Source organism: Cucumis sativus, chromosome 5 (genome assembly GCF_000004075.3).
Source record: "Cucumis sativus cultivar 9930 chromosome 5, Cucumber_9930_V3, whole genome shotgun sequence".
In the NCBI taxonomy this organism is placed as follows: Eukaryota; Viridiplantae; Streptophyta; class Magnoliopsida; order Cucurbitales; family Cucurbitaceae; genus Cucumis; species Cucumis sativus.
Window position 1 is genome coordinate 10781728 of NC_026659.2, and position 72089 is coordinate 10853816.

The 72089-nt window shown below is 33.5% G+C and overlaps 4 protein-coding genes and 1 long non-coding RNA gene across 10 annotated transcripts in view; 4 read left to right on the plus strand and 1 right to left on the minus strand.

Moving 5' to 3' along the window:
- The first annotated feature begins 6259 nt into the window (after window positions 1-6259).
- LOC101206078 (DNA (cytosine-5)-methyltransferase 1B) lies at window positions 6260-26088 on the plus strand. 2 transcript variants are annotated; one of them, XM_011656145.2, is made up of 13 exons: window positions 6398-6506; window positions 7027-7093; window positions 7818-9327; window positions 13863-15369; window positions 21657-21821; window positions 22628-22832; window positions 22932-23043; window positions 23251-23398; window positions 23482-23679; window positions 24566-24844; window positions 24922-25083; window positions 25215-25433; window positions 25635-26088. In XM_011656145.2, exons 3-13 carry the CDS (start codon window positions 7820-7822, stop codon window positions 25782-25784), a joined length of 4653 nt encoding a protein of 1550 aa, XP_011654447.1. In that variant the 5' UTR covers window positions 6398-6506; window positions 7027-7093; window positions 7818-7819; the 3' UTR covers window positions 25785-26088. The 2 variants fall into 2 exon arrangements, with proteins under 2 accessions (XP_011654446.1, XP_011654447.1); XM_011656144.2 differs by lacking the exon at window positions 7027-7093 and having other exon boundaries at window positions 6260-6506.
- An 11032-nt stretch (window positions 26089-37120) lies between these two features.
- LOC101205845 lies at window positions 37121-43263 on the minus strand. Of its 4 annotated transcripts, none has more exons than XM_031886430.1 (16): window positions 42709-43262; window positions 41667-41774; window positions 40979-41038; window positions 40767-40868; window positions 40322-40405; window positions 40115-40233; window positions 39876-39977; window positions 39398-39514; window positions 38932-38997; window positions 38761-38827; window positions 38344-38397; window positions 38168-38257; window positions 37963-38013; window positions 37848-37874; window positions 37668-37759; window positions 37121-37571 (listed from the first exon to the last, which is right to left on the minus strand). In XM_031886430.1, the coding sequence occupies exons 1-16, from the start codon at window positions 42727-42729 to the stop codon at window positions 37517-37519; spliced, it is 1215 nt and encodes a 404-aa protein (XP_031742290.1). In that variant the 5' UTR covers window positions 42730-43262; the 3' UTR covers window positions 37121-37516. The 4 variants fall into 4 exon arrangements, 3 of the variants coding, with proteins under 3 accessions (XP_031742290.1, XP_031742289.1, XP_031742291.1); XM_031886429.1 differs by lacking the exon at window positions 42709-43262 and adding an exon at window positions 41902-42679; XM_031886431.1 differs by lacking the exon at window positions 41667-41774 and having other exon boundaries at window positions 42709-43263.
- Window positions 43264-57690: 14427 nt separating this feature from the next.
- Window positions 57691-64049, plus strand: LOC105435394. Of its 2 annotated transcripts, none has more exons than XR_004217090.1 (3): window positions 57691-58267; window positions 63498-63598; window positions 63678-64049. It is a non-coding gene; the product is annotated as an uncharacterized LOC105435394 (long non-coding RNA). The 2 variants fall into 2 exon arrangements; XR_969394.2 differs by having other exon boundaries at window positions 57696-58244.
- On the plus strand, window positions 58266-61340 carry LOC116404152 (pentatricopeptide repeat-containing protein At2g13600-like). Its single transcript, XM_031886452.1, is given in 2 exon segments — window positions 58266-60159; window positions 60162-61340. Coding segments are annotated over 2 exon segments (2061 nt in total). The 5' UTR covers window positions 58266-58517; the 3' UTR covers window positions 60581-61340.
- Window positions 64050-71730: 7681 nt separating the features above from the next.
- The window catches only part of LOC101203671 (splicing factor YJU2), a 14800-nt gene continuing 14441 nt past the window's right edge, over window positions 71731-72089 (plus strand). The window contains exon 1 of the mRNA XM_004149080.3: window positions 71731-71995. The gene's annotated coding sequence lies outside the window, so the exon portion shown is untranslated. The remainder of the gene's footprint in view (window positions 71996-72089) is intronic.

The following is a 72089-nucleotide window of genomic DNA, read 5'->3' on the forward strand; positions in this document are numbered from 1 at the left end:
AAAATCAACACAAACATGTAGCTGACCATTATTCTTCCTTACTGGAACAATATTAGCTATCCATGTTGGGTACTTGACTTCGCAAATAAATCCATCTTCAATGAGCTTATTTACCTCTTCCTCGATTTGAGAAATGAGTTTTGATTGAAATCGTCGTTAGGCTTGTTGGACGGGTCGATGCTCTAGTTTGATTGTTAAATGATGAATGACCAACTTTGGATCGAGTCCAGGTATTTTCTTATATGACCATGTGAAGACATCTTTGTAGGATTTTACTAAGCTCACATACTTGTTTTCGTTACCATCAGAAAGTTGAGCGCTTATGAAGGTTGGACGAGGATCTTTTATCGTACCAAGATTGACTTCCTTTAACTCATCAATCGTTGATTGACCCCCATCCTCAAGTGATAATGGAGCGACTTCGGCATCTTCTTCAAACGTCTCATAGTTGGATGCCTCATCTATCATAACATGGCCACAACTTACCACATCTACTTCATCTTCTGGCTCATTATTTTTAGGTTGAGTAAAAACAACATTGTGTCGTTTTACTTTTAATGAATCTTCTTATTTATTGAGATCAACATTTTTCTCTTCATTCTGGATGGAACTGTACTGCGAATTTCCTCGTCCATCGTTGCTAAACCATGTTTGCTTGAGACAGCTACAAAAGGTTTCTTTTGCCTATTCTTAGTGGCAAGCTTAACCTTTTGAAGACAAATTCTCTTGTGTTCGGAGTTGGGCTTGCAGATTGTACTTTCTTTGAACTTGCATTTAAGCTCTGAAGGCAGATAAACGAGTGAAACCAGAAGTTGAACCTTGACTTTTATCTTCCACTGTTGGTGTATTCAATGTCTGGAACAATGAAGGACTTACAAAGGAGAAGTGATGCGGTAAAAAACATAACTCCTTTGACTTTGACTTTTTTGCCCTCTTCGGAATCTTTGCTTTCTTCAATAGTAATATGGTATGTGTCTGCAACTTTTATTTTTCCTTTACCTAATATTTGAATCAGTTCGGAAGACTTATATCCAACTCCAGCTCTCGAATTAGGTATAGAATATTCTTGCTTTTGAAGCTTCTTTTGTGTATGGGAAAGTCCAGGTCTTCCATCGAATATTTTCACGCTTTTAAGCTCAGTGCAAGTTGTAAAGTCATAACCCGCTTTTGCCATCAACTTATATGCTTTTGGGTCAAACCCATCAATTGTTCGTTTTTCTGGAAGGAATGCCTCTACACCCTTTTTCTCAAATCTTTTTGTTTCTCCTTTGTCTATCTCGGTAAGGGGTGTGGTGAAGCTTTCGTTTAATATTTTGATGCTTTCGATCGTTAAGTTTTTTTAACATTCTGTGAACGATGATTCTCCCTTTTTACGTCGAGATAAAGGAACATAGCGTAAAACATGGGATTTTGTTGCTTTTTCTTGTGGGATTTCCATATTTTCACTCTCTGGCACCTCAAACTTAGCCTGGATTGTTGACTCGTCATTCTTTTGACTATTGACCGCATCCCCTTCATTTGACTTCTTTGTTGTGATCTTTATTTGCTCGAGCTTATAAGTGTATTTGGTAACATGAACTTTGGATGATATGACTTCACTTACATTATCAACTTTTGTGTAAAATTTTGCATCAACAAAGTGCAACTCAGCTTTTGAGAATGACTTAGTGTCAGCATTAGCCTTCCTAATTCCCTGTTTGGAAAATTTAAAACATTGATGGAGTGTGGAGGTTATGACTCTATTTTTATGTATCCATGGATGCCCTAACAACATCTTATAAGTGATCCTCGATCGATCACATTAAATATTGCGCTTGCCTGCAAATCCCCTATGACGATTTCCAAAAGAATTGTGTCTATCGCCCATTGTACTCCTTGATTAAAGCCATGAATCACCAATTTACTGCTTGATAACTCCTCAATTGAGATACCCAATTGATTCATGGTTGATTTTGGCAAAATGTTGATGACATAACCATTATCGATGAGAATTCGATTGAGCATTTGCTCTCGAACATATCCAGACACGAATAAGGCTCGGTTGTGAAGCTTTGACCCAAGTAACAAGTCCTCATCACTAAATATTATCGACGGACAATAGGAATCACACGCCTTTGTTTGTGATGCAGAAATAGTTGAGATGTCATCATCTTTTTACATCTCGATAATGGTGTCCTTTATTTCTCTCGGAAGTGATAGAATATCATTTATGCCAAAAGAAGAAAATTTCTCTGACTTAATGCTGCTTCCACATGATATGAGGGAGAAGCATCGTCCTCAGTCGTACTGACAGCATGACATAAAGCTATTTCAATTGGAAAGTTTTCAGAGAAGAAATTATTCATAGTTATTGGTTGTCGTGGTCGAGGAAGCTCCTCACTTTCTTCAGTGATTGGTTGAAACTTTCTCGCATTCTTTCTTGTTTTTCTTCTCTGAGACTTACACTTTTTTGTATACTCTCGATATGAGCGAGATTCTTTTTTAGCATAATTTTGTTTGCGCTTCTTTCGACGTGTTACTAGCGTCCATCCCTCATTCAGCATCCTCTACCTGCTTTTCTTCTTCTTTGGAGCCAACAGTTTGGCCAACAGTTTGGAGGTCATCATTTTGTAAGGCCTCCGGTGAAAAATATATAAAGATAGGCTCCAAGATTCAAATTGGATTAAATTCCTTGTGGCAGGTAATCGACCACCCACATGAATTGTTACTGTGACACATGATTTGTTTGTGCCACATCATCGAGATCTAGTTCAATCTTTTTGTTTAGAGCTAATTTCATAATCAACTCCTTCAACACAAAACATTTATCCACTGGATGGCTGATGACCCGATGATATTTGCAGTAATTGGGATATTTTATCCTTCCAATTTTCGCGGGTCGTTTCATTCAGGAAGTTGCATGAGTTGTTTTTCCAATAGTTGCTCCAACATATCAGGTAAGTTAGAGTCTGGAAAATGATAAACTTTTTTTTTGTCTTTCTTTCAACGTCGGACGTTTTTTTCCGTCTTTTTCTTGGCATTTCTCAAATTTCTTTTCTTTGGAGACAAACTTCAAAGAGGTCGTGCTAACGACCATAGCCTCCTTGGCAGCACCTTTCGATACCTTATGGGTGCTCTTCACTTCTTTCTTCTCTTTTCTAATTTCTAGAACTAATAAATCATTGGTCGCTCTATTAGCAATACTTAGCTCCATACCATGAGCTCTAGTTGCTAACTTTTCAAAGGTGCGAGGTTTTATTCTTTGCAAGATGTACAAGAGTCCCCAATGCAGTCCTTGAGTACACATCTCTATTGCTGACAGTTCAGTTAATCTATCTTTGTAGTCAAGGCTTAATGCTCTCCAACGGTTAATATAATCAACGACTGGCTCACCCTTTCGCTGCTTGGTGGCAATTAGCTCTATCATGCTGATAATACAATGAGTGTTATAGAAACGGTTGAGAAAGTCCTTCTCAAATTGCTCCCAACTGTCGATGGATTCAGGCTCCAGGTTTGTGTATCAGTCAAAGGTGTTTCCTTTGAGAGTTCGGACGAATTGTTTGACCAACAAATCTCCCCGCATACCAGCAATTTTACATGTTTTGATGAAATGAGCAACGTGTTGTTTTGGGTTGCCATTTCCATCAAATTGTTGGAACTTGGATCGCTGGTACCCATCGACATTCTCAGGTTATCTATCCTCTTCGTATACGGCTTGCAATACAAAGAGAAAGTTTGAGCATGTCTACCATATTGAGTTTTGATGGAGTTTCCAATCATTTTCTGCAACTGCTAAACAGACAGCGATGCAATTGAAGTCGAATTTTGTGGATGACTTTCTTGCATAATTGTCTTTCCTTTGTTAGTATTTTGACGGTATGTGTTTGACTTGATTCAGTAGCGTCACGACTCTTGATGTGATTCTTTAAAGATTCAATCTCGTAGTCCCTTTCTTCAAGCACCTTCATGAGCATGTTGACCTTCTTTTCAAGCTCTGTCATTCTATTTTTGCTTGTATCCACGCGAGTCACCATAACTTACATTATATTTGGATGAGGTACCTCCTCATTTGGGCGTTCAGAAGATGAGTTGTGTTCCTCAATCACAATATTTTCTTTAATTACAATTCCACATTTTGGTGGACTGGAGATTTGTTCCCAAATATTCTTTGCGACCTCAAAAGGTGGCATATCCTCATATGAATGAAATTCCCTTGAGTGACTACGAGTATTTGGTCGCTTGTTGATGTCGCCTAGAGCTTTGAAAGTGTTTCCTTGAGATGTCATGATTTCTTTAGAAGTGTTCTTCAAAAGAGAAAGATGAAAGGTAGAGATTATCCCACTAAGCGTGCCAAACTGTTCACACGAGATTTTAGAAGAAACATAATTCGTGGAATTGAAGTTGTATATTGATTAATATTGTGAATACATTCTCTAATATTTACTCCTTTGATGCTTTCTCTCGAATATAAGATAAAAACTTTAGAACTTCTTAGTCTTCGGTCTACAAGATGTTGTAGTTGCAAGTCGATCTGAACTTCGATCTTCTAGAATCCAAGAAAAGTTTAATCTTCAAGTCTTCAGTCTTTCAGAAGATGTTAATCTCGAGGTTGATACAGACTTGCATGTCTTGAGAGCTTGTAGAAGTTTGAATCTTCAATTCTTCAGAGTTTCAATTATTCCTTCAATCCAAGGAACCCTAAATGAATGGCAAGAGCTATTTATAGAAAAATTTCATGGGCTTTAGGTGGGCTTGGGTCCATTTGCTTGGTGAGTTTAGGCTTGGATCCATTTGCTTGTTGAGCTTGGACTTGGATCCATTTGCTTTGTGGGCTTGGTCTCGAACCCATTTTCCTGTTGAACTGGGCTTGGGCCTGAACCTATTTGCTTGGGGGGCTTGGGCCCATTGTTTCTTTAGCCTAGTTTTTTTTTACACCGGGGGTTGAATTGGTTGGATATGAGAAAACTTGATTATCTATACCCAATTAAATTATGACTATTACAATTTTGTTGTGATGACGTGGCATAATTCAATTGGTCGAAATGTCATGCTCAACAACAACAATAATAATAATTATTAATATTAGTAATAACATTATTAAATAAAACCATCTTGTTAAGCGTACTTCAAGTTCACTATTCATCTTCATCCACAAAAAAACCCTAGGTGTTTAGCTAAATTATGAATATTCTTTACTTTAATGCTGCATGGCGTCTTCTTAATAACCATTTAATTATGGTTAATTGACACATGTACATTATGGTTAATTGACACATGTACTTAGCCTTAACTGTCCAGAAAATTTTGATTGATTGAAACTTTACCTCAAATTTTTTGGAGGAAATTTCATTTTTCCCCGTTTGAAATTTTTTTAGAACACATGTGAATTTCTTTTTCATCTTTCGACAATTAACTTTTAATCTCTAAATTTGTATTTTTTTTAAAACGTTATTCTAAAATAGTTATTTATTATCTTGGTGGATATGGGAGAAATTGTCAGTAATAGCCACTTCAAACTTCCATTTTTCAAAACTAGCATTTTTTAAAAACTATTACAATAGTCTAACTGAAATATATACGAATGCTAACATCAATATTCTACCAAAATTTCTAAATATATGATCTTTCCAGATTTTATACCAATTTTTACATAAAATTTCCAATCATTTAATCTCTCCAAAATTTCAAAGAAAAAAACAGTCTCTACCTAATCCTATAAGGTTTTTTACATAAATTTTCAAATATTTTGTCTAATTTATGTTTTCATAATTATATAAAATTTTAAAATTTCAATTTACCAATTATGATTTTAATTTAAATGAATGAGTCCACTGTCATAGTGAAATTTTTAAAAGAAATAATATTTTTTTTTGTGACAAATTAAGTAAAGGTATTAGAAAATATATATTTCAGTAAAAAAATTTAACTATGTAGAATCTAAGTGTAGATTCTCTATAAGGTTACATAATATTTGAAAAGTGGGTAGAATCTCGACATTAATTCTACTTGAAATTTCATCGAGAAAGTAAAAAACAATCGATAAGATAACAAAGCAATATTTTAAAAGTAAATGTGGGTGATATGGGAAAAAAAGTATTGTAATGAATAATAAAAAGATGTTAGGGCTACTTTTGAAAATTATCATATACCCATTGCCACCATTAGGGTTAACTAATTGCATTAGAGGAGGAAGCGAGGTAGAATCCAAAGTGATTAAAGTTGAGGCGAAGTCAAAAAATGCATATGTTTGTGTGTAGAAATTGGGAAGAAAGAGAGTGCAGCTACTAAGTGTTGAGTAGTGAGTACCCGCCAAGTGCAAACGCGGGAAGCTACTCATTTTCCTTTTTTGTAATGAAATTTTGTTTCGAAATTTATGCCAAATCCATTCCCCATTTTCACTATCCCGCCTTCTTCTTCCTTCCCCTCTTTCTCTTTCTTTTTCTCTTTCTTTTCTTTCCGATCATCTCTCTCACAAAATCCCATTCTCCTCTTTCTTTCTTCCTTCTTCACAGCTCTGCATTCTCCAGGTCAGTCCATTTCACTTCTTCATGCTTTTTTTTTATCCATCAATTTTGCATTATCTATTTTCCCCCTAAAATCACGTGATTCTGGCAATCAATTTTGTTGGGTTTGTTTCTTTTCCGCAACCTGTGAGCTGAATATTTTGTTACTAGTTTTTTTTTAGCTTCTTTAACTGCCTATTGTTCTGCATTGTGGTGGGGTTTTCTTCTTCTTTCAATTAACTCCACTATTTGTTTGATACACTGAAGCTGATGATTGGTATTTTGGCTTCTGAGTTTTCGTGGGTTTTCCTTTTTCAAGTTGTTTTCTACTATTGACTTTAGCAAATCAACTATCTTTGCTGACGGCTCACTATAAATAAGTAGATCCTCTAAAAATGGCCGCCATTGTTGGATCCTTGGGCACCACCTTTGCTTCTTCCTCCTATTCCTTTCTTTCTTCTCATGAAATTAACCCATTTTGTCGCCCTTCTTCCTCTGCTTCTCGTCGGGTCTCTTTTGCTCTTGTTCCCTTCTGTTCTCGTAGCGTGAAGTTTATGGCTCACTCGCTGGCTCAGGCCAATCTCCGGCCTCGCAAATCCTGCCCCCCCAAGGTGATCAGGACATTAAAATTTTATTACCCACTTACTGATTTTTCTTGATTGTTCCGTTTTTTTTTACTTGTAGCGGCTTTTGTCTGCTTGGGTTTTCTTAGGAGTTGCCTTGTTGGTTTTTGTTTCTGGTTTTATGAGATTGAATCGATTGGAACTGCGTTGATGTTTTTTGAAATTTGGGTTACGATGATCTAATGTACTGATGGGTTTGCATCGGTGTTCTTTGGAATTTTTGAAAACAATATCGATTTTCTATCAGTTTGAACGATATTTCAGTGCTTCTGCTCCTTTTGTTGGAGCAAAGACCACATGCATGGAGAAGGATCGGCTTGTAGATTCTGTTTTACTTTTTCTGTTTCACATTTTTTGGCTTTGGAATTAATTTTTAGTTTAAACATGGCAAAGTAGGTGCTTTTCCTGTCTCTGAAGCACACATACCAAACTTATTTTTCATTTTTCTTATCTGATTTGTTGTTCACTTGATCTACTCAAGAATGATAGTTCATATACAGTTCGTCTTCCTAGAGGTGGAACTTATAGATTTTTTTTAATATGCATCTTGTGATTTCCATTTCTGCTTCATGATGGCTTTATACTGGTTGCCCACGTTTGTGCTTGATTGTTTGACATTTCTCTCTAATCTGCGTGATGTCCGTTGCAGTGTTTTTGCTGTTTCTGATTTTACCCATTTTTGTCATAGAGCTAAATGGATTTTGTGTTACAGGTATGGCGAAGAAGACTAGGAGCCAATTAATGGCTACATCGAACGATCTAGAAAAGTCGGACACAAAAAATGTTAAAGCAGTCAAACCAAAGCAAAAGAGAAATAGGTTGGAAAATGGTGAACAGGTTGTTGGTGTCAGGAAAATGCCAAAGCGTGCTGCCTCCTGCTCAGATTTCAAGGTCAAAACTATTCAATTACCAGAGAAATCTTCTGTGATTGAATGCAAAAGGGAGGTGACAGTGGAAGATGAGATAGCTGCGGTCGGGTTGACGACGTTGGGGCAGGATGATTCTCGGCCAAATAGGAGACTAACTGAATTTACATTTCATGACGAGGATGGAAAGCCACAGGCTGTTGAAATGTTAGAAGTAAACGATTTGTTCATTTCAGGTGTTATCTTGCCTTTTGAAGACATCTCGGATAAAGAGAAGAATAAGGGTGTTAGGTGTGAAGGATTTGGACGGATTGAGTCTTGGACAATATCTGGTTATGAAGATGGCTCACCAACTATATGGATCTCCACCGATGTTGCTGATTATGATTGTGTTAGGCCTGCAGCTGGATACAAAAAGCTATATAATATCTTCTATGAAAAAGCCAATGCCTGTGTGGAGGTCTACAAGAAATTGGCAAGGAGTTCTGGTGGGTATCCAGATTTGACATTGGAGGAATTGCTTGGTGGAGTAGTACGCTCCTTGAACAGTAGTAGAAATTTTCCTGCTGGGATGTCTGTCAAAGATTTTATCATTTTGCAGGGGGAGTTTATATATAATCAACTTATTGGTTTAGATGATACATCCAAGAAAAATGACCAAGTTTTCACAGACTTGCCTGTGCTTTGTGCCCTAAGGGATGAAAGCAGAAAACAAGGGAACTTGCTACCGAATGCAGGCATATTTGATGGGTTCACAAATCTTGGTTTGAAGATTAAAGATGGAGAGCAACTCAATCCTCCCAATATACTTGGATCTGGAGATGAGGAAGATGAGGATTTGAAATTGGCTAAGTTGCTCCAAGAAGAGGAGTATTGGCGATCTGCAAAGCAAAGAAAAACTCAGCGTTCTACGACTTCATCAAACAAGTTCTACATCAAAATCAATGAGGATGAAATTGCAAATGACTATCCTCTGCCTGCCTTTTACAAAACTACTAAAGATGAAATGGATGAATATGTTATCTTTGATGGGGATATGGATGTATGTGATCCTGATGACCTTCCTCGAAGCATGCTTCATAACTGGTCCCTTTACAACTCTGATTCTCGGCTTATTTCCTTAGAACTTCTTCCAATGAAACCTTGTGATGACATTGATGTGACAATATATGGGTCGGGGATCATGACTGCTGATGATGGAAGTGGTTTCTGTCTTGATGCTGATACCAGTCAGTCATGTTCGTCTCAAATGCAGAACACAGATGGGATCCCAATTTATTTGAGTGCTATAAAGGAGTGGATGATTGAGTTCGGATCTTCAATGGTGTTCATATCAATTCGCACTGACATGGCCTGGTAATATGACTATTTAACCTTCATAATGACATTAGATTGATGAACGTAATCGTACTTATTTATAATGTTTGAGTTGGAAATTAATAATTATTATTGTTTAATATACTTAATTAATTCTAAAACCATTATTCTTATTATATATATATATATTAGAAGGAAATTTTTTTAGAGGGCTGAGTTCTTGTAAAAATGTTAATTTCTCTTTGAGCAATACTTCCTTTGATTCTATTCTTACTCCGGTGAGTGCATGCTTGAGTAGGAAGTTGTGTTAACCTTAGGGAGCAATTGGCATATGCGATTTACATCGAGGTTGCGCCGAATTTTGCTTTCACGACAGTGGTTTGACATGACACAACTAAAATAAACAATGATCAACATTTGTTTTTCCAACAATTTGAAAGCAAAAAATTATTTTTAAATGTTGATCAAATCTGGAAAATCATCCGTGAAGAAATTCCCAAAATTTCACAATTGTAAAATTTGGGTACCAACAAGTACTGCATTGGGTTAGGTCGGCGAGAAAGTCCTTGTTTGAGCAAAGGATCCTGTACTGATCATCATCTTCCTTTCGCCAACGTTGAAATCAGAAGAATGCGGATGGGGATGGAGTTTTTTGGAATGAATTTCAGTTGTGTTTTTGGATCTCTAAGCCACGGCATGTTCCCAGAGAAAGATTGCTTGCTTCCCCTCATCTCTAAGCTCCTCGACTATTGCATTGTTGTCGCCTCAACCACTGTCAAACTTCCTTAGATAATGAAGATCTTGAACCATTAGAGTGTTAGAGAACTTAGTGTCCTTTGAGCTAGAGGTCATGGGTTACACTATTGCTTTGGCTTATTATGTCCACAAAGGACTTCCATTATCAACTTATGAGAATTGGCATTTCTCTTGGTTCAAGAGATAATTTTGGTTGCGTTATCTACTATTACTCTCAAGTCTTAGCCTATTGGATCCCACGAATGGAGATGAAGAATGAACAATGGTTTGGACAACTAATTTTTGTCGGTAATTTCCAAGATGGATGTGAATAATAGAATGGAGACTATGAGATTTTGTTATTTACTTGATGATGAATTGGCAGCTTTCATTGAAATAAGGTACGCATTCTTCAAATTTCATCTTTATTGGGATTGATGATCGGAGGTATTGGAATTGTATCTCCATTGTAGAATTGAGGTAAGTTAGATTCATCTATCAATATTGAAACTAAACTAATTTGTTTATGTCATTTGACTGCATTGCAATGAATCTTGTGGAATTAGGATGTGCTTATCAATCTATTCTTGTTGTTTATCATTCATGTTTAAAATGGTGATGAATTTAATGGAATATAATTTTGGATCTTGCTTTTCATTATATCATTTCGTTACATCTGATTGTTTCTTGTGGAATGTTAGAACAATGATTGACCTAATGTTAGGTTTTATCTTGATTCGTGTGGAAAATATATTTAACTCTACCCCTAAACATCTTAACTCATTGACATTTAACTACAAGATAAACCTAATTGTTTGAAGTACTTGAACCATTTAAATCTTACCAATTTACATGATTGACAAAATGGTTTTGTTGGCTTTATTACATAAATAGTTCAAATATAGACAATCCTAATTTGATTTGTGGTTTATTCCACAAATTTAATTTTTATGTATGGTCTAAGAATTTAGCATTTTTATGCTATATTTGAGGATAATATACTATAATATTTTATATAGTCTAACAAATTTTTGTTATAGTAATGAGTGCTATCGTGATAAATTTGAATTAGTTTATGCTCACGGATGGAAATAATTTATGACATGATTCGTACATAGAACTAAAAGCGAAAATTCATAGGACCTTATGGAAGTTCAAGATAATGTCTAAACTATAAAATATGTGATAGTTTATAAGACGAGGGCTTATACCCAAGTAGTCCCTGATAAGTGGTATAAAGAGTTGTGTCTCTAGATTAGCCTTGTTGATATAACCTTCAGGTTGAACAAAGGTGTAGTAGAACCTTAAAAATAGTCATGGTATTATCCATGGTTGTGCTTTATTGGTTAAGCAGAATGCATTAGAGAGGAGTACTTAGCCAAGATAAAAGTTAAATGGATGAATGTCTATTTTAGGGGAGATTCAATTGGAACTTTGTTTGAGGGGAGGATCGTTGAGAATGCGACCAAACTCCTACATTAGATAAGGAAATTGATCATAAGTTACATCGGTGCAACTTTAGATCTATGGAAAATATTTTGAATCAAACATGGAATTTAGAATGTTTTGATTCTTGTTTTCGTATGACTAAATTAACCACTATAGAGTTTTAAAAACTTTTGTAGCTGTATGTGGTCTTCTAATACATCAAGAGTATGTAAAGATGAGATTCCTCAATGGTAACTTGAAATAGTCAAATTTGGTCTTTAACTATTTCTTGAAAATTTGATGAGGAAAATTTTTAACTCTTTAATGTCTTGAGTAGTGAATTGTTGATAAATGTGTTTACTAAAAGTTGTTTGGTATTTAATGTGTGATTATATAGATACAAACATAAATGTTAATAATGCTATAAAGTTATCACATTTTGAAGTGAAAGATTTGTCTGAGACTAATGTGATGCACTTAGTATTATTGAAAACGTTTTGATTTATGTCAATCACACATTTTATACTATTAAAGAGATTTGATATTTTAATGATGTTCTTGTAAAAACATCTTATGATGCTAGTATGAGCCTTAAGAAAAATAAATGAGATAGTGTTTCTCAATCTTAATATGCAAAAATTATAGAAAGTATTACGTTTTTGATAAATTGTACAAGACATGTTGTATATGTTGTGTAACGCCCCATGCCTAAGAATTGGACCAGGATTTGGAATTCGAATCTCCGACATCTCCTGCAAGCTGGTAGCATCATCCTTACTATCCTTGAAGGCTTATTAGATTGAGAGATGTACCATTGTGGGGGGCTTCTATACTAATGTATCTTTATTGAGATTCATACATTGTTATAGATATTGCCAAGAATAGTATGTTATGGCAAAAGAAGGCATATTTGCTTGAAACATGGAGTTGTGAGATGATAGTTGAATGAAAGAATTATCTTCTTGAAGTATGTGAGGACCGAGGAACTTTGTCGATTAAGGCCTAAGGAGAGTAATTCTAGGATTTTCAACAAGTATGAGACTTAAACATTTGATGATTCGTAGCCTTTATTTGGGTGGTCTGTTGCGAAAGCCTTGATGGTTCATAGCTCTGTTAGGTGGTCTATTTCGATAGACTTGATGGTCTATAGCCCTTTTTTGGGTGGTCTATTGTGGTAGACTTGCTGGTTCCTAACCACATGTGAGTAATCCTTAAATGGATTTGAGGGATGAAATTAAAACCTTTGAAAATTCCATAGCCCTTTTTTGGGTGGTCCTGGTATGAACTTGATGAATAATTGTAAAATCTTCATAGCTTAGTTTTGAGTGGTTTGTCTTTGACAGACTTGATGAAGTTGGTCTTGATTTGGTCTAGATGTGAAGTCTTCATAGTTCAGTTTTGAGTGGTCTATTGTGATAGACTTGATGAAGCAATAAACGTGATTGTGAAGGTGTGGTTGCCTTCTATGAAAAAGTTTAAGGATTTTTTTCTAGAGCTTTCACGTTGACCTGAGGTTCTATGTGTATGGCCTTAAATAGCACAATGTTGAGTGGTCTATTGTGATAGACTTTATTGTGGAATCAATGAAAATTTAAGAAGTAAAACGTGTTGTGGGGGTCTCAACAGTTGTTATCAAAAGTTCAAAAGGTAACTTACTTTTGATAATTGGATTCTTGCCCTACCTCACTACGCATAATTCAAATTGCAAGATATTCATGTTTAAGTTTATACTACTTTCTTTGCTCAAAGAAAATTCTTCATTACTATTTTAACTAGAATGCAATGGTAGTCATTCATGGGGGATTGTTGGGAATGATTATCATCATACTCATTTATAATGTTTGAGTTGGAAGTTAATAATTATTATTGTTTAATATATTTTATTAATTCTAAAACCATTATTCTTATTATATATATATATTTTTTAAAAGGAATTTTTTTTAGAGGGTTGAGTTCTTTTTGTAAAAACCCTAATTTCTCTCTAAGCAATTTTTTCTTTGATTCTATTCCTACTTTGGTGAGTGCATGCTTGAGTAGGAAGTTGTGTTAACTTTGGAGAGGAACCGGCATATGCGATTTAGCACCAAGGTCGCGCCGAATTTTGTTTTTAAGGCAGTGGTTCGACATGGCACAACTAAAATAAACAATGATCGACATTTGTTTTTCCAACATAGAAAAGTTCTCAAGAGATTTTATACTTTTCATATTTAATTTAAAGAAAAAGAAAATGACTTTCTTAAGAGAAGCTTTCTTTCTTTCTTTATGATAATATGCATGGTGGAATAGTAAGTAGTATAATTCTGTACTATTTGCAAAGCATGAAAATTACTGCTAATACTGTTTGTCGTTATCTCTTCGTACATAAGTTCCATTCAATTGTAATTTCTCTTGTTTTCTAATTGTTCTTTTAGGTACCGGTTGGGAAAGCCATCCAAGCAGTATGCTCCATGGTATCAAACAGTACTAAAAACTGCGAGGCTTGCAATATGCATTATTATGTTACTGAAGGAGCAGAGTCGTGCCTCAAAACTTTCTTTTGCAGTTATTATTAAAAAAATTTCTGAATTTGATAAGAACAATCCTGCTTATATCTCTTCCATCCCGTCGGTTGTTGAGAGATATGTGGTGGTACATGGACAGATAATACTGCAAACCTTTTCTGAATATCCAGATGATATGATCCGGAAGTGTGCCTTTATAACTGGGCTTAGTGATAAAATGGAGGAAAGGCATCATACCAAGTGGTTGGTAAGGAAGAAGGCTGTTCTAAAGCAGGAGGCAAATATGAATCCAAGAGCCTCAATGAAACCTGTAACTTCAAGAAAGGCTATGCCTGCTACTACAACTAGATTGATAAACAGGATTTGGGGAGAATTTTACTCAAATTATTCGCCAGAAGACTTGAAAGCGGCGGATAATAATGAAACAAAAGAAGATGAACCAGAAGAAGAGGAGGAGGTTGAAGACGAAGAATCAGAAGAGGTTGAAGAGGAAGATGGTCAAGTGGATTTGAAAACTAAAGAATCAAAGCCTGTTGTAAAGCCTGCGAAGGCAAAGCTTTCTGAGGGAAATAATAAATGGGATGGTAAAATGGTAGGCAAAACAAGTGAAGGCTATCCTCTTTACAAACAAGCCATTGTCCATGGAGATTTGGTTGCTGTGGGTGGTTTTGTGTCTGTAGAAACAGATAATGTACATGACTTGCCTGCCATATATCTTGTGGAGTACATGTATGAAAAATCCAATGGAAGAAAAATGGTTCACGGTAGGCTGCTAGTTAGAGGATTGGAGACTGTTTTAGGCAATGCTGCCAAGGAGCGAGAGGTTTTTCTTACCAATGATTGTCTGGAATTTGAGTTGAACGAAATCAGAGAAGCAGTGGTTGTAGAGAGTTGCATGAGGCCTTGGGGATATCAGCACCGCAAGGCTAATGCCAAGAAGGATAAGGCTGAGGAGGAAAGAGCAGAGGAGAGGAAACATAGAGGACTGCCTATGGAGTTTTATTGTAAAAGCTTGTATTGGCCCGAAAAAGGTGCTTTCTTTTGTCTTCCAAAAGAGACCATGGGGCTGGGAACCGGAGATTGCCATTCTTGTAAACTAAAGGAAACCCAAAGAGAGGATACCATGAAATTGCATTCTTCTTTGACAAGCTTTACATACAGGGGAACTGACTATTCTGTTAATGATTGTGTTTACTTAGCTCCTCATCATTTTGGAACCGATGAAAGAGGCATCGAGACATTCAAGGGGGGTAGAAATGTAGTCCTCAATGCTTATGTTGTTTGTCAATTGCTGGGAATTGAATCACCCAAGGGTTCAAAACAACCTTGTCCGGTGTCAACCATGGTTCAAGTTAGGAGATTTTTTAGACCAGAGGACATTTCAGTAGAAAAGGCATACTGCTCAGATATTAGAGAAGTAAGTACTTTTTCTAGGATTATAAAATTTGGATTTCCATGGGACTATATTGATAGAACACCAAAGTGTGTTCTACTAATTTATTAAACAGCCAAACTTTTACAGAAAACAGTACTAACACAGTCTTGAAAACAAAGTACAACACCAGAACTAATACAAAGATAAACCAAGTTCAACATAAAACATCAAAACAGTAAAGTACTTCACGATAATGGAAATAACTTGCTACAAACTACAGAAACTGAACACTTTTTGCATTCCCTGCTCTCCAGAAAATTACAGCCCTCCACTTCCAGAAACTGACTAAAACCACCCCTCTTCCCTTCCTTCTTTCCCTTTTAACCCCCTCTCATGTAACTAACCGTGGTCCCCACCAAGGTGGTTTCCACTTCTTTCTCCATTTCCCTTCTCTTGTTCACGTGCAACTGCTCCCTTTTTCCTCCTACTATATTGTAAAATAATTGGTGGTCTAATATTACTCCCTCTCTCCAAAGACACGTCCTCAAGGTGGAAATGAGGAAATTGTGGAGCGAAATCATTACAATTCTCCTATGTGGCTTCATGCGGTGGAAGTCCTTGCCAACGAATAAGCACCTCCCACTCCTTTGTAGATGGATGTTTCTGATAACCAAGTATTGTTACAGGAATAGCCACCCACTCCACATCTTCTGTCAAGAAAGGAACTAATGGATGCACATCCTTAAGATCGCCGACCACCTTCTTAAGCTGAGATACATGGAATACTGGATGAATAGCAACTGTAGGAGGTAGTTCTAATTTATAGGCAACTGGTCCTATTCGTGCAATCACCTTGAAGGGCCCAAAAAGTTTAGGAGACAAATTTTCATTCTGTTTCTTCCTCACTGAAATCTGTCTATAAGGTCAAGGTTTAAGAAACACCGTATCACCTTCTTGAAACTCGACGTGTCCTTGCTTCTTATCAGCATACTTTTTCATTCGATCTTGTGCCAATCGAAGATTCTTTCTCAATATTCCCAAAATAACATCTCTATCTTGCAATTGTTGATCCAACGTAGAATTAAGGGTCTCCATATCTCCATAATAGATCAGTGGTGGAGGAAATCAACCATGCACTGCTTGAAAAGGAGTAATACCAATCGGCTGCTGGTACGTGGTATTATACCAATATTCTGCCCAATGCAGCCAACGCAACCATTCCTTCGGTCTCTCTCCACAAAAACACAGCAAATAAGTTTCCACTCTTCTGTTGACTACCTCTGTATGTTCATCAAATTGTGGGTTATAAGCTGTACTTTTGCTCAATTTTGTACCTGACAGTCGAAACATCTCTTGCCAAAAATGACTTAAAAATACTTTGTCACGATCAGAAACTATAGATGTAGGATAGCCATGTAATTTAACTACCTCTTTAACAAAAGCTTCAGCCACGGACTTCGCAGTTTAAGGATGTTTCAACGCAATAAAATGACCATACGTAGCCTATCAACAGCAACCATTATTACCTCATGTCCTTCAGATTTCGGTAAACCATTAATAAAGTCCATAGATATCTCACTCCAAATGGTATTTGGAATTTCCAATGGCATGAGTAATCCCACGGGAGATAAAGCTAGTGTTTTGTTGCATTGACATGTCATACACTAATCACAATATTTCTGCACATCAGCCTCATACCTTCCCAATACAACTCACCTATCAACCTTTTATAAGTCCGTAAATAACCCGAATGCCCACCAAACACTGAATCATGATAAGTATGAAGAATTGTAAGCAATAAGACTGAATTTCTGGAAATGACCAGTCGCCCTTTATACCTCAGCACACCATGCGGCATAGTAAATCCAGCAACATCTTCTCCCTTCTCAAGCTTGTTCACAATTTCCTTCAACTTCTCATCTCTATCTACCTCTGTTTTAAGAATGGATACATCCAACAATGATGAAACAGTAAGTTGATTAAGTTGGGCAGTAGGTGGAACACGAGACAAGGCATCTTCTGCTTTGTTTTCTAGTCCCGGTTTATACACGACATCAAAATTGTAGCCAAGAAGCTTAGCAATCTGTTAGACCCCCAATATTATATCAATACCGGAGGAGGGGAAATAAGTTTGTTAAGGGGGGGAGACACGTGTGAATAAGTTTGTTAGGAGAGGGAGGGATATGATTATTTTTGAGTATTTGAATCTTTCTGTTATTTCTTGGGAGAGAGGGAAACAGAGGATTGTACGTTCTGCTACATTAAATCAATAAGATAGAATTCTCAGTTCGATTTGGCTACGAGTTCCATCACAATCTACCTCTGATGTTGAGGTTGGATAACCCTTTGTTCCAATAAAAACTTCAATGATCGTTGATCACTTTTCACTACTAACCTCCTGCCCAAAAGATAAGGTCTCCAACGTTGCACAACCAAAACTACAGCCATTAGTTCTCGTTCATAAATTGGTTTAGCTCGATCCCTCATAGCTAATGTCTGGCTAAAATAAGCAATTGGCCGATGATTTTGAATTAAGACAGCACCTACCCCATATCCAGAAGCATCAGTCTCTATTTCAAATGGCAAGGAAAAATCTGGCAGTACTAAGATTGGGAGTCATCATAGCCATCTTTAAATTCTCAAAAGCATCATCAGCTGCAACAGTCCATTCATAAGCTCCTTTCTTTAATAATTGAGTCAAAGGAGCAGCCACACTTTCCTAATTCATTGCAAATCTTTGATAATATCCTGTCAACCCAAGAAATCCATGAACTTCACGGACATTAGTGGGCATGGACCATTCTTTGATAGATCTAATTTTCTCGGGATCAACCTTTACACCCTTGCCCGAAATTATATAGCCAAGATACTCCACTTTCTTTTTTGCAAACCCACACTTATGCATATTAGCATATAATTTATTCTCTCGCAAAACCTCTAACACCCATTCTAAATGTTGAAGATGTTCATCCAAACTTCTACTATAAATTAAAATATCATAAAAAAAGACTAAGACAAACCTGCATAGGTAAGGTTTAAAGATACTATTCATCAAAGCTTGAAACGTTGATGGTGCATTGGTGAGCCCAAAAGGCATGACAAGAAACTCATAATGCCCCTCGTGAGTTCTAAAAGTTGTTTTCTCCACATCCTCTTTACACATTCTAATTTGATGATATCCCACCTTGAGATCAATCTTCGAAAATATATTAGCCCCATTAAGTTCATCAAACAATTCCTTTATAATTGGAATAGGAAACTTGTCTGGAACGATCACACTATTCAACGCACGGTAATCTACACAAAACCGTCAACTACCATTTTTTTTTTCACCAACAAGACCGGGCTCGAATATGGACTTGTACTATTTAATTATGCCAGATGGCATCATTTCATCAACCAATCTTTCCATCTCCTTTTGCTGGTATGCATATCTATAAGGCCGAACATTGACTGGATTAGTCCCCTTCTTAAGGTGTATATGATGTTCAATGGTACGTTGTGGTGGCAACTCTCCAGGCCAATCAAAAACATCTTCATACTTAGCTAACACAGCTGGAATAGACTCATGAATGTGATAGAACATTGATGTAGTGTTTCTATTTATTGATATTTGCAACGGAATTACAATCTCAAAGCAGTAAAAGAAAATATAAAGAACCCTAACTTCTTGCCCTTCCTCTCTTTCAAGGAATATTGCAGCCTTAATTCTTCACCCTTCTCCCTCCCAACAGACTCCTATTTATATTCCATACCCAACTCCTATTTATACTCTAACTAACTTTCTCTCTCCATAACAAACTCCTACTTATGCTCTATTATTTTATTATGGAGCATCTACTAACAATATTAAAACTAAGGCTATTCTCCTAGCACGTGCGGTTAACCTTCTTCTTTTTCCTTCTATTGTACTGGTGTATAATTGGGGGTCTATCAGAATGGTAGGCACTTCATCAATCCCATACAACTCTGCAAATGCCATTCCACCTTCCAAAGATCTACACTTAATCAGAAATCCCACTCAATCAGAAATCTCTGATCAAGTTCTGTCCATGTCTTCATCATGTGCTTCAAACTCACCCTAGCCTTTGTAAGACTTGGATCTCCCCTTAATACAACCTTCTTCCCATTTTGTATGAATGTCAAAGTAAGTTTTTGCCAATCTACTTCGGTTACTCCTAATGTATGTAGCCATTGCTTACCAAGAATTATATCCACTCCCCCCAATTCTAATGGCAGAAAATTATCCACAACCTTCCATTCACCCAATAGCAATTCCACTTGTTTACAAATTCCATTCCCTTTTACGGCAGATCCAGAACCCAAAATAACCCCATAACAACAATTGAGTTACTAACTTTTCAAATATAAAATTATGGGTCGCGTCGCAATCTATCAATACTACTACTGACCTTTCTCGAATCATACCTTTAATTTTCATAGTTCCAGGGTTTGTTAATCCCACCACCGAATTTATTGATAATTTGATCACGGGTTCTTCTTGTTTAACAACTTCAGTCTCATGTATCTCAGTTTCCACTTTTTAATCCTCTTCTTCAACTACTAGTTCTTCCCCATTTGCCCCAACAACTAAGACTCTAAGTTCCTTATGGTCTTTCACTTTACACATATGGCCCACAAAAAATCTTTCCTCACAACAAAAACTGAGACTTTTCTCACGTCTAGCCTGAAATTTAGCATGAGAAAGTCGTTTTAGTGGTCCTTCTCGTCGATTAGGTTCATCAGCCACTCCTCGAAGTGTAATCGTATGCATTGGAATGGTCCCTCCTGACTTATTATCATTAGAAATCACAGGAATTTGAGGTTTAAAAGAAGCAGAAACCTGGAATTTTCCATCCGCTGCACATTTGAAACTTGATTCTCCCCTTATCACTTCTCGGTTCTCAATCTTTTGGGCTAACTTCATCATTTGAGCAAGCCCCATAGGTTCCCAGCATTCCATATCTGCCTTAATCCATGGTTTTAAACCATTCATAAATGTCTCTTCTAAGACAGTCTTTTGTAGAAAAGGCAATGGTGCTACTAATTTATCAAATAAATTCCGATATTTTTCTACTGTAGTTTCTTGCTTGATCTTTTAAAATCTTCCCAAATTGATCCCTCACGACCTGATCGAAATCGAACAATAAGTCTCTTCTTTAAATCTTCCCAATTAACAAACGGTTCACGATCTTCATGTGATCTATATCAATCCAAAGTTGCTCCATCAAAACTAATAATGGACACAGTCATTTTTTCTGACTCACTCAGTTTGTGTATCTGAAAGTATCTCTCAGCCCTAAACAACCAAGAATCAGGATCATTTCCCACAAAAACTGGCATTTCAGTTTTTTTAAATTTGCTTCGGTCGCCTGCAGAATCTTCACCCTCCAACTTGGTATGTTTTTCCTCAAATTTTCCTCCCATCATCGTCGATTCATTGGCATCAATCATACTGTCAATTTTACTTGATGATCCTTCTAGTACTCTTCTATCGTTGTCTTCCCTTTGATCATTGCCTCGATATATTTCAACAGTGTTTGTTGTTGCTGTTGTTGCTTCTCAGTCTGTACTCCTAACCTCTCAATACTCTTCGCCAAAGATGAAATGTTTTCCTTGATTGTTGGCAGATCATGTAATTCTGCTTGAATGCCGGATATTTCTTGATCTACCGTTTCCATCTTTTCCTCAGTTCGCTTTTGAGCCATGATATAGAACTTCACAGATTCGAATTCTCTGATACCAAAATGATAGAACACCAAGTAGTGTGTTCTACTAATTTATTAAACAGCCTAACTTTTACAGAAAACAGTACTAACACAGTCTTGAAAATACACCAGAACTAATACAAAGATAAACCAAGTTCAACATAAAACATCAAAACAGTAAAGTACATCACGATAATGGAAATAGCTTGCTACAGACTACAGAAACTGAACACTTTCTACGTTCCCTGCTTTCCAGGAAATTACAACCCTCCTCTTCCAGAAACTGACTAAAACCACCCCTCTCTTCCCTTCCTTTTTTCCCTTTTAACTCCCTCTCATGTAACTAACCGTGGTCCCCACCAAGGTGGTTTCCACTTCTTTCTCCATTTCCCTTCTCTTGTTCACATGCAACTACTCCCTTTTTCCTCCTACTATATTGTAAAATAATTGGTGGCCTTTCATATACCTTTATAAGCAATCTAATATACTCCTGCCTTGCATTTGGAGCTCTATTTTTTTATTTACTGGATTATAGAATCTTGCTTGTTTTCTTCTTCTGACGTCTGTTTGTGGACTTTCTTCTTTGCTATTAATATTTGTTGCACTTGCAATTCTTTTCAGCTGTACTACAGTGATGAAACAACCATGAAGCCTGTTTCTGCTATAGAAGGAAAGTGTGAAGTACGAAAAAAGCAGGATATCCCAGTGGCAAACTGTCCTGCTATCTTTGATCACATCTTCTTTTGCGAACATCTCTATGATCCAGAGAAGGGAGCTATCAAAAAGGTACTTATTTTCTGGTATGGATTTTAACAAAATAACATCACATGAATTTCATTGGATTTTGACCTGCAAGGAAGAGACAACAATTTCTACCTATGAATAAGATTGGTTTCTTCTAGGTTCTGCTTTCTTTGATGAGGTGGCTAGTACTTGATTTATGTTAGCTGAATTAGAGAAATCAGTTTCTACCTATTAGTTTTACATCATGTGCTCCATGGTTGCCACAACTTTTTCACCATAGTGGGTTCAATGGACATACTACGAAGGCTGGTGATAAATCTTTTCTTTAGTGATGCACAACATTGGGTAAAACACTAGGGAAAAATCAAACTTTTTCCCCACTAAGCCCGTACTGTCTATACTGATTCTGACTGATGCCTTCCTTAGATACTCATATTCAATATGCTCTCCCTCAAACATTTGTGTTCTACTAAAATCTCGTCAACTGGTTTCAAGAGTTGCACCCATTAGCTTGTGATCACTGCTCTAAATCAGCAGACTATCATCAATAGCCAACGCTTGCTGAAAAAACACATGTCAATCAGGCATCAGCTCAGCTGGAAGCCTGGAAGAGTAGGATAATCTTATGCTGTGACTTCGCTGTGATTTCTACTGGATTTCAGAAATTTGTCAAATTATGTTTGGTACTAATACATTGGATCTTGAATTGGACTGCTTTTCAATGAAGTTTGTAGGCATCCCTATCACGTCCTGCTTTCACTTTGACCTGATCTTTTCTTGACTTTTCCTTGAATGTTCAATATCTTTTTTAGTTTAATTAATTAATTTTTATTTTTTTAAATTTTCAGTTGCCAGCTAGTGTGAAACTAAGTTCCCCTTCCGAAAGGCAAATTAGTGATGCTGCACAAAGAAAGAAAAAAGGAAAGTGTAAAGAAGGAGAAATTATACCTGATGAAAATGAGAACAAAAAAGATTTGCCCCTTGAAAATCGTTTGGCTACTCTGGATATATTTGCTGGCTGTGGTGGCTTATCTGAGGGTCTGCAGCAAGCAGGTAACTTCAATTTTCTATGTCATTGCTAGCTCGATTAAAAACTAAACTCAATTTCATGACTAACCTCACACTGTGGGTAATATGCTTTTGTTATAATAGGCGTTTCAGTTACCAAATGGGCCATTGAATATGAAGAGCCTGCGGGTGAAGCATTTAGTCTCAATCATCCAGAGGCATTGACATTTGTGAATAATTGCAATGTGATCCTAAGGTGAAGCAGGGATGACAATTGTGCTTAAATAATTTAATTACTGGAATTTTATTATTTTCCTTTTCCAGTTCTGATTCTACACCGTCTTGTGTTCTCAAATGAGCTGCAGAGAGTTTGCTTGCTGAGCCTTGTTTTTCCTTTTGCAGTTTAGTTTATAATGCTTCCTTTTGGTTCTGATTACTTTGTTTTCTATTGATTTTAACGCAGGGCTGTCATGAAAGCATGTGGTGATGCAGATGATTGTATATCAACTTCTGAAGCCATTGAACTCGCAGAAAAACTTGATGACAAGGAGATCAATAATCTGCCTCGTCCAGGACAAGTTGAGTTCATCAATGGTGGACCTCCTTGTCAGGTCTGGTTACATCTTCCATTTCACATTTAGTGGAACATGAGATATTGAAACCTGTCTTTATTCTAATATTTTTGTACATACAGGGTTTCTCTGGAATGAATCGTTTTAATCAGAGTACTTGGAGTAAGGTCCAATGTGAGATGATTTTGGCGTTCTTATCCTTTGCTGAATACTTTCGTCCAAAGTATTTTCTTCTGGAGAACGTGAGGAATTTTGTTTCGTTTAATAAAGGGCAAACTTTTCGCCTTACTTTAGCTTCACTTCTTGAGATGGGGTATCAGGTAGATGCAGTTTTCCAATTTGTATCAGTATATAAAACACAGTTCATTGGCTGCAGTGTTTCTTTACTCATTTTAGAATGTGATGGGAATCGATAGAGGATACATTAGTAATTGAGAAATTGCATCAGATAACAAAAGAAATTAGAAAAAAAATAGCTCATAGCACCTCTTTTTTGCATATTGCTAATATGACAACTATGATAAGTAATTAATGATATCAGACGGTTATTGGAAGGCTATCAAAGGGCTATCAGAGGGTTATCACTTTTAGGTTTGCTATTTTTGCAAATTTAGAAAATATTGTGACGTTGACTCTATTATCATAATTTTTTTTGCTATTTTTGCAAAAGCTCCTTATTAGCCAGAGAACAGAGTTGGGAGTGAGAAAGGAAGAAGGTATTGGTTGATTTAGTTAGCATAGTGACAGTGCTCAAGAGAGGGAGGGCCCAAGGATGACAACTTAATTCATTTTGTAGTTTATCTTTTATAATACAATTTGTTTTTAATTCTGTTTCAACGGAGGGTCTTTATCTTTATGTGAGCCAATCGAGGAACTACAAAATTCCAATGGAATTAACTTGTTATTTCTATATCAAAGAATTAAGGTTCATTGGCTTGAAGTTTGTTAGGTGCACACATTGACTGAGATTATTAAGGTTTAATTTCTTCAATGAAAGCATTAATTTGTGAGAAGCATGACAAATTTTTTTCAAATTTCTGTTAGGAAAAGTTTGTTATTGTACTCACATAGCTTGATTGAAACTACATGAAATTCTTTTCATCTCTCCTGGTTATATTTGTATGGTGCACAATTTGTATCCCAGTTTTTTGTGTTAAAAAGATAAATGTGCTTAAGAATTATGGTTTTTTTATTCAATTATTATAGGTAAAATTTGGTATTCTAGAGGCTGGGGCATATGGAATCTCTCAATCTAGAAAACGTGCCTTCATATGGGCAGCGTCTCCTGAGGAAATTCTACCAGAATGGCCAGAGCCAATGCATGTCTTTGGTAGCCCGGAGCTAAAGATTTCATTGTCTGATAATACTCGATATGCTGCTGTTCCTAGTACAGCGGGAGGTGCACCGTTTCGTCCAATTACTGTCAGAGATACAATTGGAGATCTACCAGCTGTTGGAAATGGGGCTTCTGTGATAACGATGGAGGTGATTGTTGTTTGCCTTTCCTGATGAAGTATGTCTGTTCTGTTTTCTTTCTGTTGATTTGTTAATTGATGATGCAGTACAAGAGCGAACCGGCATCTTGGTTCCAGAAGAAGATTCGAGGAGATGTTCTTGTTTTGAATGATCATATATCAAAAGAAATGAACGAACTAAATCTTATTAGATGTCAAAGAATTCCAAAACGCCCAGGTGCTGATTGGCGCGATCTTCCAGATGAGAAGGTACATTCTCTCTGATGTTGGAGTCACTTGTAGTTTATGATGTATTCACTTCAATTCACATTTGGAGAAGATGTTAGTTGGATTGTGTGCGTATACTTGGGTCCATCTTGATCTTATTCCTTCCTCGTCAGGTTCGGTTGTCAAATGGACAAATGCATGACTTGATACCCTGGTGCCTGCCCAATACAGCTAAGAGGCACAACCAATGGAAAGGCTTGTTTGGCCGGTTGGAATGGGAAGGGAACTTCCCCACTTCAATTACTGACCCTCAACCAATGGGCAAGGTCGGAATGTGTTTCCACCCCGAGCAGGATAGGATACTTACCGTCCGTGAATGTGCTCGATCTCAAGTAAGTTCTCACTTCATTCTCTCTTCATCAAATGAAATTCTTTCAATTTGTGTATATATGTAGCAAAAAGGAATTTATGTACATCCATGTAAAAAGAAACGTTGTAGGTTAAAAATGTTGAGACTATTATGAGCCTGTTGAATTGATTGTTTTTAGAGGTGTAGAAAGATGGATGCCAATGGGGTGTATTGGTTTGTGCAGGGATTCCCAGATAGCTACAAATTTGCTGGTAATATTCAACACAAACACAGGCAAATTGGGAATGCTGTTCCTCCTCCATTGGCATATGCTTTGGGGAGGAAACTCAGGGAAGCAATAGAGATGAAAAGCTCCAAATCAGTGTTGAGTTGATTGTCTGTTTGCGCTGTGTAATTTTTTCTTTGTAGTTTTAGCCTTCTCCACATCTTTCTTTTGTAAATCATTACCTCAGCTTCTAAACTACAGGTTAACCAAGTCAGTTAGATTTCAAGAGAATCTCAGGCATGTATGTTATGTCCACAAGAGAACATTATTTCTCTCTAATGTATTACTTGCTGTATAGCTTGGCTATTTTATCATATCTTTCCCCATGTTATCCTTTATTCTATTTGGTTGTATATTCAATACTCAACTTCTTTTCTCCTCCAATTTAGTCCATTGTGTAAAAGTTTCAATTTATAACCCCCCATATATTACCTTTAATAGATTTAATTTTTGATTGTTTGTTAATGTTAAAATTGATTATAGTAATTTTTCATGTAAGATTTGAGTATATCAGCAACAATTTAGAGGAAAAACATGTTATTTTAGGGCAGAAAAATTTAAATTTTCTTTAAATCTCTTGCTGGAACTCTCTAACCATTTTTTTTACATGTTTTACAACTTTCTTATATACAAGTAAAACAACCTTTTAAACGCTACTTTATTTAATTTTTAAATTTTGGCTTGATTTTTCTACGTACCTAAAAAGTTAGGGTTGAAAGTATTGTTTATAAACTTAATTTTCAAAAACAAAAAGGTTGGAATTTCTACATTTTTTATATACTTATTATTGTTTTTATTATTATTTTTTAAAAGGTCTTCCTCCTATATAAGAATACCTACTTTGCATATTTTTAATAAGAAGAAAAAGTAGTTTAACTCTCTCAAATTTAAGTTGTCAAAGAAGAAATAACATTGAAAACCTAGAAACCCAATTTTTCTTTAAAACAAATAACCTAGTTTTTGTCACTGCAGCTGCTTCTATCCTTTCTTGTTGTCGTTGTCCTTTGTTATCTTCGGCAGACCTTCAGAGTTTGTTGGCCACCAGGTCTCCATCGGAACTGCCATCGGTCTTCTATGTTGTCGCCCCTTTAGAGTTAGTCACTTTAAGATGTTTTTTGCTCTTTTTTTGTGGGTCCTAAGGTTTTGCCTGTCACACCCATCTTGGAGCCCATCCTCACTTGGTCCAAGATGGCGGTGTAAAGCTGACCGACACCTCCTTCTAATGATACCTGTTGACTTTGTTTAACTTGAACTTAAAATTATCTCTTTGTAAACATACACACCGTGGAAAACATCTAAAATCTGAAAATATAAGACTTTATAATTGCTTATTGGTTTGGACTTAGGGTTATATAGTGTTGTGTATGTCTATATCTAATTCTACGCGGTAAGTCATTGATCATGACGATTGCTTGCAAATTGCTCACTATGTAGCTCATCCTCACGTAAATACTAAGTCCTTGTTGAGTACAAGTTTTTCTATTGCTTGCCCAAGTGTAAGCGAAATAATAGGTTTCCTGGGTTATCTAGGGTTCGAACATAGAGAATTGATATCAAAGCTTAGTTTTAGGGTTTACTCTTCATTCAGGTGGTATAAAACAATATCTATAAAGTGTATTGAAGTATAAGTTTAAACTATATCTACTATTTACACTAAAGAATCTGTAAAAGTCATAAGAATGGGGTGAAATGGACATGTGAACTAACATGTGTTAAAGAAAGAGTGAAGGAAAATCTCTGCATTACTAGACGATCAAGCCATGTGCCAGCCTTGATGCAGTACAACTCAGTCAACTAGCTTATGATTAAGGTGAACACCTCTCACTGCCTTAAACGCCACACTTGCTCACCTCTCGGGATGCAAACGATAAAGCTTGGTTAAAAAGATGCATCTAAAAAGTTTTACTTACAAGACTAACAACACTTTTCTTTTAAGGGTGACAACCTCTTGGTGTCATACACCCACAGTTATTCTTCTTTCGGAACAAAAATGATGGAAGTTATCTTGCTAAGGTGAAGTTGTTTCTAACTTCTTGTGCGCGTTAGCCACATCCTTGCTACTTGCTATTTCGAGTAGTTGGCGCTATTCATTGGCCAAATGCTGACTATAGCTCAACTTACACGATATGTGTTATAAGTTGCACTTCTTATCAAGAACTTATCACATATCCAACTTACAAATAACACATTAACAAGTGAACAATAAAGACATGGTGGATTGAAGAGGTATAAACATGCAGTATATTAAAAAATGTAGGCTTTTGGACATTGTACAATACAAACATATATATTGCAAAGAAATATAAAATGGAAAGTAAAGAGGAATGACTTTACAAGATAGGGGAAATGCAGGATGCACTCTTCTCCACTCGAACTCTAAGCTCCCACTTATAGATTGACAAGAGAAGAAGAAGATAGACTTTTACAGACGATGGAAATACTACTCCTTTCGACCTCTCTCTAGGATTTGGCCCATTTAGACTTCCATGATCGGTCCATTCATACATTTGACTTCTCTTGAAGTCGACCACTTTACTAGGTAGGGAAGGAGTTCTTTTATAGGTAACTTTTGGTGGGAAATTCTATTTATTTGATCATGTCAATGTCGAATGCACCATTGTCAAGCCACATCAACTCCAACTGCTACTTTTGTCTTCTAGTGAACTTCCCTCGCATGTTGATGTGGAGCTCGCCTAGAAGTTGTACTCGTCACATGGGATCTTCTTGTGTGAGTTCCTCTGCGATCTACTAGTTGCTTCTTTTGTTCCTATTCTTGGTTTAAGACACTCAAAATAGGATAAACATACATGGGAACTTATGTAGAGTGTATTTATGAGCATTTATGAATTTAAAACATAAGTTACACATTTTGACACACTTACTACACGTTTTGGTCACATTATTCTATCTAAAAGGGTATAATAACTTGTATTTCCATAAGTTATCAATAACATCTTCAAGGCATCCAAGCAAGGACAATCTGTTTACTCAAGTCTTACGTATATATAAATAAAATCAAAGTCTCAACAACACAAGACTATAGCTTTACAAACACAACTCAAGTTGTTCTTACTAGTCTATTATAGACACAATATTTAAGTTGCTAATCATAATTATAGACCATCATGCACAAAATGGAATGAGTTTTTACTAAAAAAATCTTAAATCCAACTTCTAGCAGAGTAGGTGGATTTCTGTTAGGCGCAGAAACTAAAATCTCTGCCTATAAGAAAAATAAAACAATAAAGGGTACTCAAGTCACGTCGCGTCTCACATGGTGAGCAAGGTCTTGTGCAGGGCGGGGTGTAACAATCTTCCTTTCTAACTTCAACTCTGTGATGTAATAGAATACACTCAGTACTCTTATTGTCCTTGTCGCAGTGGGACACACCTGACACTCATGACAATCTAGTTGTCATGGAGTACACTCAACATCAACAATAAAATAATCTTCTTTGTGCACATAATATCATCATAGTCTTAGTTTCAAATCTCAGTCATGCATATATTATCTAACCTTCAAAATATCATAATATTTAATCATGTTTTTCTTTCAAGTATACTTGTTGTCACACCCTGCCCTGCACATGCTCTTACTTGCCATGTGAGACATGGTATGACTTCGAGTATCCTTGAATCGCAAAACGTCAACGACACTCAGCTTGAGGTCCTTAAGCTTTCCTTAATCACCAAGCAACTTTTCTTCATCTTAATTTGTAATTTATGAACAAACTTTAGGCGATAAACACTTATCACAGAAGGTAATGCACAAGTGGTTTCATTCGTGGCTTCCAATAAGAAGATTTGCAGAGACAGAAACATCCACGAAAGTAAGTTTTGACATCTTTGTAATTTAGTTTTGAAAAGCATGCTTAGCCATTATTGTATAGTAAGTTGAGTTTTGTTATCTAAATTAACTTTGCATTTTTGCAATGTAATGGTATTTCAAAATTTCAATTAATTTGAGTTTGATCCTCTGATACGCTTCTGCTGCGTTAAAGTTCTTATTCATGTAATTTCACCACCAATTCCAGCCGTCCAAGCATTATTTTCTCTCAATTTTCTGAGTTCTTATTCTTAGTTTTATGCATTCTTTTCTTTTCCTAATCTTTCTAGCTTGGGTTCTTAGGATTTTCTCTATTTTAATGTATTCTTTAGTTTTAAATTAAGTTATACTGTAATTGTGGATTCAATTCTAATTTATTTGAAGAACTATCATATTGATAGAAGCTTTTGGACATTATGGTTTATGCTTTTTATTGAAATATTTTGTCAAAAGGAATTTGTCGGTTTGGATTATTAAAGACTAAAAAATGTTGTTGCCTATATTTAATGAATATGGGTATATCTTGTTAATCAAACAATGTCTCAGAGATTTTATATTATATAGATTTATCTACAAGATTATATATATATGGCTTTTCGACGTTTTTGCGTGTGTGAAGACGACTAATCCAAGCTTCATTCAAACGAATCTTCTGCTTCATCACATCTATCTGTTGAAGGTATGATACTGTCTATTTGAAATATACATTTATCGTGAAGACCATTGACATATACAGTGAAATATGGGTGATAGAAAATATGAATGAAAATAACATGATTGAGGAGTCAATCCATTGATTTAGAGGAAACTTGAATCTGTCTTCGAAGAGATTCACCGTTACCATCCGGGAGAGCCTGAATTTATATATTTAAGTTGTGGAAATAACTTAATATTTGTAGCTTTAATGTTTAAGTTACAAACTCATGAATCTCAATAATATTTCTTATTTGAGCACAGAAGCTCCCCAAATGTAAGCCATATTTTTCGAACTGGGTTACCAAAGTCTTTTGTGTTATTTGTTGATTGCATGCTTTAGCTAGTTCTGGAGCTAATATCTTTAGGTGCGGCTAAAGGTTAATTTGATTATATTACTTTTTCAATTTGTATCAGAGCGGGTTCTGTATTAATGGAGATAGCCAGAGAAGGAAGTTCAACTACTAGACCTCACATACTAGATGAGAAAAACTATTCATATTGGAGAACTCGTATGACCTCTTTCATCAAGTCTCTTGATGTAAAAGCATGGAAAGCTTTTAAAGTTAGATGGACACAAACAATGGTTACTGTAGATGGAAAATCTGTTCCAAAGTCTGAAGAAGACTGGACGGATGAAGAAAAGCAAGAATCAATAGAAAACTCTTGTACGCTCAATGTTATATATAACTGAGTAGATCTGAATGTGTTTAAATTAATAAACTCCTGTGTTACAACAAAAGACGCCTGGAAGGATCTTGAGGTGGCCTTTGAGGGTACTTCTAAAGTAAAGATCTCCCATATTTTATTATAACCTCTAAGTTTGAGTCATTAAGAATGATGGAAGAAGAAACCATATCTTAATACAATGCAAGGTTTCTGGAAATTGCTAATGACTTGTTCAATCTTGGTGAAGGAATTCCAGAATCTAGACTTATCAGAAAAGTGTTGTGGTCATTACCCATAAGATTTGACATGAAAGTAACAGCTATTGAAGAGTCATGAGACATTACTACAATGTCTCTTGATGAATTATTTGGGTCACTTTGCACTTTTGAATTGTCATATCTGACAAAGAAGAAAGTAAAAGGAAAGGTATTGCCTTTTAATTCATTCATGAAGATGATTCTTGTGAAAAAGGTAAATCATTAAATGATCAGATAAATGAGTCAATTGCAATGCTAACCAAACAGTTCTCGATGTTAGGATTTATGTCTTAAAACTCGTAGATTGTAACAGTTATTGAAGAGCCATGAGACATTACTACATTGTCTCTTGATGAATTATTTGGGTCACTTCGCACTTTTGAAATTACCATATCTGACAAAAACGAAAGTAAAGGGAAAGATATTGCCTTTTAGTCCATTCATGAAGATGATTCCTGTGAAAAAGGTAAATCATCAAATGATCAGATAAATGAGTCATTTGCTATGCTAACCAAACAGTTCTCGATGTTGGAATTTATATCCTAAAATTCATAAATTGTTAATATAATCCATTGACCGTTATTAATAAAGTGTTATTATTGTAATAATTGTTATTGATTAAATTATTAGTTTTGTCTTAATAACTCAAATCCAATAAATTGACATCCTAAGCTGTTTAATGAGTTTTAAAAAGTATGTAGAGACATACAATGATCAATGTTCAAGATCAGCTTAAAGGGTCTATAGTATAGGGATAAGACTGAGTACCTTATCTTGTAAACACTATTGATATGACTCACTTTGTATTTGATACAAACGCAATGATCCAATGCGTTCGTGTAGTTGACCTGCGAGTGAGGGTATCCTATACAATGAGTTTGCATAAGATCAGACCGCAAAATAATAACTACCTGATGTAACTCCGTTAACTAGTTAGGTTTCTATTTCACTAGGATGACATAGGTAACTTAGTCTTAATCCTGACTGTATTATGAACTTCAGTTCGTGAGGGATTGTCCTTTGATTTGTACGGGTGAGAGTGGCCAGATCGTCGACTCAATAAGTTTATCATTTTGGGAATAGGACCGAGTGAGGAGCTAAGAACATAATTATACAAGATGGAATTCACTTCTTCCCTACTTTAGGGTACGTAGATGAATGTTCCCTTAAATGGTGTCTCCAGGTCTTGAACAAAGAGCCCTACCTTCTTTATGGCACGAGAGGGGTTTCTATTTATTAGTAGGACCATAAACAGGTTGTTCATTGGAGGAGCACTGGTATTTAAGGATTAGAGGTAACCCGAGGGTAAAACAGTAAATTGATCCAGCTGGTGTTACGAACACTCGTGAATGACTAACTTATTGTTATTGGTTTATATTCGTAGACACAGAAATATATCTACAGTGAGAAGAGTTTAGTTGTGAGTCTTTAGTGGAGTGTACACATAGTTAACGAATATTGATTAATGTGATTAATGAGTGTAGTCAATTAATCTCATATCGTTGTAGCTTCTGATCTGTAGGTCCATTAGGTCCCCTTCCTAGCTCGTAAAGAGTTGTGAGATTGATAAACTTTATTATATAAATTTAATTTTGGATATGATTCAAAATTAATTTATGAGAGATAAAATATTTAAATGAGTTCAAATATTAATTTAATGTGAATTGGATTCATATTAAAATTATTGGTTACGAGAGAAACTTATATTTGAATATGATTCAAATTTAATTTAAGTTAAATATAAGATATTTAATTTAGCTATTAACTAACTGGAGAATTAATTAATAATTTAGTTCATTTAATTAAATTTATAAGATATTGGAGAGATATTCATTCAAATAAGATTCAAATGAAATATTAATTAAATATAATTTAATTAATTATATTAATTTAAATCTATAAGATATTAGAAAGATATTCATTCAAATAAGACTTGAATGAAATATTAATTAAACATGATTTAATTAATTATATTAATATAAATCTATAAGATAATGGAAAGATATTCGTTCAAATAAGATTTGAATGAAATATTATTAAATATGATTTAATTAATTATTAACTAATTGATTAACCGTTAATTAATTAGTAGATTTGATAATAGAATCTCATGATTCTCTCTTACTTCTCTATTCATATTCCAAAAGTGAAAGATAGTTATAAATACCTAGAAGAAAGCCGCTTTTTTTAACGAATTTATCAAGAAAAAATAAAGTTAAGGCTTTTGCTTTGCAAAAAGAAAAGAGTTTCTTCCAACTACCTCTAAACTTTTTTCCATTCCAATTGGTTCCCACAAACCAATCTCATCCCAGATAATAGGAAGGTCTTCGACGGGTGGTGTATCCAATTCGGTGGTTTGTAGATTCAGAGACGTCATTAAAAGTAAGTTCTTTGTATCTTGTAAATTAAAAGTATGCTTAGTTTTTATTTAGAATTTTGATTCTAATTTTTGCCAATGTACTGGTATTTTAAGATTCCCAAAATTAATTTGAGGAACGGTTCTTTAAATTCTTCTGTTGCCATAAGACTTTTATCCCTTCAGAGCATATTTGTCCAAGGCGTTGTTTGTGTATGGTTGCATGTCCAAGCGTCCCCAAACCATCTTATCTTTATGTTTTGTACTTAACTTAGTCTATTGCTTTCCTTTTGATGTCACTGACCTAGAGTGTGACATTTCGTACTTTTAATATGCAAGTCTGTCAATCCTAAAAAAGTTTTAAATGTACTATAGATGAGATATACTTGTTGAATCTCCGATCAAGCCTTGTTGTTCTCTTTGCAATCCAAGTTTTCTTTACAATTGACAATCTTCAATGTTTTCTTTCATGATGTTTTAAATGCTTTTCTTTCTCTCTCATATTTTATAAAACCAATTTCTCTTAAAGCATAAAGTGAGGCTACATCATACCGTGAGTTTGTCCACGACTTTCAGATTTAATACTACTAACTTGTTCATAGAGTTAGAACAATTGTTGCACAATCCTTGTTTTGTGTTTGAAAAATTAAGATTGTGACGAGTGGTATTAGAGCTTTGTTAGCTCCTTGGCTAAGCGAGAAGCAATTATGTCGGCAATGAAACAATTGTCGAAGTCACAATTTGAGCGGTTGACTGAGATTGAAGAGAAATTCTTATATGAGAGAATTGACAAGAAGCAGTGCTGAAGCCGAGTACATGGCTATGAGTTTGAGAATTTGTAAGTAAATCTAGTTTCAGATGGTGTTATCTGATCTTCTTCAGGACTATGAGGTATCTATGAAATTCTTCTACAATGATGAGGTTGCTATTAGCATCGATAACAATCCAGCTCAACATGATAGAACCAAATATGTGGAGATTGATAAACACTTTATTGAAGAAAGATATAATAATGGTAACATTTGCATTCCTTACATTCTTTCAAACCAACAAATTTATGATATACTCACTAAGGGGCTTCTCAAACAAAGTTTTGGTTTTTGCGTCAACAAGTTGGGTCTTATCGACATTTACGTCCTAACTTGAGGGAGAATGTTAGAATTAGTGGACTTGTTGTATGTTGAAAGCCTAAGGATTCTTTGGTATTTTATGTAACCTTAATTAGTCTTTCCTTTTTTATCTTAGACTCTCGTTGCCTATTAATCTTCCCCCATTTAATTGTTTGTGAAATAAAATAATAACAAGAAAACTCCCTCATCTATTTTCATCATGTACTACAGTTTCACATAAATCTTGTGTTAGTTAATTTTTGTCGTTATTTTCAATACTTCCCACTAAGAAACACATTAGACACTAGAGATGTGTTTGGCGTGCAGGTTTTGAATCAAATGCCTCAAAATTAAATGCATGTGAGATTATTTGATGGGGTTCTGATGCCTGAGTAGTACAAATGTCTGTGTTTGGGGTGTAGTAATTGGAAATCTAAATTTTGTATGTCTTTGTTTGGAGTGTTGATTTTGAATTCATGGGTTTAGTTAATTAGTTTGGATTTTTTTTTATTAACGGTACGTCCTAAATTTATTTTGTATCAAATTTTTAATGGAACCTTTTTATATATATCTTGTATCTCTAATTCAATTTCTTGACTTTATTGATTTTAATGAAACTAATGTAAAAACGAAAAACTTTAATATTAGATAACAATAATTTTGATTATAGTTGCATTAACATGAATGGTCTAAGTAGGAATATTACAAACCATTCACAAAATGTAACAAATCATTATCGAATGAAGTTTACGAAATTTTTAGTCAAGCAACATTAAAAATGGTCTAATATGTTTCAAAATAAGCATAACCAAAAAGGTCATGCAAAATCGAAAGTCAAGTAGAGTCACATTTAGTCATATTTATGGTTGTCTTTTATGACACACATACAATGTATTTTAAACCACTTTTATCAAAAGAGATCTAAATAAAAATGAGTTTTTTTTTAAAAAAAAATATTTTTTCTTAAGTCAATTCAAATAAGTCTTTAAGTCTTCTAATTAAATTGACTAACAAAAAATAAAAGAAAAATGTTATTAAATTAAAAATAAACCATGGTATATATGTGATATATAATTACAATTTTCACTATATTATCAATATATTAATATTTGATTTATACTCGAGATCACAATATATAGGTCATTAATTTTCACTTGAAAAAATATAACAAAATAAACAAAATCTCCTAAAATGAAGAAAAAAATAATTTTAAATAAGGAACAGAAAAGATATAATTAAAAAAAATCTAATAATAATAGTTATAAAAAAACTCAAATGGCAAAGAAAATAAAAGAATAAAAAAATGTGTATTTAAAAAAATATTATTTTGATTAAATCAAAGGCGTATATGGAATGACTCAGATAAAAAAGTTTTCAAATTTTCATTTTTATTAATTTTCAAGATTTGCAGCAATTGTAAAAGTGGTGGTCGGACGTTCGTCGATCGAGTTTATCAGAAATCACACTAGTGGTCGATTGACAATGGTTGCTAGGGTGGTGTTTGGAGTTGGTTGATGAATTTTCTAAATTGAATTAGAAAAAAAAATGTAATCCATGGACTTGAATATTGTTTACTATTCAATCCCATGGGAAAGAGTGGAGGAAGCCTTAGTGAAGACAATCAACGGTCACCAATTTTAAGACAATTGGTTGGTCGTTGACCATCATAGCAATCAGTCGTCAAGGATTATGGCTATTGATCATTGACCACCGCTACGATCGTTTGTTAATAGGCATGATATCGATAATTAGCGATAATGATTGGTTGTCGTCGATCAAGATGTTCATCCCACGACAGTAACGTTCAAAGTTGTAGGTCACAAGCAATCAAGATCGATCACCGACAATCAAAACGAATGATAATCAACGGTCAAGACGATCTAGAGCCGACGGTTAAAATTATCAATTTTTGTGACTGTCGATCAATCATTGTTGTTGATCGTAAAATTGGCTAACAATTGTTGCTAACGATTATTGATAAGACGTTGAAGTAAAAATTTTCTAAAAATTATGACATTAAAAATAAAACTTTTAAAAAGAACATATTCCAAACTCACGGGTTTGGAATCTTAATACTGAAGAATCTTATTCCAAGTGGACAAACATCAAAAATGCCAAAACCCCTAATTCCAAACCCGTGGGTCAAACACTCTCTAGAAGTGAATAAATTCTTCAATCGAATTCACTCCTTCACAAGTAAAATTTCCACACGCACAACTAGGTCGTTATGAAGTGTATCCATCTCATAGACTTATGTATTCATCTCAAAGACTTTTGAGTTTTACATAAGATCTAACCAGATTTTTCGTGTGGAGTTTTAAAAACTAAAAGAATACTAGAAAAATACCTTTAGAAACTGAGTTGAAAATCCAGGAAACTACAAAATTGTTGTTTCAGGCACAAAACGAAATTATCACAAGTGAAGAGAGGGTCTGTAGCCAACACAAGATTAGATGTATTGCTATAGAGGATTTTAGATGTTGGTTCGTGGAAGCCATGATGCAAAAGAAAGGAAAGAGATGGAAAACCATATAAGCACTGATACCGTATTGAGTTGAGAAGAAATGAGGGTAAGTACATTTGATGTCTTATCTAATTCTCCAATAAATGTATTTTTATATAGACATAACAGAATAACAAACACCTAACAAATAATTAATCTAACTAAGACTGAATACTATCCAATACAAGCAAACTTTACATTTACTCAGATTACATGGAAAGTTTTACAAAACCTCATATTTTCAAACTATAATTTCTAGGAAAACTATAATGCATTTACAACAAACCCTCCCAAAAAATAATAACAATAAATAAATAAACAACCAACCTTTTGAAAGACATTATTTTGTATAGAGTAAAAAAAGGCCAAGTTGATTCCAAATGGAAAGCATCGTCCTTGGTTATTTGAATTTGTTGGGTATAAGTTGTTATGAGATATCTTCAATCTTATCCAAGCCTGAATGCTCCAGCTGTGTTTGAGCTCTGTTAATGGAGACTGGAACACCTTCACTTCCAGCTTTATTTCATATGTATGTAAATAAAATAATCAAAATAACAATGGTTGACTTTTGTAATTACGGATAAGGGTCGATCCAACATCTGTCATTCTTTGCTGCATCAGTCCATCGATCCTTGAAAATCTGCATTTCTAAGGAAGATTGCATCCTCACCTACACATTTTAGGATAAATTACAAACCACTAACAACCTACTCAAGATCGGAAAAAAAGAAATACTGGGATTGATTGTAGTAACTTACTTTGACTCTATTATTCACTTGGGGTTCCTGCAAGAATTGAACACTAAGCTAGGTCTTATAATGGAAGAAAATGGAATATAAATTTCGGTGAGTTTAGAGTTTTCAGAAGACAAACCGATCTATCTAAGTTTGATGAGTCTTTCTTCAACGCAGCATCGGAATTCAGCTGCTCGGATGGGAAGGTCAGTTTAGTGCCATAATATACACTGGATAACTTAATGCTAAATGAAAGCTAGAGAAAAATCATAGTAATAGTAAGTGCAACAAATGACCGGTTGAAGTCCTAAAATTCACAGGATGGTTTGACTGAAGAACTTTACCGCGTTGTCATGGGAAGCACCAAGCGTTGGCAGTCCTAAATGTACTATGTATTCTGCATCAACGACACCAACTTTTTTTGTTCGGTCACCCTAAAAGAGAATCCATAATTACAAACTCAACAAGAAAATAATGGCTTAAAAGCCAAGTTATCGTAATGGTTTAGTATGAAATTTACTTGTGCACAGTAGCCAAGCTGTCTATCTAATCCCCATGCATGGATCAAGTCATTCTGTAAAGCAGAGAGAAGGTAATAGCCGTGTATTTTGGCATTAAATTTCTGTATACATGTGGATAGTTGAAATTTTCACACAAGGAGTGAATCAAATTTAAACATAATACTTTAAACTTAGTGGTACTGTCATTACATATAAACCCCAGGTCGTGGATGTGAGACCGAACCATATAGCTCTCAACACCTATGTACTGATCTCAGGTAGTTCAAGAGCAAACAATATCCTTTGGAAAACATTTTTGAGATTTAAAACATTTATGCTCTTTCAAAAGATTAGTCTTACAAAATAGTTTAAAGATAATTTCTACTCCTACTTTTGAGATGTATTCTTTGAATCTCAGTCAATAGTAGTTTATTTACCTGAATCATATACCATGTGCATCTCCATCCTGCCCTTGAGAACACAGGAGCCATCATTTCAACCCATCTACATCAAATTTATTAAATATATACAATTTATTAACCTGTTTGAATCCAATATTAGAAAAATTAGAAAAACCCCGTCATCGAAAGGATCAATAATACTTTTACCCTGTGCATGGAGGACCTGTGCTATTAGCATAGCACCGTCCAGCGCCTTTGAAGTTATAAAACCTTCTGTTTGAAAATTAAAGAAAACTGGTCAACATAAGTACGGGTGAATTGAAGACTCAATACGCAGTTCAGCAAAAATAAAACCGGAGAACATGACATTTTAGATGTGACAGATTAATGGGAAACAATTTGGAGGGTGAGAAAACATCATTATAGCATTTAATAGGTCTCTGAAACCTAAAATAGACATTTCTTTCAAGTAAACTTTGTGGAACCAATAAGAGGCTAGCTCGAAAGTTCAAACTCAACCATTGCGGAAAATGACTATTTTTTGTTCAATGTGAAAACCCATAAAGTTTCTACTGAATGCATATAAGTTGTCTAGACTCATGGTCTCAAACAATAGCAATATAACGGTAAAAGTACAAAAGATCAGTACAAAAATACCATGTACAAAACTGACCTGTGAACTTTCGATCCTGTTTTGCGTGCAGTAAGCGGCTGGTGCACCTTGGACTTAACAGGATCGAGAGCTGGTTGTGATATCTCAAGCCCCTCCTCCTTGAGGATTGATATATATCTGACATAGTTTTATATGAAGGAAAGAAGATATAGCAGTGAAATTGAGTAAAAGAAATAACAAACATATATAACGTATAGAAACTAAATTGTTAACATACTAATGTCTATAGATCAAATTCTTTATAGGTTTGAGAATATAAAAACTAAACTGTGACATCATAAAACTAACTAGGACTAGCTAAATTATTTCTTTTATGGAAGTTTAGGAAACAAAGGTATGTTTTACCTGTAAAGCATGATATCATATGTTAAAACAAAAACAACTAAAACTTCTATAACCAGGAACATCAAATTCAAATTTAACATATCATAAGAGATTACCATTAACTCAACAAACTTGAAAGGACAAAAATACCTACCGTTTTGGGTCAAAATAATCAACGCCAAGATCCTCATCCCAGAGAAATATATAATTATATTCAGCAACTATATCTGGATGCAAGAAACGCTTGGCAAACCACCTATGCCATAGAAAGTTGTATTCCAATTATATTTCCAATTTAAAGTGTAAAGAAGGAAGCAACTTCAAGTCGGTGTAATACATATGATCAAGAGATTGAAACTGAACATAATCATCAATTTCAGAAGTAAATATTACCATTTTGTTTGATTTAATGCAGAGACATGTAGTGCACGAGAATACCATGCAAATTCCCTCCATTCATCCACAACACCATCGTAATGAAAAAGAATCACGTCGAAATCATCTTGAGGGAACTGAAAATGAAAAATATGTATTAACAAGCAACTAAGGGAACAGATTGCTAAAAAGATGTAATAAAGAATAAGGGCATCAAATCACAACCTTTTCAATAATTTTTGACACTACATGTCTCTGTTTGATTCCAACAGCAATTGCTAATAAGTTCTTGGAAACCTTCGGCTTTTTCTGGCACAAAACATATTTTTAATTAACAGTGATGAATTAGATCATCATTTTTCGGCCCAAATAATAAATACTTGTAGTTTTTATATACAGATTTTGTTTATTCATCAACCAAGTTGTATATAAGTGAAATAGTTGGAATGTACTATTAAATGAATTAACCAAGCCATGTACTTGATTGAAACAGAGTACTTATCTTAAATCATTTACCAACAAATCATGAAAACTGAAATTTTAACTTCCCACTCTTAATATAAGTGAACTGAACACTCTATTCAAACATAAGAAAAATTACATTTCATTGGACAAAAGAGGTTCATATCAGAAATCTGGTAAGCAAGATTTCAATCTACAAATCACTTACATTTTGTAAAGACGAGCCCCAAAGAGGCTGAAATTCAAAGTTAGATGTTTTACTAATGATTCCTTCTGGTAAAGACTCGCTCCCAGGAGGCCTGCATTGATTCTACGAAGCAAGGAAGATGAGGTGGGAGCGAAGGATTTAGAAAACTTATTAAACTAGAACAAAAGTCAATGATAAACCATAAAAAGAACTCAGGGTTTGACTAGACGAACCTTGCATGTGCTGGATTTTACATTTTGGGCAGAATAAAAAACCTCCCATCTAAAACTTCCCTGCAAGTTTGTCAAATATCCATTATGGACTCATTTCGAATGATGATCCTATCGTTATGACTTGAATGCATGATGATATGTGCTAACAAGAATGGCTATAAAATCTTAAATCACCTATTGACCCAAAAGCTTAAGCTGATGGGTGAAGACAAATTTAATATTATATCATCTAACATAAACTTATAATCTACATAAGAATAACACTTTGGGCATAATAATACCCAGTGAGACAATACAACAAATATTAACCCAATGACTATCAATTGAAAGGAGATTAACAACTCATAAACAAGCATTCTTCCAAGAGCAGAGGACTGGTGTTAATTCGGATTTTTACTTAACCATTGAGCAATCTAGGGCCTATATTCAAGAAATATAGATGGTGAATGCACGGTAGTCTGCAAAGCCAATGCTTTAGATGCAGGATCAAAATTTTGAAAGCTGTAAGAAAGCTAATTATTTGAAATCCAACATGAAGATGATCAACTCAATCTCAGCACTACGAATATTATTAACCTCAACCACACCTTGAACCCATTAACTTAACCTTCAAGATATTCTGCCGATGTCATATCTATGCATACAGCATGCTACAAGAATTATGGAAAACTATGCTTCAATTTTCTACCTTTGTAATAAATTCATTTGCAATGAAATAAACTCCAGCACCAAGTAATAAGGCAGCAAAGAAAGTATAGATGCGCAATCTATTCTTTGCGTCTGATAGTATGGAATTCTGAAATATGGAAAATGAGTTAAACGAGAAACATTCAAATTATGCAAATAAAAATGAAAAAAATAATGATAGGAGTTATCTATTTGATTTAGAGAGCCATGGAGAGGGGCAAAGTGCTTTCAATAACTTGTAAAAATAACAAACCAATATTGCAGCAACAATATTGGAGAAACTGCAATTTTGATAGCTTCCAAAGATTCTGATTGCCAATTCTCCACCAAAAATCAAAATTAAGTAACAACGTCATATGCAATTCTGAAATTATTCATCCCCATTAAGAAGGTTGACAAAATTAAATTCTTCAAATCTCAAATTCCTAAGTACTTGTGTTTTAGGATTTTTTCTCCTTTTTGTATAGGAAGGAAAAAAAAACAAAGAATAATGGTAATAGTATACTTGCCCAGTAGAAATTACAAGCTTCTAAGTTGAAAAGTGGAGTTACAACAACCCATGAACTAGAATTGAGTTGAGAGAGCTCAAAAATACAGTTCAAAAATTAAATTCAACTCACTATTGCTACCCAAAATGATCCTCTACTCTCTAATGCCTACCAAAAGAAGCAGAGCAATATGAAAAAAGGAAGACACATAAAACTTAATGAAGTGAGTATCAAAATCCAAGAGATCAAACCAACAACAACCCATTTGAAAGATTAAAACAGCAATAAAGGCATTCAGAAAATCAATACAACAGTCAATTTCCCTCTGTCTCCAAACAAATAACCGCAACCCAGAAATTCCAAATTCGAAATTTAAAAGCCAAATCTCAAAAGAAGAGCCCCAGAGTCCTAAAGCACCAGAAAGCACAAAAAGGATAAAATAAGGACGACCCAGAAAAAAATCATCAAAGAAGAGCAAAATAAAGAGGCATAAGGCAAATGGGTTACACAAAACAAAGAGCAAAAGAATAAAAAAGGAAAGGTGAGAGATGTTACAGAAGCGAAGGCTTTGATCATGTTGATCCAAAATCGTGGAACATGCAGACAGAAAAGCAAAGAACAGAGAAAAGAAGAGGGGATTCCCTAATTTAGTGATGTTGAAATTGAGATTTCTAATTTAGATTGGTAATGGGAAAGTAAAGTGAAAATGATGAATATTCAGAGGGAAAGCAAGGAATATGAGAAGGTTTGAGAAAAGGGGAAAGGTGTTGAACAGAAGAGCAGGGCAAGAAGTACCAATACCCATTGAAACAAAATCAAAGTAATTTAACGTTTTTTAGTTTTCTTTTTTTCTTTTTGTTTGGGTTGAAGTTAAAGAAGGAAAAGGGTAAAGAGAGGGCGTTGAGTTGAGGAGGAGGAAGAAGAGAAGTAGCTATGGAGTTTCGTTGTGGACTAAAAATATAGGAAACACAATATAAAAGAAATAAAGGAAGAAGAAGAAGAAGAAGAAGGAGAAGGAGAAGAATGAAGAATAAATAAGAAATGGAATTTTGTTTGAATGTAGTTTAGAGACTGTCATGCCTTGTGTCTTTTTCACAGCTCACAACCTTTGGCTTTTGCCCAATTTTGCTCCTTTTTTTTCTAATAACAACAATACTTAAATAAATGATTGTAAGAAGAATGTCGATGCGTAGTGGGAGGCGTGCGTTAGTGCCCCTTATTTCTTGCGATCGTGATTTTATTATTGTACATTCCTCTTTCTTTTCTTCTTCCTTCCTTTCTTGAAATTTTGTCTTTTAAATTTACCTACGTTTTTTAGTTTAACAATGCCCATATCATTTCTTTTTTTCTTTCAAAATATATCTCTCAAATTCAAATTTGGAGAATATTTAAAATAACACATCACTTTCGTAAACTTTTTTAAATATTAATAGTTCAATTAACACACAACTTTAGTTTTATTATCAATTTGATTCAATCACCTACGACATTTTATAAATTAAGATTTGATAATGTTTGCTTCATTCAATTAGAGGAATAAACTCTTTTTATTAATACTTTATAGTTACAAATTTAACGATTAGATTCAAAGTAATTAAGCATATAACAATATTTTAAAAATTTTGCAAATATAGCAAAATTTATCAAATTATATTAATGATACAAGACTATGTTGTAAATATTGTTCTATCACTGATTGATCATACGAGTCTATCAATGATACAAGTCTATCAGCGATAGTTTTGCTATATTTACAATTTGTTTTAAATACTGTTTTATCCTTAATTATTATTTCTTAAATGGTCATCAATTACTATTATAATTACCCTACTTTAAATGTAGTATGTAACAAATTACAACGTCATTACCATATCTACATGCCAAATAAGTTATACTCAATTAAATTATATTTAGTTTTTGAACATGATAATTATATATTGGCATATGTTTGTAATAAAAGAGAAAATATTGGATATATAAATATTAGGGATTTTTTTAAAAATAGTAAATTTTATTACAACCAATTTTTCGTATAAATATTTTGTTAAATATTTTATTTTTGAGAAAGAGAATGAGATAATATAAGAAAGATGAAACAAAAAAAATGCATACGCTTTTTAGGATAACTCTTTAGTTGTTGTTATTATTATTTTCTGGAAAATTATTTCGTTTTTCATTATCATAATGTTGGCTATTGTTCATCCCATCTTATCCCGTACAATACTTTTGTCTTGTGTTTAGGTGGTTGGCAGGCTCTTCTTTTCAAATATACCATATTTCAAAAATCACTCATTCTCCTAGTTACCACTATACTTTTAAATGTAATTCCACTGCTTATTATGTTATATTATTCTTAATAAATATCACGTTGCAACTAATTGAGTTTTTAAACTTATATAAACGTTATTTGAGTCAAACTTGAACTCAAAACTTCTATAGTTGTATAAATGGTAGCATTTGTACAAAATTGAGTGTTCAATCTATTTATTTATGGTTCGAATTTTGTAAGTTGATGGGTCAAATTTTAATAATTATAGAAGTTGAGTGTAATTTTTACCATTCAAACCTTAAAATTGCAATGACCAATGTATTGAGTTTTTGCAATTTACCCTTTTTAATTTCACTTTCTTTTAAATTTCACAACAATTTTCACAAATAGAAAAAAATGCAAACTTATTTAAGTAACGAAAGGAAAAACACTAATAAACAATATTTTTAGTTGAGGCAACGACAAAATTAAAGGTTTGCTTTAGACAAATAGGAAAAGAAAATTTAATTATTAAAATAAGAAAATGTAATAAAAAAAATAAATGTATGAAATTGTCAAAAATACCCTAATTTGAATTAAAAAGTACAACGTTAAAGAATTCAATTTAGAGAGTTTTTAAACGGTTCAAAAAACACTAAAATACCCTATAACTAAACCAACTACCATGGTAATTGAGATGCACCTACCAGATAATAAGCAAAAATTAAATACCACTCAATATGGTCCTTTACACTTGTGACTAGCTATATATTGCATGTATGTGAGGGAATCCAACGAGTTCCTCCACAGTGAGACAAAGCATAGTTGATTGTACAAGTGAAGTTATTGACAAAGTGAGAAAATTTCAAAGAAATTGCAACTTCATAACGATGTGACTATTGGAAATATGATTGACAACAAACTAGTTGTAGGCAGTTTTATCGTATTCATTCCCATGTGACTAATTTGGCCATAGAATCTTGAATTTCAAATTTAAACACTATCGATCATAGAATATCGTTATTGAAAGTAATGTTCACAAAGTAGAAACAAAAGCATAAAACATGTGTGCTAGTGACTAAGGTCAGTGACCGGGAGAGTGTGATCATCAAAAGTTAGCCAAGATAATGGAATTCAAAGGATTGAACCAAGAATCATAAACATAAGATTGAGAAGGAGAAAAAAAAAGATTTGGGGAGTGGCTAGTTGAAGAAGATGAAAAAGATTAGATTAGGGCTTTTTGTTATATATCCTAATTTATTTAGATCGCTAAAGATTGATGATGATAATTATTATCATTATTGAATGAGAAATTTTGGATCAATCACAAATTGTTTATCTATCAAATTAACGACGAAAAAATTTAATTAATTGAATTTTGGACTAATTAAAAGTTAGACATATGTTCCAAATTGAAGACATAAATTAGTTAATTTTGATAATGCCACATGTTTTCATTATGACCGTTGGATCAACACTACAAGAAAATGGGTATTCAACCGACGCACAAAATCGTCGGGAGATAAACAAAAAAACATCGAAAAAGGATTTTCCTACGCATAAATGCTCGTCAAGATCAGAGTAAAAAAAATGTATCGGAAGTGGATCTCCAGACGCACACGATTACGAAGTCGGGAGATGTGTGTAGGATCTCAACACTTAATCTTGTGCGTCGGAAGATCCTATATATTTTTTCAAAATAATTACATTTCATTATTAAATGAAAGATATTATGTATCCATGAAGAATCTTTCCAAAAAAAAATATTTTGGAATTAGTACTACTTTCAAATTCATTCAAAGTTAAAAGATTGTAAAAATTGAACTGGTCTTACCATTTTTACGATGTAAGTTGAAGCATAACAAAACAAATCAAAGATGAACATTTAAATTAATAGAACCAAAATGCAAAATGTAGATTCATCTTAAAATCATAAAATAAAGAACAAACATTTGCAGAGCTAAATGAAAAACAAACAAACGAATAAATCTACCTAGGTTATAAACTTCTTCCGACATCATTATGCGAAATTAAATATATTTAAAAAGTTATAAACTTCTCCTAACATTGTCATGCATGGTATCAGGAGAAGTTAAATATATTTTAAAAAGTTATAGACTTCTCCCGACGTTGTTACGTATGGCGTCGGGAAAAGTTAAATATATTAAAACATTTGTAGACTTCTCCTCATGTCATGCATAACGGCGTCAGGAGAAGTCTATAGTTTTTTAAAATATATTTAACTTCTTCCAACGTCCGTTATGCATGGTGTTGGGAGAAGTTTATATTTTTTTTATTAAATTACTTTATACCGACATCATCTTATGTCGCGTTGGAATTGCCAACCTTTTTCGATGGAGCTTCTACGATGTCAGGAGAAGCTTTTTTTTCGACGTTCGTGTTGTGCGTCAAGAAATACATATTCTATTGTAGTGCAAGTTAATTATTTTGATCCAAATAAAAATAATTAACTTTATGCAACGATCATATTGAAAATATACAAAGTCATTAGAATTTTTTAATTTATGTCTTCAATTTCAATTTGAGACACATATCAACTTTTAATTAGTTGCAAATTCAATTATTTGTATTTTTTTTGTCATAAATAACATAGCAATTTGTGATTGATTCAAATTTATGTGATATTTTCCATTCTTATTTAGAATCAACTATTATTAACGTTTATCTTAATATGATAACTTAGAATCAACTAAAATAAAATGTTAGAAAGATATTTTTGGCAAATCAAATCTTTTGGTTAATACAAATAAATCTTTTGATATTTTAGATAAACTAAAATAAATCAAACATTTTAATATTTTTAGAAAATTAAAATAAATCAAAATATTTACCAGTTGACACTAACTCTGAGTTTCAACCTAAACATCAAAAGAAAATTAGGAGAGTGACCGAAACAAAAAGTGAATTATAATAGTTTGTGATTATAATAGTTTAGTGTTATTATGTGGTTTATTATAGTCTCATTTTCATGAGGTTGCAGATAATTATACAATTATTATAGTACGTATTTGGAATGCAAAGTATAATAGAAGTGTTATTATTATTATAATTTGTGTTTGATGTAAAAATTATTATAATTTGAGTTTTTTACTATTCTTCCTTATCATACATATACATGGAGGTTTAATTTAAATATTGTAAATGAAATAAATATTTAGAGATTTATTATAATTTTAAAATATTTATTATAATATGGTAGTTTTTAATCATTTTTAAAATATTTTATCTTCTCTCTCTTGGGTTGAACCCAAGACAAAGCCTTCTCTCCAATTTAGTTATTTTTGTAAAAAATTAAAGTAAATTTGATTATTTTGCTCTTTCTCTCTAAGACCTTCCCTTTTAAATATTTTTGAAAATTAAAATTGGGTTATAGTTTCTCCCTTTTTCTTTTTTTTTTTAATACTTTTGTGAAAACTTTTAATACTTTTGTCAAAATTTAAATTATGCTTTTGTCTTACTCCTTCCGATATGTGAAATTTACATGGATATTTTTAAATAATTAAATAATTATAATTTTTTTACAATGAAAATTTATAATTATATTTTTTTTAATTATTAAAAATATGATGTATTTTTTAAAGGACATTTTTAAAAATAACAAAATAAAATAAAATATTTATAAGTTATAGTAAAATTTTGGATTCTATCACTGATAGTCTTCTATCATTTTAGCATATCAATGACTATTAGTGATATAATTTGCTATAATTTGTAAATATTTTGTAAAATCTACTATTTTTAGAAATTTCTCCTTTTTTTTAATTGTTAATAATGACATGTAATGAAAAAAAATTAAATGTAAATTAAAATATTTTTTAATAACCAAATTACATTAATTTAAAAGATAAAAGAAATAATTAGTTATTTAAATATTGTAGTGAGAGATTTATTGTAGTTCAAAAAATATTTAATTAATATTGTATATTTAAATAGGTCATGTGTTGAAGACCCGACCAATATTAAAAAAATAAATGTTTTGTGTTCAAAACCAAACATAGGCCCCAACAAATAATTATATCTTCTTCCTCGTCCTCTTATCTCTCCCTGCTTTTTGAATAATAAAATAATAATAAATTTATGTTACTTGAAAATAATTTAACTCAATCCTTCATTTACCTACATATTTGAGATGAAAAATGAAGAATAAAACAATAAATATGTTTAAAAAAATTTCAAAATAGTTTTGAAGACTTTCTCTTTTGCAAAAGATTAAAATAATAAATTTGTTTTAATACTTTAATTTCTCTTCAAGTAAAGATTAAAAAGGGAAAATGAAAAATGGAGCTCCACAGCTTGGGAATGATTTTCCGCAATAGCTCCACAACTTAGACATGCAAACGATCATCTAATAACTAGACGAGCACACGATTCACGATACAATATTTTATTTGAATTTATATCAAACAATAGTTTAATACTAGATGGATGATATAATTAATTCAAAATCTATAATATTACTTTGTTAATATAGATGGAGAGACCAATTTTGTGTAACCAGATTAGCTACTCATGTAGTTAGTCAATATAGGTACATGTTCGACTTTCTTCAACATGATTATGTACGTCGTTACTGAAATTTTAGTTTGTTTATACATTAGTAAACATATATTTATTTATTTTTAATGTAATGTGTGATGTTTGAGATTATTTGGAAGCCTTACAAAAATGTGATTGATAATTTGTCAAATTTTTGTAAGAATGGTCAAGATATATGGCAGACCATCAGTTCTCTCATATGTTTTCATGTTGGTGAGTGGCGTCAACCTGATAGGGTGCTCACATAGTTCGGTCTTAAACAAAATATCCAAGTAGAATGAAATACTGAGCCACTTCTACAAAACATTGACTTGAGATTTACAAATCTGTGGTTGCACATTTAGTAGTGCGATGGCGGTCTCGTAGAAGATTTAAGGCAAGAGGAATTTTGATTAAGCAATTTGATATCAATGTGACTCAAGAATATATCCACTGGTATAATAATATAACGAGACTTTACATCACTCGACCAGGAGCAGCCGTAGGTGATATGGTACATATTTAAATATTGAATAATTACTTAAATTATTTACTCAATTGAATATTTCTATTTTTGTTTACAATTTACAGAGATCGAACAACATACTCAAGACTTCATGATGTTGCAGATGATCCACAAAAAGTCATTGATATATGTAATAATAATGAGAGGTACATGGAGGAGATACATAATATGTACGATTCATAGGGGACGTGTTCGAGCGGAAGAAGCTGAACTCGATGAAGTTTTCCATAATGTGGAAGAAGTGCCTTCTATGACATAGACATAGAGCCAAACTGGTTATGGTACTCCAATGATGATGATGCCAACATTTGGAAGCAGGATATTATGATTATGAGGTCGGCACAGGAAATTATGATTCAGGGTCGGTCAATCATCTTCATACATAGATGTCGGTCATCAACTTCTTACATTCATGGACACGGACATGGCCATAGAGAACATAACAAATATATGTATTATGAAGCAATACTTGTAGAGGTATTAGATCGACAAGAGTATCAACAAGAACTAGAGAACCAAGAGGAGTCATAACAACATAGAGTTCAGAGTCGACGACGACAACCAGCTCGAAATCGATGACGTCTGGGTTGTGGAACACATTGATATTTTTTAATCTTCTAAATGAATGTAATTTGGTTATTAAAGAATATTTTAATTTACACTTAATTTTTATTAATTATAGGTCATTATTAAAAAAAATTATTCAAAAATCATTTTGAATAATAAATAATATAATTATATTTTTTTACAAAAGTAGTGATATTAAGAAAGTAAAGATGAAAATTTAAATTAATAGAAATTTAAATTTAAAACAAAAAAGAGAAAATACAGTGTAGAGAGACAAAAAAAAAAAACAATATTTATAGAAAATATTTTAATATCTACAACATTTCAATAATTATTTTTGAAAACTACATCAATTATCCAATTTTTCCTATATATATAGGATAAAATACACATTTTTCTTAAATTGATTTTATTAAATTTGATTAATTAGAATGTTAATTTAATAATGTTCATTTAATAATTTTAGATTTAATGTGGATTTTTCACTATTTTCTGCCATACACATTTATGATACAAATTTAATTTAGTGCAAAGATTTTTTTCTTCAAAACTAAAATACAAGTTAATAAACAAAACTACTAATTAAATCCAAGTAAAAAATAACTAATATAAATGAAAAATAACCCCAAACACAAATCTTACAACATTTGAAGGGAGTTAAAAGTACATTTAAACTAGGGTAATTATCATAAATGTAACGAAACACAAAAATATTTACGGTTCGTGTAACAAAAAGCAAAAGTGCATGAAGCCGATATAATATTTTCAAAATTTTTAGATTTACCCTTGAATATTGAGGACGATTTGTTACTTTTCTTTCTTCTTTTCTTTACGATTTATTCATCTTCTCTTCCCATATTTCTTCATATCCTCTTCCAGATTTCTTTTTCTTCTTTTTTTAAATGATTTATTCTTCTGTTTAAATCTCCAATTTCATCTTCACCATTTTTGGTAAGATTATTTGAAGTTACTTTACCTTTCTCATATTTGAGAATATCAAGATCGCTTAAATATCATTTTGACATGATCTAAACGATCGTTTACCATTGTCAACACGATCATTTAAATTTGAAGTATGTTTTTCATTGTTTAAAAATAACTACACGATCTTGTTGATATGATCTATACAATCACTTACCATATTCAACACGATCGTTTAGCATGGTCAACACAATATTTTAGATTTGAAACCCTTTCTCCATTGTTTAAAAAGAACTACACACTGTCGTATAGATATGATCTAAACAATCGCTTACCATAGTCATCACGATCGTTTAGCATGGTCAAAACGATTATAATTTAGAATTGAAATTTTTTTCATCGTTTAAAAAGAACTACACAATCATGTGGATATGAATGATTGCTTATCATAGCCAACACAATCATTTAACATGGTCAACATGATCTTTTAGAATTGAAGCATTTTTCCCATCTTTAAAAAGAATTACACTATCATTTAGAAGGAGATTACTCACGTGCACGTGTGACCGATTAATCGCATGTTGATTGCGGTATTTTTGGTATTTCTCATTATGGACCTGTAGGCTTTTTCCGTTTTTAAAATTTTTCTATAGAGTGTAACTATTTTACCGGTCTGTTATTTTTTTTTAAAAAAAAAACCTTTAAACTAACTAATATGAACATAATTTAATGGTTAAAATGGTAATAAGGATTAACGGTTCAAAATTTCAATCCTCATTATTTAATCATGAGTGCTCTTTTTCCAATAAACGTTGGTTACATTTCTTTATGTTATTTACTACGATTACATGCCATTCTCTTTACAATGCAATTCAATAACAATTGCACCTTAAATCTCAAACGAAGGTTAAACACACATTTGGTTAATAACTTCATCATGTGAAGATCAAGGTGTGCACAACCATACGATTATATTACAATAATCTATACTCATTAATAATTTTCATACATAACTTAAATTTAAAGTAGCAATATAAAATATAATATGTATGCTTAATTTAAAAGAAAAACAAATTCATAATTATCATTTTTCGTTTAAACTTTTAAAATTAAAAATTAAACCATCAAATTTATCTAAAATTTAAAACAAACCCTCAAATTTAATACTACGGATTATATAAGTTTGATGATTCAATTTTTGTCGTTTATGAATCAAATTTTTTTAATTATTTTTGTAAGTTTGAGAGTCTAATTTAATAGTTTTAGAAATTTAGAAACTCAATTATGTTGGTTACAAGTATTACTATGTTTTTAAGATGGTTTTTGTAATTTACACTATAGCATTTTCTGGAAATTTCTACGTGAGATCTCAACTTTAAAAATATAAAATTTAATTATTAATCGACTACAAAAATGGAAGTGTGAACTTAAAACAACAACCATTTTCAAATATTCCATTAATATTTTGCATTTGGAGTGAGCTTATTCTCCAAATATATATATATAGTTGGTCAAACAATGAACATGTGATGATATTTAATGCGATAATTTTATTTTATTTTATAATTATAAGAATATTTGAATTCAAGAATTTGAAATCAATTAATGGACAATATTTTTCCTTATTGTGTATTAATTAATTAAATGAGAATTCAATAATTGTGCTAACATTGTTTATTATTATTTTGACTTCGAGATGTAAGATCGGTGTTTAGTATAATAAGTAGTGCCTTATTGGGTGACATCCTTTGTATTTTACTTTACACTACTTTATTCGTTTATTTTATAACTATTAAATAATTGTCCTCTAATTCATCTATCCTGCACTCATTTTGGTTGATCATTCGATTTAGAAAAATTGTAACCAGTCATCAAACTAATTAAGTCTATCAATATATATCCTTAATAAAATTTAAGACTTTGTTATTATTTTGTAAAAAGAGTCTGCCTTTTTCTACAATAATTTTTCAAAATTTTAATGGGTTTATTTCTTTTCTTTTTTATTTTCTATTTCATTTTAAGAAGTTTAAGAAAATTGTAAAAAATAGAAAAATTAATAAAGTATTTACCATTTATATACACAAATATAATGTAATAAAAAAAATTAATGAATTTTTTTATATGGAGTGTAGATAGTTTCACTTTTTTTTTTCTATTTTTGAAAAATCTCCTTAGTTTATTTATTTATTTGTGTTCTTTCTTCCCTGTGTTGATTTGAAGGATGTGATGGTGAAAGAGAAGTGAGCATGAATAAGAATGAAAGGAAGTGTATAACATGTTTAGTGTCATATTGAAAAATGATCCTCAAATGTTTTTTTGAAAGTAAAAGGCTCCTTCACGTAGCCCAAAAGAAGCCAAAGAAGTCCCACATAGTCCAAAAGTCCAAGAGCCAAGTAGAGCATAAGGCCATGACACCTCCATGAGCACACAACCGCAACCCATGCCATGAGAGTGCAGCCCTGGCAATGCATGGGCGCGTGCGAGGGAGACAGACAAGCACTTGCGCGTCCAACCTTCGTGAGTGTGCAAGAGACAAACGTGCACGACAGAAGCCTAGAAGGCTCAGGAAATCTCTAGAAGTCTCTATAAGATTTTAAACAATTGTGGGACACGCGCATAGGAGACGGAAGTCACAAGAAGCTTCGTGCGCACCAGGACCCTCAGACATGTCTGAAAGCCTCTAGAACCTTCCAGGATACTCGGGAAGCTCTCTATGTCGGCAAAGCAGTGTCATGACAACCCAAGAAACCTCTAGAATGATGTTGCCGACCTTGTGAGACGGTTTAGTTGTCTACTGTCAGTGTAAAACCTCTATAAATACCCCAAAGGGATTTCATTTGGAAGTATCCTTGGGAATTCTCAACAAAGCACTTGTGTACTCATTCACTCAAACTCTTTTACCACTTTGCCTACGTTTTTCTTTTATTATCATTATTATTATTTTTAAATAATATTTTTTAAAACTTAACTTTGCATACTCTTTGTGTTTCATATCATAGTACATTAGAAGGGTATAATAATTTTTAGATTAAACTATGTATCCTTTTAGTTCCAAAAGCATTCAAATCATTAGTTACCAGATAACAAATAATATTTATTGTTATCAATTAGTTTAAAATAGTAATAAAATAATAATTTGTAACGAGACTATAATTAGTAATATTGTCAAATTAACTACCAATATCAAATAGCAATATTATACAACAATTAGTAGCATTAATAATTATCATCATCAAACTATAGTCAAACAACAGTCAACAATCATTAATATTACGTATAGAATTAGATAGTAATTAGAAACAATTTGTATAATTGATAAGACATTTAATCAAACAATGGTTAGATGACAGTTGGTATCTTTGACAATTAGTATAAGATAATATTCAAACGACAATCAATATCATTGATAACTTGCATTCTTGATTCTATATAGTTACTAGTTGGTAACACGTGCTATGCACGTTAATTTTCACACAAATAGAATGAAACTATATTTATTTACTCATGATTTTTTAAAATAATTTTTGGAAATACATTTTTGAGCTTTATTTCTAGGGAGGTTTTTTTCATCAAAACTTATTATATGCATGTATAAATAGAATAAGCTAAAAGATATAAAGAATTTGATAGTATGATTATGAAACAATTCATTCAATCAAGCTTTAGATTGATAAGTAGCTTTTTTCATGTATCAATTACATATCGAATGTTTAAAATAGCAAAAATAATTTTGGAATAAATTCGATGACTGCTAAAAAAAAACAACATTTAAAATTTAAAATTTGAATAATACGCTCTAGAAGAAAAGTTTGTTTTTCACTTAAATCAAGATCACTTTAACACATTTAGATGACCAAACCAATAGATAAAAAGAAAATAATCAGCTAACAAAAAATAAATTTTCTTATTTTTCAATTTCCATAAAGCTTAAACAACAATATTTTTTTTCCCTTCTCGCTTATCCAATTTTTTTCTTCTTCTCTATTTATATTGTTAGACAAAAACAAAAGTGACTAAGAAACAACATAGGAATCTCTCTTCAAGCTTGCAAGCAGCACCAAAATGATGACATAGACTTAGAAGACAACCCTCACCCTCAAATTGACTAATATTTTACATAAATATAGGACCCAATTGACCAATTTACCCATCTTTATTATTAATAATATATTAAAAATAGAAAGAAAGAAAAAAAGTAGACCATGTTTAAGATTTGCGTTTATTATATATTCTCTATGTAAATATGGTACACAATTTACCTCATCCCACCTTTTTTTTTTCAATGACACAATGTTTTAATTAGTAATATCATTAAAATCCATTTTTCTAGTAGTGACGATTTGTTGATTGTCATTTTAATGAGACAATTTTTCCAACATTAGGGGCATGAATTAAGAAGTTGAAAAAAGAAATTACATGAAATGCATCATTATTGTTTCGTTTAGATCGTCGTACAAATCAATGTGAACTTGAAGTTTAGAAAATAATTCATTTGCAAAATATAGCAAATCAGTTACTAGATGCATTTGTACATGTAGAGAAAATAACTAAATCACATATAACAGCTGTAAATGTCCCACAAAAAATTGATATCTCAACATAACAAGTTATCATTAATGAATGTGGAACATAATAGAAGTGTGGTAGACCAGTAGGTTCCAAAGATAAAAACCCTCGAAAAAGAGATCAAGTCAATAACTCGATTAAGGACGTGGATGTTTCAGAAGAAATCCAAAACTTGACTTCTGCAAAAAATATAATGTCTAAGAAAGTAGAGCAACTGAGGATATAATAATGAGATTTCGATAAAATATGTTATGAAAAGAAAGATTAAACCTAACTAATGTAGTTGTTGACAACATTTTTGTATATAATATTACTCTTAATATTATATTAGAAAATGAAGATCCTGAACCAAATTCTGTTGAAGAATGTCGACAGAGAAAAGATTGGTCTCTATGGAAAGAAGCAATTGAGGCAAAATTCACTTTCAAAAAACAATAATTTTTTGGACCAGTAATCCAAACACCATAAGAGGTCAAACTTGTGGAATATAAATAGGTATTTGTGAGAAAAAAATGAAAATAATGAAATCACAAGATATCATCTCGTACACATCTCTAGCACATTCTAAACCCTTACGATGTATTACAAAATCGAATTTATGCCTCTCTTAAGTATTTTGGAGTGCTTTTACGCATGTTTAGGAAGCCTTTTAAGTACATATGTATTGTCTCGCACATATCTCGGACATACCTCCCACCTTCCAAAATTTTACTATGCATTCTAAAATCAAATTTCTACCTCTCTTACATCATTTGAAGTGCTTTTACGCATGTTTAGAAAGCCTTTAAGATACTTATATATCATCTTGTACACATCTTGCACATTCCAAACTTTTACTATGCCTTCCAAAATCGAATTTATGCCTCTCTTAAGTCTGGAGTGCTTTTATGCATGTTTAGGAAGCCCTTTAGGTACTTATGTATCATCTCTCACATATCTCGCACACATCTCACACAGATCTCTCACATTCCAAACTTTTACTATGCCTTTCAAAATCGAATTTATGTCTCTTTTAAGTTTTTTGGAATGCTTTTATACATGTTTAGGAAGCCTTTTAAGTACATATGTATTATCTCGTACATATCTCGCACACATCTCGCACATTCCAAACTCCATTCGAAAATCAAATTTCTATATCTCTTAAGTTCTTTAGAGTGCTTTTACGCATGTTTAGGAAGCCTCTATGTACTTATGTATCATCTTGCTCATTTCGCACATTCAAAATTTTCACTATGCGTTTCGAAATCAAAATTTTACTTCTCTTAAGTCCTTTTGGGTGTTTTTATGCATGTTTAGGAAGTCTTTTATGTACTTTATGTTTTATCTCGCATATTCCAAAATTTAATTGCACAATCCCATATAACTTAGGGTGATTTAAAGTGCTTTTCCACATGGCATAAAGACATTTGTATGTTTTTCATTTATTTCTTCTTGTTTTCCATATTGGTCACATTTGCTCTTTTGGGGCAACCTCTCTAATTAAATCATATGTATTCCTTTTTTGTTTCAAGCTTATCAGGGAAATATAGGAGAACCAAAGTTGGCGATTGGAAAACGTTTGATAATTATGATTGTGGCAAGATTTTGTTTGGACACTCTTAGTGGCATATTCACCATTAAGTATTTTGGATATGTAGCTTGTTCCAGTTAATTTCATCATGTCAAGAAAACATGTCCTACTTTAGAAAATAATTGGCATTCCAATTATGGACCAACATTTATATGTATTAAATTTGTAATGTTGAATATCATTGCAATTTTTGAGCTTATGAGTCTAGAGAACATATTTATGAATTCGAAAATTTAAAAAACATATTATGAATTTATGTATTTAGAATACGAGTTTCTGATTTGTGAATAAGTTTCAATTTATGTTTCTATGGAATACAAGTTCCAATTTAGGTACATGTTGAACATTAAATTGGGGCTATAATTTTTTAAAGAAGACCACAAGTTATATGCATTCTTTCTATCTACATCCATTCCAATTTCATGCAAATTTAAAAAAAGTAGCCAAACATTTTCTCCTGTACAATAGAAAAAAAAAATACACCAAAATTTAAGAAAACATATTTTCACCCATGTAAAACTCTAAACTTTAACGACCCTTACGGCTTATAAGAACTAAGTAAAGGAAAGGAAAATGTTAATGATGAGATTGAAAGATTGAGAAGGAACGAGGAATGAAGTTCGGGCAGTTGTGAGATTTCTCAGGCCAAATCATGTAATCTTGGGACTAATCCCGAGGATGACGGGCCGAGATCAAGGAAAGAGAAGCTTAAGAAGATGGATCTCGGGTACATCTCGAAGCTTTCTCGATCAAGTTCAAGAACATAGTAGTTTCTCGATCGAGTTCAAGAACATAGTAGTGTTTGAGATGGAACTCAAGTCAGAAGAGAAGAATCTCGGCCCAAATAGGCCCCGGGATTGCCTGAGATCCCGCCATACTTCTTTTTTTTTTTCTTTTAAAAGTTTGTTGAACCGGTTTAGTCTATCACTTTAAATAACTGCTGAACCAACGGTTCGCGAATTTTTTTTTCCCTTCATCGTATTGGTGCGCTAATCAAACCCACTAAACGGAGGTGCCGCTGAGCTTGAAGTTGACGTTAGACGCACCACCCGGGCTTCAGATACGGAGGTGGACGGTAGAGGCTCCAACTCCCACAAACCGACCACCACCTCCAAAAGAGACCACTGGCGGTATCGTCAGAGACAGCAGCGGCTCTGGTATGTAGAGGCGGCGGTGAATGGTAAAAGTGACGTAACAAATTATTTTTCTTAAGCTTCTGATACCATGTCTAGTTCTGTATATTATTGAAGATAATTGTCTATTCACAATGGGAATTACAAAAGTGTATTGTATACATAAAGGAGATTACAAGAAAGAAAATATAAATTAGCCTAAAAGGAAGAGTAAACTGGCTGTTTAATAGCACAACATTCTGGCAATAGATTTGATAAGAGCATGCCTATGAGCCTATTCTTTTTTAGGATTATGGAATGGCTGGTAATGGATTGGTTAAACATCTCAAGGGTGACCTTTTATTCCTTGATTCATCGCCTTTTTCCAAGCTCTTGAACCAGTGTGCTCGCTCGAGGTCAGCTCGAGACACCAGTCGTGTACATGCTTGTATAATTAAATCACCTTTTGCGTCCGAAACTTTTATCCAAAATAGGCTCATTGATGTATATGGGAAATGTGGATGTGTGGATGTTGCTCGCAAGTTGTTTGATAGAATGCTTGAGAGAAATATTTTCTCTTGGAACTCTATCATTTGTGCATTCACTAAGTCCGGATTTCTTGATGATGCTGTCCACATCTTTGAGAAGATGCCTCAAGTTGACCAATGCTCGTGGAACTCTATGATTTCAGGTTTTGAACAACATGGTCGCTTCGATGAAGCTTTAGTTTATTTTGCTCAAATGCATGGCCATGGTTTTCTTGTGAATGAATATTCATTCGGTAGTGCTCTCAGTGCTTGTGCAGGTTTACAAGATTTGAAATTAGGTTCCCAAATCCACAGTTTAGTATATAGGTCAAACTATTTATCAGATGTGTATATGGGCTCTGCGCTAGTAGATATGTACTCTAAATGTGGAAGAGTTGAATATGCTCAAAGTGTTTTTGATGAAATGACTGTGAGAAGTAGAGTTTCTTGGAATAGCTTGATTACCTGTTATGAACAGAATGGTCCAGTTGATGAGGCTCTTAAGATTTTTGTTGAGATGATCAAATGTGGGGTTGAACCTGACGAGGTAACACTTGCAAGTGTTGTTAGTGCATGTGCAACTATCTCGGCAATCAAAGAAGGTCAGCAGATTCATGCTCGAGTTGTAAAGTGTGATGAATTTAGAAATGATCTTATTTTAGGAAATGCGTTGCTTGATATGTATGCTAAATGTAATAGGATTAACGAGGCTAGAATAATTTTTGATATGATGCCAATTAGGAGTGTGGTGTCTGAGACCTCAATGGTAAGTGGGTATGCAAAGGCATCCAAAGTTAAAGTTGCAAGATATATGTTCTCAAATATGATGGTGAAAGATGTAATTACTTGGAATGCGCTTATTGCAGGGTGTACTCAGAATGGAGAGAATGAAGAGGCACTTATACTCTTTCGTTTGTTGAAAAGAGAGTCTGTTTGGCCTACACACTACACATTTGGCAATCTCCTCAATGCTTGTGCAAACCTTGCTGATTTGCAGCTTGGCCGACAGGCTCACTCTCATGTTTTAAAGCATGGATTTCGATTCCAATATGGAGAAGATTCAGATGTTTTTGTTGGCAATTCTCTAATAGATATGTATATGAAATGTGGATCAGTTGAGAATGGTTGTAGGGTGTTTCAACATATGTTGGAAAAGGATTGTGTGTCATGGAATGCTATGATAGTTGGATATGCACAAAATGGTTTTGGCAATAAGGCTCTTGAAGTTTTCTGTAAAATGTTAGAATCAGGAGAGGCACCAGATCATGTAACAATGATTGGTGTTCTTTGCGCTTGTAGTCATGCCGGACTACTTGACGAAGGTCGCTATTACTTTCGGTCAATGACTGCACAACATGGTTTGATGCCATTAAAAGACCATTATACATGTATGGTTGATTTACTGGGCCGAGCTGGGTACCTTGAAGAAGCAAAAATCTAATAGAGGAAATGTCAATGCAGCCTGATGCTATCGTCTGGGGATCATTGCTTGCTGCTTGTAAAGTTCATCGGAACATCCAATTGGGGGAATATGTAGTGAAGAAGCTTTTAGAGGTAGATCCTGAGAACTCTGGGCCATATGTTCTTCTTTCGAATATGTATGCTGAAAATAGAGATTGGAAGAATGTTGTGAGGGTAAGAAAGCTGATGAGACAGAGAGGAGTGGTTAAACAACCAGGTTGCAGTTGGATTGAAATTCAAGGTGAGTTGAATGTTTTTATGGTTAAAGATAAAAGGCATGCGAGGAAGAAAGAAATCTACATGGTTTTGAGAACAATTCTACAACAAATGAAACAAGCAGGATATGTCCCATATGTTGGCAGTAATGAGTTTGATGAAGATGAAGAACAATAGAAAGAAGACGACATACTTCCATCGTACCAAATTGAAATGCTAGATGCAGGTGGCGACTAGGTTGTTCTAACTAATTTAAATATGGATAGTCTTGTGCAAATGGAACCAAAGAAGTGGTTGGAAATGGCTTGGCAAAAAAGAAGCTGGAGAAGGTGGATTCTTAAATGGTTTGTTAAATGGCCAAAAGTTGTTAAAATTCAGAGGAAGAAGGGGATTCTTAAACAGTAGTTGAAGATTCCACCATCTTTGAATCAGTTCACTAAGACCTTCGACAAAAATCTTGTGACTAACCTGTTCAAGATGCTTTTGAAATATAGGGCGGAGGACAAATCACAGAAAAGGTAGAAGTGGAGTTCAGCAGGAATCTGGAAGTCATTTAAGGCCAATTTCAACAAGTACGATGAGAACAAGAAGAAGTGGGGAATTGGAAATCATGGGCTCGAAGTCTTAGGCTAAAAAACGCAAAGGAGAAGCTGCTGAAAGATTGTGTTAGGGATCATTTAGTGAACTAATCTAAATAATCAGTTTGAGGATTTTTCTTTTTTTGACCTATCTAAGTAAGAATAAATTTTAAGGATATTGAGGGAAGTAGGGAAAAGTTCAGTCAATGAGTTTTATTCTTCTTTGAAATTGATCCAATGCTAAAGGCAAACCATGTTCATGATCATTTTTTTTTTTTTTTTTTGCTAACATTCAATGTAAGAAGACATGGATTCCTCTAACTCTGATCAATATAGTGTTAGTCTAGATTGTTAAATTCTGTATTGTGTTCAATAACGTGAAAAATATTTCTGTGACCGCCTATTTGGATGCCACATCTTTTTTTTTCATTTTAGGATAGGATACTAATGTTTTTTTTTAAAAAAATAATAATAAAAAAAAACTGCATAATCTCAGTTTTCCTCGATTTTAAAAGGAAAAATGCAATTATAGAACTACATGCAATTTGCCTGTGTTTTTGTGTGATTTAAGAAGAAACTATTGAAATATCTTTAAATATATAGACAATAGTTCTGAATGTTGATTGTGTGGATGATTTGTGGTGGAAGAACCATCTTGTAGCTTCATTATGACTTCCATTTTGAAGAAGGTTGTAATATGCCATGATGGCCCCTTTCTTATTTTGTAAAATTGCATTCTTCTCATTGTTTATTACCATAATATGTTCCTTCTTATTTTGCCATTTTGTATTTTTCTTAAAACATGTTGCTACTAGTTTCTGTTCTATATTAGAAGAAAATATATTTTCTCTTATAATATAATAAAACAGGTGATAGTCTATTCGATTTGATCTATTTTGGGACTAACTAAGAACCAAACCAAATCAATCAGTTTTACACGTAAGGGATCTAAACTAATGTTCAATAAAGAAACAAAACCAATGGATTGGTTTTATTTGGATCGGTTTATTATTGGTTTGGTTTTTGGATAGCAGTCAACTTCTCCTTAAGCACTAGAAAGGACCTAACCTCTCTAACAAATTAGGGTATGGCAAGTTATAGATCACATCTACCTTAGCTTTATCAACCTTAATACCATTTGAAGAATCTAAATGTTCTGACACAATGTCATGGCTAGCCATAAAGTGACATTTTTCATAGTTTAAAATTAGATTAGTTTCTATGCATCTTTTCATGATTAAGAAATTATGCAAGCATTCATCAAATGAGCTATCATATACAGTGAACTGTCTATGAAAACCCCAATACAATCTTCAATAAAATCTAAAAACATACTCACCATTTATCTTTCGAGCATACTCGGGACATTGCACAAACCAAATGACATTCTCCTAAAAGCATATGTACCGTAGGTGCATGGGAAGGTAGTTTTTTTTTTGTCCTCTTGAGCGATTGGTATTTGATAGAAACCCGAAAAGCCATAAAAAAAATAAAATAAAAAATAAAGGCTTCCCCGCTAAACATTCTACCATTTGATTTGAGAAAAAAAAAAGGATGTGATCTTTCTATTGTTAACTCAATGAGCTTGCAGTAGTCAATGCACCTACACCACCCATTTGAACTCGAGTTTGCACCATCTTTCCTTTCTTGTTCTTAACTACCGTCATTCCAGTCTTTTTAGACACGACATGGATAGGACTTACCCATGTGCTATCAGAAACAAGGGTAGATAATGGCAGCTTCATTGAGCTTTAGAATTTCCTTAAGAACAACATCCTTCATCGTTGGATTCAATCTTCGTTTGGGTTGGGCAACAACTTTTGCTCCTTCGTCAAGAGAGATGCGGTACATGCAAAGGGAATGACTTATCCCCTTGATATAACCCAAGGTTCATCCAAATACCTTCTTGCTCACTCTTAGCACCTCTATCAAATTTTGCTCTTGATCCGGTGTGAGCTCTCTAGAGATGATCACAGGAAGTGTGTTTTTCTCTCCCAATAACACATGTTTAAGATGGGGAGAGCCTTAAGCTCGATGCCTTGTTCATGTGAAGAGAAAGAAGTTTCATCATCAATCAAATTATCAAAATCGAAATCAATAGGAGTCACAATATCATATCAATATTTTCATCCACATTCATAACTATCTCATCAACCAAATCATACATCTCGATTGAACACAAAGACAAATTTCATTACATCAAAGATATTAAAAGAGACAACATCACCATTAAATTCTACACTAAGTGATCCTTTGGTCATTAGATAGAAAAAATAAACATAATGTTTTGTTTTTTACAAGAGTAGAAAGCTAAGTTTAACAAGTAGAAAGCTAAGTTTAACGAATTTCAAGATCTGAACTGATGAGATGAAGAAAATGAAAAAATGAGAAAAGGTCAAAAATTGGAAATGACAAAAAGGTAAATATAGTTAATAATATATATTCAACATGTATATTTCAACCAACGTAACTTTTCTTCATCAAATTATTAACTAATTAACGATACTTTCTTGAAGCCTGTTGAGCAAAAACAAGATATGATGAGCTCGGTTATGAAGAAGATGAAGAATAGATGGAAAGAATGAAAAATAAAAGAAGACAAACAACTGAAAATAAGGTAAATAGAAAATTGTGGATTTTAATATATCTTGTAATATTTATATCACTAACATTCTTTCTTATTACCATTATTTTAGGTATCATAAGGACAGGGAAACCCAAAATGTTCAAAGCAATGAAGAAAGTTGCTTAAAAAAAAGAAGCAAAAACAAAGAAAGACTCCAAAACAACACCAACATCATGCTCAAACCTTCAACTTAGAACTTACATCTCCATCTCAAACTGATCATTCCCAACCTTGATCTTGGAACTTGCCTTTAGAATAGTGAATATGGCCTTGTTATGTTGACAATGAATTGCATATTTTGAAACTTGCTTTTAGTCTTGAAAATTTTGTTTATCGTGAAAGTGAAATACATTTTGGTCGAAAAAAAATGTAAAAATATGTAAACTTTAAAGACAATGAATGTTGATTTTTCGTGTGTTAAAATTTTCAAGGATATGGTGCATCTGTTGTGAATTTTCTAGAGTTGATGTATATATGTTGAATGAACTTATATATTAGGTACATCCAAGATAAACAACTTATTTTTCTATTAGTGTATGTTATTGATAGACAACAATATCTTTCTATTAGTTTCTATCTATGATATAGAAACTAATAATATCAGTGTATGTATGTTAAATAAGTTAGAAGATATCTTTCTAATAACTTCTATCCGTGGTAGACACTGATAAAGAAATATTAGTGTTTATCAAATAGATTTTATTAATGTTAAATATATGTTGAATGAAATTCTATTAGATATTAGATATTAGATATCTTTATATCACTCTCGATAGAAGTATATTAGTGTACATCAACTAGATTTTAAACAAACATTTTCCAACAAACCACTTGTTGTATTAGATACATCAAGAATAAAGTACAAGTTATTTTTCGATCGATGTGTATCAACGTCACTGATATATTTCTATTTATTTCTATCAATGATAGAAACTAATAAAACCATGTTAGTCTCTATCAGTGATAAAAAAGTATCGGTATGAATCAATTAATTTTTTTTATTAAAAACCAACATTTACAAATATACCAAAAAAATCAAGTTGACAAAATGGACAATGAACAATGCACCATGCCTCATTTTTAAATATAAATGAACAGAAGAAACTAAATACAACTCATTCCAAAATTTTCAGACAATAGAAAAAGACTTGTAGAAACACTAAGCAGCCCAGCCCAAACGTAATAAAAAATTGAAACTAACAATTTTGCTTCCAAACGTGACCCTACCTAAACTGACCCACCCGACCCATTTACATCTCAATTTTCCCTCCAAAGCATGCGATCGTTCGACTTCTTAATTTTCACCATCTTGCTCCACCATCTTCCTCTTCTTCTTTGAACCACTTGGGCACTTAGCACTCCAACAGTTTGATAGTTTTACAACTGACATTATGGTAGTCTGAAATTTGGTAGTCTTGTAGTCTGTCATTTCGACGCTCTAGCAATTTTACTGCGTCTTGGTTTGGATCATATAGAGATGATATCAAAAAGGTCTAGACAACTCTATCATGTCATTCCTTGATTTTCTACTGTATCTCGGTTTGGTTCATATAGAGATGACATCAAAAAGGTCTAGACAACTCTATCATGTCACTCCTTGATTTTCTATTGTATCTCGGTTTGGTTCATATAGAGATGATCCCAGAAAGATCTAAGCAACTCTATTATGTCACTCCTTGACTTCCTACTGCATCTTGGTTTGGTTCATATAGTGATTGTAAACCTTGAACTACAAGCATTCCTAAGCCTGTTAATGAAACAAGTGGATGAGTTTGATTTGAGATTAGTTGAAGACTAGGATTTGATTAAATAGTGGTTCAAAGAAGGGTTAAAGTGGTAGTGGCCTAAGTGTCATCGTTGGTGTGTCATTATAAATGTGTCAAGATGTTGGAAGAAGCAAAAATTGGAAAAAGTGGCTAAGTGTTGAGACAACAACAAAAAGGGCTTAAAAACCTCTAAAGTGTGGTGTCTAGGTGTTTTGAGGTTAAACTAGGTGGCCAAGGTTATTTAAATAACCTCTAAGGACAAGGCTATGTGGTCAAGCAACGCATGTTAGGCATTGTGATGTGTTCACTAGGCGTTTAGATGTGCTTTGCAAGTAAGACAAGGGCTAGGTGAGCTGAGTCATGCAGTTTGACACATGAGGCTTTGTGACAAAGTTTGACAGTGTGTATGCGAGTAAGGAAAGGCTCTAGACATTTTGGGTAAGATGTCACCCCCCCTCCTAGATCACCTACTCTAGACCTGGGAGATGACGTGAAGTCAATCGATATCACTCCCCTTCAGAACAACACCAGTTGGACCCTTAACCTTTAACTTTTAAACGAAAAGCAAGCGAAAGCTAAAACACAAAACTATAGTACAACTCTTTTTATTACACAAACTTTATATAAGCTTTATACAAACATTTAATGGAAACCACAACTACCTGAAACAGATTCTAACTTCTATTAGTCTTAACCTAAGTTTGACGCAACTAAAAGCCCAAAACATACGCGGCTTAAACAACTTAATACATACAAAAGTAAAGACAAAACCCTATAGCAGACAAATGGCACCGATTCAGGTTATGAGGAAATGAACTCTACCTAGAAAGTGGAAAAAGATTTTGAAGAGTGTGTGCTAAACGTAAGTTTTTTGAAAACCTATCATTCACTGGGCTCATTTAGCTCACATTCAGAACGCGGCTAGCCATGCATGTGCGACACATTGAGCACGAGGCCAACCATGGGCGCGTAATGTGACACCTAAACCGCAATACAACCAAAACACCGAAGTAAAGAAAAAAGGATGTGATTTAGCTTAAACTTTGAAATTTTATTATTGCTAATCTTATTCTCAACTGCTTTTAAACTATCAATCAAGACTCAAACCCAATGACAGTCAACCTTAAACGCCAAAAGCTATAAATCACTTAACCAAAACATACAATTTATTAGTAACAGGCGTTTAACATTTGACCAAAAATAAAGAAAACATTTATCAAACTCTTTAACACCAGTGCTTTCTCATCTCGCTGCAAATCTTTCAACCTTCTTCTCTACTTGGTCTAAACGCCTAACCTTGGAAGATAGATTTTGAAAACGTCAGTTGAAACTCTGTGAGATTTTATGAAAACCTTTCGCAATACCTTTTCATAATCATTTCGCAAAAATAATATCAAATCATTTAAACACACCAACAAATCATTTCGTTTAGCACAAACCTTTCTTTATGCTTAATAAATCATTTCGCGACCCTTTCATTTCGTCAAGGATCTTGAATCACTCTCTACGCTAGGTCATGTAACTTTGCGTTGAGACTATTGAATCATCCGCATCCGAGCATTTTCTAATTCGTCCTGGTGGCTCAAGCTCCTAAGCTTTATACGCTCCTTTCAACGCATAAGCCAGCTTCATCACCACGTGGTCTCGTACACTTATAGTGGCCTTTAACTCTTTATGTGCACATAAAAGTTAGCATCATCTGAAAGAAACAACTAATGGTTTGAAAACCATTTTATAGTATTGAAATCATAATCAACAAATCAAACTTTAACATTATAAATCATGCTAGAAAACATAAACTTATCATAGAAATCTCTTTTGAAACACATCTCATTTGAATTCTTCTATCAAATCAGTAAAGAAAAATCATAATAAAGTTTTTAACATAAATTCATTTGAAAGAAAAGCACTCACCAAACTTTACCAAAGATCCTCATCTTCCTTCTCTTTTTGTGGAGCATTCTCGTGGAACACACCGCAACACTTAACACTTTGTTTTTCTTCTTCTTGCCAAAGTAAAACAGCAACATTTTTGCTCTCTTTATTAAAATCTATCCCTTACTTAACGACCAAGTTCTTTATTTGTAGAGTCCTTAAACTAGCTTAGTCATGCATAAACTCTTTTCAGTTCGTCAGCTCCTGCTTAGAACTTTACATGTGTAAATTTAATATTTAACTCAGTCATGCTTAAATCCTTAATCTTACACGTTAACCTATGTCAAATCAGATTTGACATTTTCTTCGTCAGACCTTGCTTCTCGCCTAACTCCAAATCGTGTATAACTTCAACCACTCAACATTTCTCGCGAATAATCTTATCGTGTAGTTATATTTTTACTATAAGAAATCTTCCTTGCGAACTAACCAACTTTTACTCGCATAGAACTCTTATCGCGAACTTAAACTTCAAGGCTTCCTCACAGAATTTTTCTCCGCTAAACACTTAATTCTTCTCGTGAAGACTACCTAAAACGCCTAGTCTAACACTTAGTCAAAACTTTCACTTCTTAACTTACGCGAAGACTCTTTCTCTTCTTATTGCATAACTTCTTTCGTGAACTACCCACTTAATCGCAAAAACTTATACTTAACCATAAAAGTTTTTATCACTTAATCCTTTTCGCAGATTGACTCTAACAACAACTTTTTATCGTGAAGTGTTACTTCAAAACGCCTCCTCTTATCCAACCCGAATTTTCAAAACTCTTAGCCATATTTTACTTCCTATCCTCAAATTAAAAACGGGTATCACACGTAAAACATGCGACTGCTTGTTTGTTTCCATATCAATCCGTGAATATGTTTTGGTTAGACTCTAAATATGCGACTAGAGTTGGTGAGTAGGTTAGGTTCATGTGATAAAAGGGACATAATACTACCTAATGCGTTGTTATACATTGATTCATCGTTGTAAGTATAAGTTTTCTTCTCTCTTGCCCAAGTAGAAGCGAAGATAGAGGTTTCCTGGGTAAATCAGGGTGAACATATGGAATTAGCGACTCTAATAGGTTAATTATGCATTCTAAAATCATGCGGCGTCTATACAATATAAATTGATATGCATGGTATGATTTACTCTATATATCTACACTAAGTGCGATAGAGTAGCAAGATGGAGATGACAATGAAATGTAATGAAATATAAACTCATGTATTTGGCGATGATCTGTGCAGAAATGTTTAACTAATGAAGTGTAAAGCAAGGATAATTAATGCGACAAGGTGGCACAAAACATTTGTTAACTTCATATTTAAGCTAAGCAACCTATTGCTGCCATCTCCATACTTGCTTATCTTTCGAGATCCAAATACATAAAGTTAATAGATGATTTGTATTTGATCTTTATGAATTAATTATATGCAACCCATCTTATATTAAGACGAGTAACCTCTCGGTGCTTTCGACACACACTCACACCTTTTATATGTATGTTAAGGATAAGCTCGACGACAAAATTGGATTGTTGTAACCCTTTTGCCTCTTGTTTAGCTAAATTCAGGTTATCATGCATCAAGTGACAACAATTAACACTTTATCTTTTCTTTCGAATAAGACAAGGCATTAATGGTTGCATTTAACTAAACAAGACAAATAACATACATTCAGATTCTTTAGCATTAACTATTCCTTAAATTATTTACCCCTACTTACTTATACTTAAATAAATAGGAGAGATACAGAAATAAGAGAATGAAGTAGAAATATTTGTATTTATAAATAAAGCTTTAGGCTTGTCGGCCATGAAGTTTACATCACAAAATACAAGCAAATAAAGTGTAAATGAAAGTACAGGAAAATAAGGCAAACTGTTGAGTATGATTTTTCATACTCGTTGGCCCTGATTTTTGCCTACATGTTGATGGGAAGTGAAAAAGGGACTCTTTCATCTCTATTCTAAGCTCTCAACTAAAACAAAAGAAGGGAAATAGATGTTAAAAATGAGCTTGCTTTGCGATGGTTTTCACACACAATTATTGGAGAAGTAGCTTCAAATTTATAGGTGAAGGTTGACATGATGTGACAATATGAGCTTCATTAATTCTATATAAAAAAGCTACTTTGCACCTCAAACGTCACATTTGTCTTTTTTTTTTTACATTCATGCCAACTCTTCTTTTGTCTGCTCAAGATGTGAAACGCTTAACTTTGTGCTCTCGATTGCCTTGTTGGTCGTGTGCCTTCTTGCTTTACATGTTATTGCCCAGTTACTCCTCTTTTTCACATAAAAATCTTGCATATAGACATGAAAATCACGATAAATAGGCATAAAGCACTTTTTGTAGATTGTAACAGTAACCAAGCTATTTTATCTATTTTACTATGCATTTTCTTCCTTTTTCATGCGTTAAAGACTTCAAAATTCTAGCTAAAAGGCTACAATAAATTATATTTCTACAAGTTACTAGTGATGCGACATGGAAAGCAACAAAAGGGCTCATGCAGCATGCATAGACACACGAAGTTAGCACACGACCAAGTTTTTGAACTCTGTGCGTGCGCATCCAAGCCTATTGGCCTTGCATGTGTGCTATTCATGCCAAACTGCCATTTTTTGGCATTTTTTTATATTTTTGTAAATTTTTAGCAAAATTACGATATTTTCTGGACCCAAGGGATTAATTTGGATGTAATTATCATTATTTTACGTCAAGAGGAAATTGGACAAATTTATAGGCCAAGGACTTAGCTTGTATCTGTGAGTGAGAAAATGAGTTGCAAATAGAGATTTCTATATGTATTTGCTAGCCAAAAGTTTTAGCACGAAAATAGAGATTTCTTTGTGTACCACTTGAAAGCATTTTCTTTCGAGCTTCAAATGATCTACCTAACTAGCTGATCTCCTTTTGATTCTGCATGCTCACATGTTTCGATGAAGTGGATATGTTGCTTTGAGTTTCCCTTTTCATCGAACTACTGGAATTTTGGAGGCTGGTACCCAAGCGACATTCTCAAGTTATTGATTCTTTTGGTGTACCACTTAGAGTACATGAAAGAAGTATGAGTCGAGCCTCTATACTAAACTCTTATGGAGTTCGCGATCATATCCTGCAGCTACTTTAACTAAAAGGGAAGCAACAGAAGCTGATTGTTCTTGTGGTTGGTTTTCTTGCACCACATTCTTCCCTTTGTCACCAACTTTAACAATAGGAGTTTGACTCAACTTAGCAGTTTCACAAGTCTACATTTGCTATTTCAAAGATGCGATTTTGGGTTTCATTTCTCAACAACTTTCATTAAGAGATTAAGTTTCCTTTCCATCTTTACCATGGCGGCCTCGACTGTTACATTAGCCATCATCATAGACATCACATCAGGGAGACTGCTTCCCTCTTGGACTTCCTAAAGGTAAAATCAAAGTTATCATACAAATGAATTTTTCTTGACAACAATCCTAGCTTTAAGAGTTTCCATCAATTGCTTGAGGATGCTTTGCACGATGATAGAACCTTTATCTTGTTCTTGGATTCCCCTTTGAACGACTACAGATGATAGGTTCCATATAAGTGTCGCTTGCAATAGAAGATTTGGATGTAGTTTTCTTTGGTACCACTGGTTTGCTTGTAAATCTGAATGACAAGAGAGAGATGAGAGGTAGAGTGGTTCCACTAGGCATGCCAATTTGTTTGCACGAGGTTTTCGGAAAAACGTGTTTCGTGGAGTTGAACTTGTGTTGATGTTGTGTTTATATTGATTTGATGTGATGTGATTCGACCTCTGGTGCTTGATCCTCTAATTATCTCTTAATCGAATGCGTGTATGAAAATCGAGTACATGATGTTCTTGAAGTTGTAGTCAGAATAATATTTGCATCTCCAAGAAACTTGAGCTTCAAGGAGTGATTCATTATTGAAGAGCTACTGAGTTTTCTTCTTGTTAGAAGTAAAAAATTTCTTTTCCCACAAATGAAGAGAACTCCTCTATTTATAGAGTTCTCTAGTGGACTTTATAGGTTTGAGCTTAATTACCTAGATCAAATTCATAAGCTCAACAATATGTATTTGAGTCATATTTAACATTTGTGCTAAATTAAGTTTTTCTTTGGCTTAAATTGAAAGAAAACATGTATAGTCATATTAGCCAAATTATGCCTTCAATTTCACTTTGGGGACACACGTGAACTTTTAATTAGTCCAAAATTCAATTATTTGGATTTCTTTTGGTAAATGAGTTGGCAATTCATGATTGGTCCAAAATTAGTCAAATTTCTATTCAAATAAAAAATATTTAGTTTAATTTAAATTGAACTAAATTAAAATAATTAAGATAAAAATAAAAATGTTTAAACTAAGTCTACTAAATACCCACGTTTTATTAAGAAAAATACTATTTTCTTAAATCCAGATTATTTAAACCAACTACAAAAGAGAGCCTTTGTTGACCAAACGTCACCTAACCGTATTCTCTTTATACCTTCATTTCATCTAACCTACTTTCTCAAGAAAACACTCCTCCTCTCGCAAAAAAGACCGTCCGCGTGCGCCTCCTTTCTAACGAAGAAGATCGCCGTCGTCACAGTCTCGTCGTCCGCTCTGTCCGCCGTCACACCCTGCTAGTTCGCCGCACAATTTGCTCGGCACCCGCTGTCAGATTCAAGCATCTCTTTCTCTCTGCTACTCAGAGGTAAAATTTTTCAGTTCATTTGATTCATTATAATTGTTGCCTGGTTGTGGTTGCATTTTACATTATCGAAAGAACCAAAATCCTTCAAGGTAAA

Coding starts and splice junctions, on each gene's coding strand:
- LOC101206078 (XM_011656144.2), top strand. CDS start 6,353: ATGCCAAATCCATTCCCCATTTTCACTATCCCGCCTTCTTCTTCCTTC. Junction 6,507..7,817: donor CACAGCTCTGCATTCTCCAG/GTCAGTCCATTT, acceptor TTTGTGTTACAG/GTATGGCGAAGAAGACTAGG. Junction 9,328..13,862: donor ATTCGCACTGACATGGCCTG/GTAATATGACTA, acceptor TTGTTCTTTTAG/GTACCGGTTGGGAAAGCCAT.
- LOC101205845 (XM_031886429.1), bottom strand. CDS start 42,021: ATGACGTTGTTACTTAATTTTGATTTTTGGTGGAGAATTGGCAATCAG. Junction 39,515..39,875: donor GATTATTTTGACCCAAAACG/GTAGGTATTTTT, acceptor AAACTATGTCAG/ATATATATCAATCCTCAAGG. Junction 37,875..37,962: donor CATCAAACTTAGATAGATCG/GTTTGTCTTCTG, acceptor CAATTCTTGCAG/GAACCCCAAGTGAATAATAG.